The sequence below is a fragment of the Strongylocentrotus purpuratus genome, unplaced genomic scaffold (genome assembly GCF_000002235.5).
Source record: "Strongylocentrotus purpuratus isolate Spur 01 unplaced genomic scaffold, Spur_5.0 spur5_scaffold_18, whole genome shotgun sequence".
NCBI classification, from domain to species: Eukaryota; Metazoa; Echinodermata; class Echinoidea; order Camarodonta; family Strongylocentrotidae; genus Strongylocentrotus; species Strongylocentrotus purpuratus.
In genome coordinates this window covers 15,675,138-15,736,085 of record NW_022145603.1, presented here as the reverse complement: position 1 = coordinate 15,736,085, position 60,948 = coordinate 15,675,138, and the positions used below count along the sequence as shown (strand labels likewise).

The window sequence follows — 60,948 nt, the reverse complement described above, 5'->3', positions numbered from 1 at the left end:
TTGTAAGTCAGTGAAAAAGCCATAGATATATCTCGCCAAAGTAGTCAATAGAGATCTAGTCGATAATTCCCACCAGGTTAACTTATCATACAATATTATCCCTTATAACTTGATGGTAAAACAGTTTCAATGACAGTGTAAATTCCAGGTAAATTGTTTATTATATACCTAAGCAGCATTTACTTTACAATAAGTTGAGTTATAATTTATTAGCTTTAATTCAATTTGTTAAAGCTTTTAATTCAAAATTATCTGTTATGGGTAAAATCTCATGATCTCTATACAAAAAGAAAATATTACATTTGTCTGCGAAGAGAATAAAAGAGGAATAAGACATTAATAATATATGTATTATAAAAACAATAATGGGCCTGGAATTGAGCCCTGAGGCGCACCACACTCAGTGGAATTAATACCTGAATAAAGGCAACAACTACATTCTCTTTTCTTTTGTGGCGGTAGTTCCTAAACCACTAAAGGGCTTTCCCTCTTATTCCATAGTTAGAGAGTTTGCAGTAAAGGATATATGATGATTTCCTTTTATTTTCCCCCCTTTCTAACATTTTGAGTTCATGGTTTGGAGTTTTTTTATTCATATGTTTCGTTCGTTGTTTTTTTTTCTTCTGTGGGTTGACTTTAATGTACAATGATTTGGTTACAAACACATCTATATAGATTGGCCCATTGGATAAATGGGGTAAAATGCTACTTTGGGGTCTGTTTCGAGGGCCCTGGAAAAAAAAAAACGTCACGGCTTTGTTTGTCTATGATTGGACTTACAGTCTGTAAGATTTAAGCAGTTAAATCAGTACCGTCTAGATTGAATGCTTTTACCGGGGCAACGTTCTGGCTTTTAAAAAATGTTGGATGGCTCAAACCAAATAAAGATGGACGTAAAACAGCGCCATCTGTAGTGAACCGGGCGCAAATGATTGGGTTGGGATCAACGACGTCTCTAGTCGTCCACGTTTCATATTACATCTTTATATGAAGAAAATGAACCAGAGGTATTGTTTTAATAAAAAAAATTAAACAATATAATTATACATATATCTCATGATCTTGAGAGAGTTGTTTTAATATATAAGAATGTCATGTAATGATCAAAGGCGATATAACACAACTATTTGCCTACCGAAAGACTGATCCTAAGAGAAAAATTGTAATATACGCCATTTAAAAGTGTTTTAAGACATCGGTTACCTTAATCTAATCATTGAAAGAGGGTGATTTATTGATTTGTAATGCCTTAAATCAATTAAATCAAATTAAATTACCTTCCATCCGCTTCACAGGCATGCCAAATAATTATGTGGCAATATTTTATGTTTGTGATCGTGTAGAAAATACGTCTTCTGTTTCGTCTTGGTCATTGTTACGATAATCGAATAAATAGGTTAATAAGGTGTGTACTTGTTTGAATGTGGTTATCCGATTTATTTACTTATCTTTTTGATATTTTGTTCTTGCTCTGATATTTTGTTTGAATCTTCTTATTTAGTATTTCATGTAATAGTTACAAATGTTCTTCTTCATTTAAGTCTTATCCCCCTCCCCGGTTCTCTCTCTCTCTCTCTCTCTCCTCTTTTCTCTATTCCCTCTCTACCTCTCTCTTTCTCTCTCATTATCCCTCTCTCTTCCTACTCTCTCTCTCTCTCTCTCTTTCTATCATTCCTATCTCACTTTCTCGTTCTCACTCTCTCTTCATATTTTAAATACCCCTCGTATATTTTATCACCTCTCTGTCTCACCATTCTCACCATTCTCACATGATAAAACACATTCAAACACGCGCCTACACATATACATGTACTTAGCCACTATTTTCCCCTGTACCTGTTTTCAAGGCCATTTCATGTTTTGTTTTCTTCTAAAAATCAATATATTCGCTCTAGTCTCCCCCCCCCCCCCCCCTTATACATATATATGTGTGTCTCTCCCCCTCTCTCTTTCTCTCCTTTTCTCTCTGTGACTGTATCTCTCCCTCTGTCGTGGATTCTCTCTACCTCTCTTTCCCTCCCTGTCTGTTCCCCAAGTAGACTTAACAATAATAAGTATTATTACCCGTATCAGACATCTGAGCTGGTCATTTACAAAACCGTATTGCCCCAGTTTTCACTAGCAGTGGGAACGGAGGGGTATATTCTTTGTATTTTCCTCGGTCTCCCTGCACGTATTGACTTTGCGTGTAGAGACAAGTGAAAATATACCTTGGTATTTTCCACGGTCTCGCATCCGGGCGTCTCTTATACCCTTTTCACATCTACCAAATATTGCTTAACCCCGGGAAATAGGTGGGGCTAAGGGGGCTCTTAGCCCCACCATTTCCTTCCTTAGCCCCACCAATTACCCGGGGTAATTTTAGCCGGCTTTCTGTTCACATTACGTTTTGCCAAAGTGGGCTAACCCCACAAATAGTACGGGACTATCTGGCCCTGCAAAATAGCAGGGTTAGCCGGGCAATTGCGGGGTTAGCCGGGCAATTGTGGTGCTAAGCTGCGTAGTGTGAATCCGAACCGGGCTAAGGAGAAGCGGGGCTAAGCAACAGCCAATCACAGACAGCGTGGTCGTGTGGTCGTGAATTTGCATTTATCGCGCGCTATGCATGCAGTTCACGTTACGCATGCATGCAGTTCACGTTACGCATGCATGCTCTCTGTATTGACGTTTAGTCTTTTACGAGGCAGAGGTCATTATGAAAAAATCATTTAGTCGAAAGGCGCATGCGCGGTAGCAAAAGCATTAATATTCATGAGCTATCGAATAGTCCGGGGCTAAGGCGAACGTAGTGTGAATCGCGTGAAATTTCTTAACCCCGGCTAAGCACATAGTCCGGGGTTAAGAAAATAGATGTGAACAGCAAAAAAAATAGTATGGGGTTAAGGATAGTATGGGGTTAAGGATAGTCCGGGGTTAAGAAAAATAGATGTGAAAAGGGTATAATTGACCGCGCCGTATTGTTTCATTTTCATTGCGCATCTATTACGCGTACGAGAACCTACGCACTTTGCGCGCACTCTATTGTGACGTAATAATCACACCAAATGCACACTGTTTACAGTGTATCGAAAATTTTGTCAAGCACTGGATGCACAGTGCTGGTTTGACAAAGTTTGTTCAGTTCTTGAGATTATCATGGTGGATTTCTGTATTTGCTCTAGATGTCTGATTTGGATAACAATAAAAATATTGACTGGCTTTACTTTCGGGGGATATCAGAAATATTGACCGCGCTAAGACCATATTGCCCTCGTCTTTCGACTCGGGGCAATATGATCTGAGCTTGGTCAATATATCTGATATACCCCTCAAGGCCAGTCAATATTATATAAATATCTCCCCCAAAATATGCTTCATTTATTCTCTTTCAGTCTTCGTCAATCTTACAAAAAAAATGATACAAATTAAACTTGCGTTCTATTTCAAAAGTAGGGTTTATTACATTATTTTTTTCTGTTACGTTTTTACAATGGCACGGTGCGAAAACTTCTCAGGTAACTCCACAAAAAGTTTTTATGTTACAAACTATTTAGCCCTTAAGCTTTTATTCACCAAAGGGAAAACATTCGACCAAGATGTATGCATCAATATATTAATTTAAGAAATATGTATTATTCAAATATCATATTTTGTAACATACATCATATCATGGCATTCTGTGAAATAAGTGGAGGGTTCCAGGCATGTGTTTTCCTCTACAATTTTTATTTTCAAAGGCTCGTTTAATCCAAGGGCTCACTAATCCGGAAGTTTATTATTCCAGAAATTCGCAATTACACATAATCTTTTATTCAACAGTTCAAATGATGAAATGGGAAGGGTAAAAAAATGGGGTTCAATATATGTTTTGGAATCATAAACCTTCACGAACACTCACCCATGATACCAAGGAGGAACGTAACAATCTTGAATTTCTAATTTGTATGTTTCAATTACAACATTAACAGTAGCATATTTTAGGTGGGATTTTCTTAAACTTGCCCTGATATTTTCCTGTATTAAATTTTTTTATTCCTTTGAATTTGGGATATTTTGTTTGCTTTTCTAAAATAACAACATTTTCAGATTTCATCTACGTTTTGAATAGGTGAAATCCGGAAGAGGATTTCAGCTCAAAAGAGTTGTTATAGTTTTGTTTTGTTTCACTCCCTGATTTCAGATATACAAAGACTGATATCATCGGACACAGCTTTAAAAGCACGATAATAATACTAACAATACTATAAACCAAGAATTACCCAGTAAAAGCCACACTCCTTAATAAAGATACATACAAAATAAACCTCCCTCTTCCTTAACAAATACATGCATACTCTTTGTCGGTTTATTATCCAAAAGGGCATGCCATAATTCTAAATAATTAATATCCAATACACATAATATTCTTTTTCAGACTACTTTGGGAGGGAAATAGAGAACCCACTCATAGTGCTCAGCTAAGTATATAATTATTTGCCTTGAAAATAAAATGCATATCAATTCGGTGAAGAATTAACCCGTTGACTACTGAATTATCTAATTCCCATAAGCTTAACACAGGGACCACCAGGTTCCAGTAAGCAATGGGTTAAGAATGCAATATGGTTAATGATTTAAAATTAAAACGGTCTGCATCTTTGTTCACATGATTTTTAGATTGTAACACACACAAATATATATATATGTATATATTCATATTTATATACCTTCTTCTACGTTAAGCTGCCCCTATATTTCAGAAGAAAAGTGCACTTTGTACAAACAGCCAATACAAGTAACGAGCTCAAAATATTCAATTAGCAATGCAAGCCTGATTAAGCCAACAAGAAAATCTAATTTTACTTCTTTAATCATAAAGGGGCCCTTTCGCAATCAAAATACGACTCTGTAGTATTAAAACTTGTAGTTACAAGCAAACCATTGTTATTGTTTACATTGCGTATATCATTATAATTCATTTGGTATACAATACTTCGATATGTGACCAACAGCCCACGTGACCGACGACAGACGGCACTGGCAGCCTGCGGAAACGATATGGTTGTTATCATGGGCCGGGGTTCGGAGGGGGCAGGGGTTGGGAGGGGGCAGGGGGAGAATTCCGAGTTAGGGTGCTAACGAGATCGGCAGCCCAAACTTGGGGCGGGCGTGGTGATCTCGTGGACCCTCTGATCATCTAAGTGGTGGTAGTCGTGGTGGTCAATTGGGGGGGGGGGGGGGGGGGAGGAGGGCAGGGGGAGGAATCAGAGTTAGGGTGCTAACGAGATCATCTAAGTGGTGGTAGTCGTGGTGGTCGATTGGGTGGGTGGGGGGGGGGGGGGGGGCTGGGGGAGGAGGTGGGGGTGGGGGTCATTAGATTAACATGAATGATCTCGAGGACTCTCGGTTAGCTCATGTCATGTCGGTCACGGGGCTGTTACGCGAGATGTCCTGTTTTCGACTACATTTAATTTATTCATATAAACGAAAATCATTCATTGTCTTTAGCAAAGTCTTTTAAGTACGCTGAACATTAATTACAACTTTTTTTTTTCTTCATTTTCTACAATATACAATACATTTTGAAATTGTTTGTTCATTATTGTTTTGTTACAGGTCTATACAATTTATTTGATTAAAACCTGTAGGACCATTTTTTGTTCTCCAGAATTTGTTACCATCTTAAGATAAATAATAATAGTGACAATGAGATATCACTCAACTTTTAGAAAATTAAAATATTAATATATATCTGCACTCTAAAATAAAAGTTTACAAATAGCAAAATAGTTAATATTCTTAAATAATTGAATACATTCAATTCAAGTTAAATTGTTTAAAGTCAAAATTAACGACGCAATACGTCTTTCCCATAAGTATAGATATAGTCATGTATACATTTACACAACAGTTTAGGATTAAATATTCTCTTGATCTTTCAACGAAAAAAAAAAATATAGAAATCTTAATATCTGATGTAAATTTACGAAGAAGCAAAATATTTTGTAAAATTTAGCTATTTCTTACCATACGTGCTTAATGATTCGCATTTTTCATTCTTCTCGTCTTTTGGAAAATAAAGGATATACAAAGCGAAATATTAAAATGTATGCCATTATGCTTTTTATATCGTTTTCTTTATAGCAGGCTATCATATAAATGAGAAACAAATAATAACGGTTACATGAAATACTCTATTTAAAAAAAAAAATGAAATTTAGGCCTACAATTTGTTTTTATATAATGGACAGAAACGAATCTTTCAAAGGTACGTCACAATGTACATGATGCAAGCCTGATATTATATTTACAACGTGAAATATATTATAAGAACTACTAAAATAACGAATGTAGCAAAATAAAAACCGAGTAATGAGTAAAAACGTCAACAACCAGATTCCGCGAGATTTATTTTTCTTTGTTTGTTTGTTTGCTTATCTACTTTTATTTTAGTTTTTATTTTCCAATTAAACATCTGATTTTACAGGATGTAACTGCCAAACTGAATGCACACGAATATTGTAATGGCATTTTGATCTAGAAATAGATCACAGAAATGAACCAAGAGAAAGACTGATCTTCCTTTCCGGGTAGGCCCGAGATCTCTAGTATTCAAAAGGACATCGCTAAGACTCGCGATTTACTGATACAGTCTGGTTGCTATGGTTACACATTGTCGAATGTCTCATTTTCAAGGTCATCGAGCATAGCGCGGATAAGGAGCAACTTGAGTTCTTTTGTCCTCAACTCCTCGACCTCTTGCTCCCTCGTGTCCAGAAAGGCCTGTGTGTCCTCGTCCAACCCCTGCCAGCCGTTAGCGGGCGCCCTATCAGCGAAGATTTGTTCACCTTTGAGTTCAGGCTCGTCCTCCGTTTGTAGTTCTTTTTCCCAGTCGTCAGGTGAATTCACCATGTCGCTTTCAGTCCTATAACAGCGCAATTTCAAATGAGAGAGAGAGAGAGAGGGGGGAGAGAGAGAGTTGAAGATAAAATATGAAACAGGAAGGAGAGAGAGAGAGAAAGAAAGAGAAAGAAGGGAGGGAAATAAAAAGACGAAGAAGATGATAAAGAGGAGGAAAAGAAAGGAGGCAACACGAAAAGTGTGATAACGAGATGAGATAGAGATAGAGACGGAGAGACAGAGAGGAAGAGAGAGAGGTGGCGGAATGAAGACAAAAAGATTGACATTGAGATAGTGAATATAATAGGCAATAGGCTTTTTTTATTGAGTCAAACAAACATTTTTACAATTCAGTGAAATTAAGTCTTTCCTTAACTCAAACAAAACAGAATAATGTTTATGGTCTGGATCGGTGAACATTGAAACAAAACGTTTCGGATTCGATATAATCTTGATATCTCGCAATAAGTTATCACTTTTAGCCTAGGTTAAAATTGATCTAAATTATATAATCATTAAACATGTATAGTAGGTAGGCTGCTTGAAAAAGCAGATTATTGAGCAATTATAACAGAGACTTGTTTGAAAACACAAGGCGCTGAATAGCAAGTGTGTTGTACTGATACAATATCACTCGACGAAAGGAGAGTATGAGAGAAAGAGAGAGAGAGAGGGGGGGTGAGTGACGATGAGAGGGAAACCAAGAAAGTGAGAAAAGGAAAGGAGAGGCGAAAAGGGTTATGTTCAGGAAGATAAATCGAAAAATATAAATTGGGCTTACCTTTTCATGATTTCATCAATTAGCCTTTTTGTAAAACCAATGTTATTGTGTGGACAATTTGGGTTTTTGTATAGACCACTGTGAAAAATGAAGGAGAAAGAATGAGAAATTAAATAACACGATTTATATTTAAAAAGTATACATGGTAATGCTTATATCAAAGAATTGTACATTTCACAGCAAATGCAGTACTTGGATCGTTAGAAAGGAATGGCGTTAAATATGTTCAGCTCGACAATCATTTCGATACAAATTTGTTAAATCTTTCCATGTTTAGCGCAAGTAATGTTTAGTTATTTTCTATTGTCTATGTTTGGTTATATTTGTTAATGTAGCTGTATAATACATCTTTTAAGGAATAATTTTGATACTTTAAAGAGAATTATAATTGGCAAGCGATACAATCAGTACATAAGCATTTTATGACAAACAATTTAAAATACCTTAATCACATGAAAGTCATTTTTTGATTTTGTTTTTCTTCGTCAAAAACATGTTTTCCAGAAGAGTGAGTAAAACGTTATTACCTATGAAATATCTTACAATAAGATATTCGAAAAAATCAAATAAGAATCAAAGATTTATTAAATAAAACATAAATGAAAATGGTAAGAGAAGAGGAAAATACATACACGCAATTTGGTCTTGGTCTGCTTTCACATATTGAACAGCAATGCATAAGTATGCATATAACGGAGAAAGATGCCCAGAACTTTAAATCCATCTTTCAAAGTACCTGCATGAAAAGAAGTAGAGAAAAAGTAGAGAGAGAGAGAGAGAGAGAGATGGTGGAGAGAGATGAAAGTCAAGCGATTAATATGTTGCAATCGAAACGACAATTCTACGTTACCAAAAATATAAATATTTTATCTCTAACATGGATAATTAATTCATAGATATGAACATCAATGTATTCAATACTTGCATCAAAGGTCTTAACGACGTTCTAAATTAACGACAACATTGAGCATAAACCCTTTTTGGTGTAATATTAAATTAGTTTTACCTAAATCAAATCCTAAAAGTGGCATGCATTCTCTTTTTATAAGACTTCGAAAGTATTCAAGAAATCAACCGTCTTCACTTTTTTCTTTTCCTTTTTTTTTTACGTCACGAGTGTGTAATGGGATTCAAGGGGCGAATAAACATGGTATTCAAGTCGAAAAGACTTCTTTTTGGAGGGGGCGGACAATTTGTAGAAAAGTAAAGGTGGCAGTGTCCCCACTCAAATATATTGAAAAAGCTTGAACAAACATGTGTGAAACGGTGAGAAGATTTGAATTAGCATCCCGTTTTCCGATTTACGCATGTAGATGCCGATCCTCCCGCTATCCCCTTTCCAATTTCCATTCCCACATGACCGCCACATTGAAGAAAGGCTAGACAGGGGTTAGCCTTGCCCCAGGCGCAGATGTCAAACAATACAGAAAATGGGTTAGCTAAACTAAATTGAAATTGCTATTTTCTATCCTCTTGCGCGTTCGGCGGATCGAATCGAGACATCATGAATAAAGAACGCAGAGGGGGACAAACCGAAGTTGGCTGTGTAAGCTTAAAGTCTTTGAGCGTCACTGCGAAGCTACATAAATGGCAAAAACATGAAGCAAAGGCTATTGTCGGTAAGGAAACGATTTAGATTAATTATTTTTGAAGGAGACGAGACCAAATATGATATTCAAGCCAAACGACAAGTTGATTCCTTGGAAGCTGTTCCTGGGACTTGACATTTGAATTTCATATTGGATAAGAATAGAAAATGTCTCGTAGGAATTGACAACACAGGTTGAAAACAATTGTATATACATGTACTATTGCCAATTTTGATAGACGGGGCTTCGTACAACTGTAATACTTCCTCTAATACTGTGTTTCTTAAAAAGGGACACCGATTTTTCACATCAATTACTAGAAAACTGGTGATGCCCTGAAAAAGTTTTTTTTTTAAGTCCACTTAATCGTCTTTTATATGATAAGGAAATGTGGCAAAACATAAAGAAACGGAGCAAAGATTGTTTTGCCCTTATTCACCTTTTGCTGTTAAAAAAAAACGAAATGGAATATTAACATCTAAATTATAGAATGAACAATTTGTTTGTGTAGCGGGGGGGGGGGTATTACACCATAACATATACACGAAATGAATGGATGCGCCATTACAAGAACCAAACTATGACGCTTCATACATTGTCCAATGCGAATATAAGGGAACAATACATCCTACATTATACATGAATGAGATGGGGTCAGGAATGTACGAGCTTTCATTGTTGTCTGTTCAAAGAAACACTCTGATGCTATGTGATGCCATAATCGAAACGGCTGTATTTCAGCGCCAGTCTAAATAACTAATAAGTACACGGTGTAGCCTCGGATTTGATATCGGGAACATAGATTTAATAGAAGTATAGACAGATGTGAATTAAACCGGTCAGTAGTCTTGAGAAATGTATCAAGGGTATAGCGTTTTTTTCCCTTGACCGTCGACAGCATCATCGAAAACTAACAACACTAGCTGAAATAGAGATGGTGATGATGATGATGATGATGATGTTGATCAAGATGATGATAATAGATGGATACATAGATAGTGATTGTTATTTTACCTGACTGCTAAGATAGCATAAAGGCTTAATAAGCAACCATAAGATTGATGGCTTTAGGTCCTCTCCGAGGGACCTGGTAATGAGGATTAATGCCTTACCAAAGGGCATTAGGTTTCGACTCTGTTTCGAACCCGGGTCGCCGGATAACGAGACCACTGCTCTACCGACTGGGCTATCACGCCTCGTTATGTTGATGATGAAGGTAAAGATGATGCTGATGATTGTGGTGTATGATGGCGGTGGCGATGATAGAAAATAATAATGATGATGATGATGGTGATTGTGATGAACTATGAATATTCAAATTCAGGAGATGCTATTGTTTGCATAAATGATGCAAGCATTTTGATGAAAACATGATGTTGGTGGAAGAAACATTGCTTTATATAATTATATGTTTTCTTGTTAGCGTCATAATGTCTTTGTTTGAAGCTATTTTATTTCTTACTGAGTTTATTTACTGAGATCATTAACATGCATATTACACTATTGTTAATGTTAAAGGTATTACAAAGTTTTGGTATGGGGTCATGAATTTGGTTCAAATTAACATATTGGAAACATATGCGTTCTTACAATATTCATTGATCGTTGTCCCGGTTGAAATTGAGTCTAAAGTTATGAAATTATAAATAATAAACTCTTTATGTTGTATAGCTCCCTCTCAAGGTCAAGATATCAATTTAGCTATGAAACAGTGTTTCTTGACTAAAATCTACCGATTAGCTATTCCTGTTTGGAAATTATTTATCACAACTACATATTCTGAAATTGTCATGGTCGCAGCTACCATTGTACGGCCGTAGGCGCTATTTGAAATTTATCAAAATTTACCGGGAGCACCGGTAAATTTTTATATTCAATTTTTCTCGAAAACAGAAGTGTTTTAGGGGTTATTTTTTTTAGTGCTTATAATATATCCACAGGGGCATCCAAATATATCAAAATTGTAAAGATTCACTATCCACCCAATTTTCAAAATTTCCCAAAAATTTGGTTTTACCTTTAATAGCATATACGAGATTAAACGTCAAAGCTAACGAATTAAAAACATATAATAAATTGAACAACTCCTCCATAAAAGAAGCGTCAATTCAAAATAAACGCATAATATCCTGAAAAGAGAAACTAAATGGTAACCTGTCCATTTTAGAACAATACGCTTAATATTCCACATTCCACATATTATGTAATGTTACTGACTCTTTGAAATATGCAAGAAATTGTGCAACTGAAAAGAGTCTTTTTGTGTCGCCATACAACATAAAAAACCTGCAGGCTAAGTGTTCTGGAAAAACTATCTACTCCACGCTTCTTCAATGGCAAAATCATTTCCCTTATGAGGCACGACTCAATGACGTGCCCAAAACATAATTGCACCGGGAAAATTAAGCAAATTTGATTTAAATTTGATTGTTAAAAAAGCCTGCTTCACAACGGGTATGGTGCGAAGAAGCTACTGATCACCGGCTCTATAAAACTTTCAACTTAACAAGACAGCTTCCCTTGTGATTCAGTTTAACAAACCGGAACAAAATCATGACGTCAAATATAATACGCGGGACTGGGTCTACCTAAATATGATATACATACATTCATTTTACGATGAATTGCACTGTTTAATACCCCAATAAACGCATTATATGTACGGGGTTGAAATGATCGCGATTGCAATTTTAAAAGAAATATAAGCAAAACGTTACAGATAAGAGCCCTCTATAGCTCAACATTTACTGTCAAAATCTCAGACAAGTGACACGAAGTACACTGTGTCTTTAAACATGACCATCTGCACTCTGCACTCTTCATGAAATCGTTTTACAATGCCTCCGTCGGGGGCAATTGAAATATCCATGAGTATTATTTGTAGAGTACAAGCATATAACCGGTCATTCTTAGTGCGTTAGTACTATTTAATGTCTCATAAAAAAAGAAAATGTCGTTGGTCTGTAACTGAAACTGTAGAACATGGTATTGTCAACTTGTCATGAACAAAAATGTAATATTTTATTTGTCAACTGCTCATAAATCACGAAGATGCATACTGCAACGGTTGAATAATTATGTCAAGTGCAATCGTAGGGTTCAATCAAAAGATTATTTTAGTACATCATGAGCAAATTGTTTGCTAGGATTTATCTCTGGCTGTTCTAAGGTATGTATGAAATGTGTTTAAAAAGGAAAATGGTTGACCCATTCGAAAACTGCCTGTTTAGAAGAATCGGCTCAATGCGTCCACTTCAAATATTTTCTTTGTTGTTGCTGTTCTACCTCTTATCGTCCTGATTATTCTTTCCCTCATCCTCCTACTTCTTAGTTTTCTTCTTCTTCTTCTTCTTCTTCTTCTTTCCGTCAACGTCTTCATATCTTCATTATCTTCTTCTCCTCCTGCTTCCGCCTCTTCTACCTCTTCCTCTTCTTATTCTTATTCTTTCTTGTCTTTTTCTTCTTATTCCAGTTTTCCTTTTCTTAAATCCTTCACCTATGCACGAGCGATGTCCTTGATTTGTTTTCGTATTTGCATAGCAAGGTTTCTCTCGATGTCCTGCTAGAGTTTGTTTTGAAATCCTATATCTGGTTACTATGAATTTGTAAAACGTTTTCTTTTCATTATCGCAAAGTGTTTGTATGTGTGCGTTATGCCTCTGAATGTGTGCGTGTGGGTTTGTGTGCGTGCGAGGGCACTGGGCGTTGAATAGAGGATACTAGTCGAGGTCGAGGGAATATGTGTCATTCGAAAAATATATGCAACTATACAAGAAAACCGAGCATCACTTTAAATATTCACATATTATGAATAAATGCAAGATGAAGGAGATTCTGTAATGACTTGTGTCCAGAACTAAAACTTAGCTTAAAGTGGGAGGATAAAAGGCACGTGATGAATTCTCCTCGTAAGGTATATTAAATGACGTATTTAAAGGGGAAAAAAAATAAGAAAAAACGAGGAGGCATTTTGGCATGTCCGCATAGCGTGTGTCTGTTAAACCTAAGGTTTAAAAATGGTTATGAATCTGGACCTGGTCGATGACTGAAGTACTTGACGTAGGTTAGGTTACATTGGAAAACATGTGCCCCTCTAATGGGACGTTAAGAGGAGGTTATGTGTATAGGAAAGTCCCCACCCCTAAAAGTAAATAAAATCTTGGAATTCTTCCTAAACTATATGGCCCGAATTCACAAAGGAGGTTTATCGACAAACATTGGTTTTCGTACGTCATATGACGCGTTTTACGCGTTTTTTACAAACCTGGTTTGTAAAGAACAAAAGGAGGTTTGGCGAAACAAAAGGAGGTTTGAGCTCAAACCTTGGTCTGAGCTCAAACCTTGCTTTGTGAATTCGGGCCTATAAGTGAATGGGGAAACCCCCAGGTATAGCAGTACACCTGCGCACTCCGTTCACCGGCACCAGGAGTAGAGGCTTGAGGGTTCGTGTGTCACTGTCAGTGAATACTTTCGCTTAACCCCTATCAGGCACAAGTGACGCCGAATCAATGATAATAACATACTAACAATCAAGACCGTACATTCATTGTGTGCACCATGTTATCACGCTATCAAGGGACAATACTTTATGACGCAATCTTGGACATGGTTAGTATGTGAGATACAACCAACCTAACAAAGAAACGCGGTGTCATTAAAGGGGGAGTGGGTTGGCAGAAAGAGTTGGAGACAGACAAACAGACAGAAAGAGAGAGAGAGACGGGAGAGAGAAAGAGAGAGAGAGAGAGAGAAAGAGAGAAAGAGAGGGAAAGAGAGAAAGGGGGTGGGGAGAAGGTGGGAGAAAACAGAGACTGGGGAGGAGTAAGATAATACAATTAAGAACAATAACGTGACAGAGATAGAAAGAGTGCGCGCGAGGGAGAGGTAGGTGAAAGGGGAGAAGAAGAAAAAATAGCGGAAATCATAATACATGAAGTGACGTACATTGTAATCTCAATCAATGATAACCGCAAACAAAGGGCAGGTATCAAAATCCTTCTAAATGTGGAATTACCGTAAGACCATGCACCCTTAACATGAAAGGAGCTCAAAACCCGAGCATGGGGCAGCACGAACGTTAAATATCACGAAGTTTCGATGACGCTAAGATTTCATTTTCTTGTCTTGGATCAAGCCGAATCTTAAGAATCTTGACGTATCGGGTATCGGGAAGTACAGTGCTCCGCTACAATCAGATGCAGGAAGCGGGACAGGGGTCTCCTAACATTTGCCACGGACGTCCCCCCTTCCTCCGCCTACTTGCTTGCTCAATTAATGATGAGAATGTGTCATGTCTTATGATATTCAAGAAGACGTTGAATAAGCAAAAGTATTGTAACACACTTTGCAAGACCACAATGCAGACAGAGCTTAGTATTCGATATTCATGAAATGTATTTTCATTGAAAATCAAAGTTACAAGTCATGCAAATAGCTTCAGACTGAAGTTTAATTGCAAAATACAATTGAATTGATCTACTTAGGGAGAGTTGAACCAGTCTTTAAGTAAGCTGATTTTTGTCTTCATCATAGTGATTCTATAACCATGGTGACGCAATGTTCTAACTTAAGAATGATGATGACTTTTGTATGAAGTTATGAAAAATTAAAGAACAACGAAAGAGGGAGATGAAGAAGTTGAATGAGAAGAAGGAGAATAAGGATTATCATTAGAAGAGGTATAATAAATAGATGATGATGATGAAAAAGAAGAGGACGAAAAAAGAGAAGGAGAAGAAAAGAAGAAGAAGAGGAAGGAGACAAAAAGGAGAAGTACAAGAATGAGAGGGAGAAGGGGAATAAAGGTGAAGGAGAAGAACGAGAAGAACGAGAAGAAAAGGAGAAGAAGAAGAGGGAAGAGCAGAAGAGTATGGTTTATGTTTAAGTTAAAAAGTTAATATAGTTTATGTCGATGCATTGAATCATACGTGTACTCCATTCTATTATTTTGATAACGAGGTCTTTTTCAAACGATTGACCTGATCAACACTTTATTTATTGAAGTCAGAGCACTGCCAAAATGTTGCGCAACCAAGTGACTAAGGTGCGAATTTTATTCCCACAACAGGTCGAGGAGGTGAACAAATCAACGTGCACATAATAATTATGGCATTAAACTCTTTCATGCATTTCATCACTTTCATGCAGTCCCGTGTGGGGAAGCACAAGCGGGGAAGTGCCTGGACAATTGCACCGCTAATCATGCTAATCACAATGTAAAAATAGAAGAGAGCGAGATGGGGGGGGGGGGGGGGGGGGTGTGTGATAATGGACTGGGAAGAAATGTGAACCTAATTTAGCATACCTCACAAATCGTTAGATAAAATTCGCTACTCGATCCTCCGATGGTAGAGCATCAATATAACATAAATAACACAATAAGAAAAACAGTAACAACGACTTCAAAAATTATGATACTTCCACTACAAATATTACTACTACTACAAATTATACCACTCCTTCTTCTCCTTCTTCTACTATTGTTGTTTATAATTTCAATGTTCATGATGATAATAATAGTAAAATAGTAATAATTAAAAAAATATATGATATTAATAATAATAAAAATAATAATGATATTACTGATAAAATATTACAAATATCATGTTTATTATTTCTATACTTGTGTTACATATAATAGTGAAATTATTATATAGCGCATATTTACCCTCAAAATTAGATTAAAGGCTACCCCCCCCCCCCCCTCCAAAAAAGGACCCAGATTACACCAGTGATACTCTTTGACATCGCCCCTGTAGATGACAATGATAAGATTGATGTGTTTGATTCCAACGATCATTCAAAGGCCTATGGGGCATAGGATGATATACAATCAAGGGCGTTGCACATTATGTTGCAGTGTCGGGTAGCGCTACAGCAAATACTTGATGCAGTTTTCTATTTTATGGTATACTCGATACGCCACTTAATTTTCAGAGGTTAACATGTACCGACTCGAAAACGAAGACGAAAATATTAAAATTCATTATATTAACAGGTAATGGTGAAGATCCAGCATACGTGAGTTATCTATGGGAAGAGTGAGAAAGGCACAAACATAGAAAGAAATGGGGAGACAGAAGACAAAACTATGTAGATCATTATGTCAAAGGCTTACCGACAAAAAAAAAAGTATATCAACTGTCTCTTACGGTTGTATTCATTATTGATATCTTATTTTCTTGCTTTTATCAGGTTTCCATCGAGCGACTTACGACTCATTTCATTATTAAGCTATGTATTTGTGTGGGTGTGTGTATGTGTGAGGATTGAGGGGGTGAATGAAAGTGGAGAGAGAGATAGAATGATAGGGGATAGAGAGAGGAAGAGAGAGAGAGTGAGAGAGAGAGGGAAATGTAATATTCATATATATATATATATATATATATATATATATACACACACACACACACAGAAACACAACCGCCTAACTGTGGACTTTTGTTAATTAAAAAACAACCATTATCTTCTCATTTCGTTTCGCAATATACAGCGTGAATGAACAAGAGAGTGAGAATAAAGGGATAGAGAAAAAGGAAAGATTACGTATGCCCTTGAATGCCCAGAGGATCAGGTCAAGCATGAACCTGTCCATCCCGGCCTTTCCGGTCTTCAAATCAGATTGAGTCATCTCATGTCCCACCAAGAAATTAAGCATGAAATCTACCTTAGATGGTGACATGCTACGAACCAGTGTAATTCTATCACAAATTACGTTAACCAGAAAGAAAAGGGGTTGGTCAGATGGCGCGTTCGCACTAGTTTCGTGGTACAGACCCTTGTTGGTGACTGTGCGTAGCAGTATGCGCAGTGGGACTAGGCTGACAGCATACGGCACTGGCTCCGTACTTTACCTGCCCCGGACAACATCAGCGTGTGTTTGTTTGTGTATGTGATGCACTATGTGTTTAGGTATGTGTTATGTTTTTTTTTCCAGGTGTGTGTCAGTCGATTATTATTATTTACGTCTGAGGACTGACTTTTAACGTCACCATCCGAAAGACGCGACTCGGTTTCGAACCGGGCCCGTCTCACCTTAGTCAGTTTGTAGGCGATGACAGAGAGCTGACCAAGTGAGCGTACCGCCAGACCAAATCACAGCTCCCTGTATCACAGAGACTGATAGAGCTAGGCTCTGTTCAAGGCCTAAGGAATTATAGTAAAGTGTCGAATTAGACTCTGTACTTGCGGACTACGTCCGCACTGCCCCAAAACGATCACGTCTCTGACAGATGCACATTTTGATATGTACAATAATTTTTTTGTTACATGGTGATATAACAACTATGACCAAGGGAGGAATCCGAGGAAATGGATGATCAGATATCGGGTTTACACGGTCAAAAAACAATCCGGGCTCTAATAAAGCCATAACTTGCACATTCCATTTTATTAATCTGAAAAAGGGTTGTTCTAACTCAATGTTTTTTTTAATATCCAGATTGACATTCTCAGCTGCCACGAGTTGTTTCATATCTTCCATAGACATGTTCACGTGTGACAAAAGTCGAATATGACGGTCACCGTGTTGTACCATTAGTGCACCCAATCAGACAAAGAGTTAAATATAGATGGAAGAATACGGAATACAAACAAAACACCAGCTCTGATTTCGTAAATAAAGCTGAATCAAAACTGAAATAGAGAGCTAAAGTTATTGTTGTTACACCTAACACAATATGTATACAACAGTTTGCTACATTTAATACATTTAGCGACCTTCAGAGAGAGATGATGTTTCGAAGATTATGTACAATTTTGTTTTCTTTCAAATGTTCAAAATTGTCTTCCCTGGCCTGTTTCTTGCCAACCTACTTTTTGAAGGCAAACCGTGGCTTTTCTCAGTCATGTTATGACGTAAAGCGATTTACTCTTCATATGTCTGTACTTGATACTTGTATAACTGGAGGATGTTTGTTACGCGCAGTTGGTATTTATTTACACGTACAAAACGAACGAAGAACGCAATCCTTCCGTCAATTGGTGCCTTTTGTTCGAAGTGACAGGTATGTCCAAGAGGTGAACAAACCAAATGCGTCATTAAAGCACAGTGGGAACGGATTTCCGAGTATACACCGGGGCTAACAGGATCATTATCAAGTATGATGATCAAATCATGATCGCCAAGTCCCCTGTTTGTAAACATGCGAGGATTCGCAACATAAACTTTGCCGTGGACAGAGGTATGATTACTAAGACAAGGTTTATGAACTCATGCTCCTTCCGGAGGCAGTTTACACAATTATAAACGCCATGTTTTTAGGCTACTGGGTATCGGTTCACAAACCGTCATGAGTACAAGTTCAACAAATTACACGGCCATGCTGAAGAATAGCCTTTGGCTGAAGTATGCCACCGTGTTAAAATAAAACAAACAAACAAACAAATAAACAACATCTGATAGGAACGCGTGTATTAAACTAAATTTATGACAGTTCCGTGAAACGATCCACATGTCAAAGAGTACCAGGTAGGGCAATAATTTTGAATATGCAGAGGCTTATATTTAAGGCCCCCCCCCCCCCCCAAAAAAAAAAAAAAAAAAAAAAAAAAAAATGTTTAGCGTCCTGTTTTTTCGAAAAATATGAAGGAGGAGGCCCTTTTTTTTCTCTTTCTTTTCAAAATGGCCGCTCAAAATGGCCGCTCGGTACATTTTCCCTGATATTCGGACTATTTTTCAAGATGGCGGTCGACAGTCTTTTTTGTGTTTTTTTAATCAGAAATACATCCATTTTAGCAGTGTTTTTCATGTTTTTTTTTCTTTAAAAAAAAAATAAAAAAAAAAAAAAATAGGAGGCGGCCCCCAAAAAGGAAGCGGGCGGGGACGCTAAACATGTATATTTGTTTACATGGCCTAATGTTCCCTCTATCTTAAGTTCGCACTTGTATTTATATAGGATTAAAGTGTTCTTATAATCATGATAATGTTTTTTATACCGTGACGTATGTGTGACAAGTTAGTTTCGAGGTATCATCATATGCGCATGTGCAGATAAAAAAATCACGTACACAAATGCCATATTAATGGAGACGATTGCTCACCTGGTGAATATGTATATATTAGCAAGGTCATCATTATTAAGTTATAAACCGACAGTACATTCCATGGTACAAAGGGGGAAGTTTTATTTCTAAGAAGGCAAACAAAAGGTTTTCATGAAGCACCTCCATCACTTTGGCAGTGATTTTCTAAAATTCTAAATGTACAAAGTGGGATTTGTCCATGTGTAAAAGAGATGCGGAGTGTGGAGGTCACTCGCATTATCTTATCTCTGAACTGGTCTATCGTGTACAGTTCCTGCTCTTTCTTTTTTAGCCGAGCACCCATCAAAATGCTAGTGTCATTGTGATGCATGTCATAACCCAGTCATAGTAACGAGGCAGACACCATACCGACAACAGACTGACAAAAATATAACATTAAACCCCACTTGCCACAAACTTACTTGTTTGACTGGATGCAAGGTATTTACCCTATTTTGGAAAACTAACACATGATAATTCCACAATGTTCCAAAAACGTTAAACACAATTACAAAGACTTTTGATCTTGACAAAATCAACGCAAGAGAAATGCCAATACATGTAAATGCAACAGAAATCATTCCGGATTACGCAATACGTTTGTATTATGTTTGCACGTTAATTTGCTTTATAGCTATTTTTGTGAAAATCTTTGTGATCATATCAACTGAGAGAAAAAGTCCTAGTACAGTTCAAAGCAGAATACAACAATTTGACAAAAAGATAAACTGTGTAATATTTTGTTTGTAATCATCATATTATATTAGTTAATTTAATATTTGACAATTGTCTAGCCTCTTCCATTGGGTGAACATGGTTTACTGACTCAATTTGTGTCCTCTCAAAAAGAAATATCACTAAAAGCTCGTAACGATTCGGTACATCCTGCATAGAAACACATGACACTACTTCAAACGGCGGGAAAAGGGCACATTTTATTTTTACCCGTCTGTGACCCTTATTTTGCCATGTGAACTTTATGATATCATGAGTAAGAATGTAAGCTAAACGGCCATTCTGCCCCGACGATCTCATCTGAGAATGAGGATGCAATGCAGAAGGAACGTAACAAATTTCACAACGGAGATATCACTAGCGAAAGTAAGCCTGTGGAAGAACAGCCGGAAGCAAAGAGAATCCTACAGGCTTTATCATCCTTTAACAAGAAAGCAAAACTTTTGTTGGAAGGGCATTTCATAAAAATCTATCAGTACACTTTGTTCGTATTTTCATTAAACTTTCAAAGATGAAGAAGGCATAAGTTTTGTGTTAATCTTTAATGTCGATTTATTTATATCAAAAGCAAACGTGACACAGAAGTGTCAAAATGTAACCCTTATTGAATGGTAATTTATCGAAATACCGAAAAATGGCGTCACTTACTTCGTCGATGACAACATAATGTTATTGAATCTGATATAGTTTAACAAAAAAGCCCTTTGAACGGCCTTCTACGTTCCCGTGTATATTTAACACATACACTTTTAAGTTCAAGTAGCTTTAAATTGTATTCTTGCTCCCATGAATAAATGTTTATATTGAATACTAAAATCTTTATCGGAAAAGTTTTTGATTTCATTTTATCAACAGGAATTAATTGCATGAATTTTCATTTGCGAGTGAGATTAACAATTTTGAATAAGTTATTTATTGAGTTGGCATAACAACGAAAGTGTACTTGTTTGTTGTATTTTCTAAAGTTTTGCCAATTCATTAACCAGTGTCTACATCCCGAGTGTTTCCTTACATAACCTCGACCTTAAAACGATTCGGTTGCAGCATGACGATACATCGGCCCAAATGGATTGCAGGCATATCACTCACAAGACTCGGGAACATTTACACCTAATGCTGATTCAGCTGCGTGACTGAAATAGTTTAAAGCCCTTTCCCCTACAAATGTGACTTAATTGACATTTCGTAACAACATAACACCTCGTTTGGGCATTTTGTCACCAACATAAGTCCCATATCTTTACCTGTGACCTTTGAACATTAATTGTTTCGAAATGTATCGAGTTGCCTGCGATTTCGATCGTTTATGTGAACACGATTGTAATCATTTTTATTTTGAAATCATTTGTGGAATTAAAACAAAAGGAAACAGAGTTTAATATTTTGATCTGGTTGCCAGCTCTTTCCTCCCTTTTCTGCTACTTCTGTCTATTAATTTCTTTCGTTTTTGTTATTCATCACCAAATCATTATGCTTTTCCTTCTGTTTCTGTGCATTCATCCTACACGTCTTTAACTCTTAGTTTCACATCAATAGGATAGTTGAGTTCTGTTGAAGAGGGCGGTACACAATGTTTTGTTGGTGAGATAATGAAAAACTGAGAGTCAAATGTGAAAGAACATACAATTAAGATGACAAAATCATCTTTGTTTAATCAAAATCGTTTCAGAAACGACTGAAATATCCATAAATGTAAAGATTTCTAATATTTGTGTATCACCACAAATATTCAAAAATTTGAACCAAGCAACCGATGAAGAAAAAAAAAAACGAAAACGCGCCTTTTAAATGCACGTTGCATTTCAGCCTATGCCGATGACGGGTTTTTTTTTTTGGCTTGTTGGTTATATTACGCACAACCAGCCGGCTCATGTATTGTTATTATCAATTAATAATTAGTTAACGGTCGCCGTATTCTTTTTTGAAAGTAGAGCTGAATTGGTATGATCGTATTGGCTAAATTTCACACATTTTGGGGTCTAAATTTACCTTCATAGTAATTTTATGTCCTAAAAGGGCACTAAAGATGTCATATACAAGAATAAGAGCAACGACTATGCACTTTGAAGGCATTTGTGGTCCGAAACAAGAACTCAACTATCCCTAACTTTTTCTAATTTTTGTAACGTTCCTCTCGAATCCAGAACACGATAATCCGTACCCTTTGTTCAAAGATACGTCTCGAGCAGGACTTTGCTACTTCACTGCGACTGTGATTGAGTATATAGGACGCGGGTTATCATTAAAAGGGTAAATAGATAAAGATCCGATGCGCGACCTCACCCCTCCCCTCCCCTCGACTCGCTTCCCGTTGTCGCTTCGAGATACACAGGTGCTTCACAGACAATCTATGTCTAGTCTCCCAAGTAAGACCCATTCGACCGGAAAAATTGTCAGTAAATTGTCATTTTGTCATTTTGTCCGATGTCACTTTTAGTCCAATTGTCATAATAGTAATAATAATAATAATAATAATAATAATATGGTCAAACAGCAGCAGGTATAACGTCATATCGTTTATCAACATTACGTGGAATAAGTATTGTATTAAGTTCTAATTTTTTCCAATAATGACTTTGTCCAGTGACTAATTAGCCCATAACCATAAGGACCGAAAATACATTCGGTCCATTCCAAGTTTGCTTAATTACCACTTTATGAAATATCTGTTTTGTTGATCTGGATATTGGACTAATGGCTTCGGATGACATTTAAAATTGACCAAATTGTCGAAGTCAAGTGGGTCAGCGACTTGACCGGATATGTGAGAGTTATGGGTTCAACACCCGGTAAAGCATTTATGCCCTTAACCATAGCATTGTTTCCATATTGCTTCTCTCTACCCAGGTTTTAAATGCGTACATGATAGGAAACAAGCCTCATTTGTATTGAATTGACACGTGTGCGCTTAATACGATCGCAACTTATTTCGAAAAAATCGACTTAAAGGGCGGGTTAAAAACCTAATGAATATCCCATTTAAATCATGTTTGGGGTGAGTAATACGCCGTTGTAATGCTCGCAAGTTTCAAAAGTTGATGGAAGGGACTATTTAGATTGCTTTAAAGAGAAGGTTGTGTTCTGGGAAGAGGTGAACAATAATATTTGAGCATTATCATTGTTTTATGCAAGTGTGGAAGAACATCAGAAAACAAATATTCCCTGAAAAGCAAGGCTCTTCAAATGCCCTAATATTCTAAACATGGCATGTAACATTGTACAAATCGGGACGGGTTTTTATGCCACATGATCATGCAGTCCCATATACATATTTATGTGTACAGTGCTTGTAACTTTATCAAGAATGGGCCAAATTTCTTATCATGTTGATGATTCCAGAACCTTGCAGTTCACACCAATACTTATATGCTAGATGATCAATATTTTCTGATCGATTCCACAACGTTTCTTTCACAATACGATCGCATGGTTTAAGGTTGATTCTAAGAAATATGTTACAATCGTGTTACTTGTAAAATGGCACCTGACCGGCATACTCCACAGGGAGCGGACTATGTACACTGTCGTGTGCAGATTAGTACTTGCATCCACTGACCGAGGTAAGAATTGATCCGTGAACCATGTTATCCGCGATTCACAGTCCAATGACGTGTCTTCACTACCACAAACCACATGTAGGTCAGTGTGAACTGGGCTTCAACCATGTAATAAATTGTAGGTACATGTACTTTCAAATTTTCAGCAAACTGCAAAAGCCAACAATTTAGTGTAAACGAAACAGTACTTCGTACGATCGTCGTAGCGACTGAGGTGGTCATCATTTCTTTCTTCTGTGATCGTCATAAATGGTTACGATCGCGAGGGAAACGAGGTTTATGCAGAAGAACTACGGCCAAAACCAGACGAGAGGCAAGCCCTGGGCAGGACGGGCGTGTCGGCTTACAGACGATAGGATACGGGATTCTGCTAGCTCAACCTGACGCTTTTTCGCGCCTAAAGCGTGAATTCACAAAGAATGGCGCTCGACGCAAAGGTGGTAAGAATGATACTAGCTAGGAAAACGGAAGCAATGCTTTCGTCTTTGAAGCTCCACCCCCTTCAAACCTTTTTACTTTTCTCTTCCATTTCATCTCAAACTCAGCAAGTCAACATTTCATCTTCGCTATTTCTTGGTCTTCTTTGAAGTGTTGATGAAGTCACATTTTACTATTACTTTAATTGGTTAAAAGTCATTTGAAAGGAGTCGTGTTCATGAGATACTTATGCATTCTTTTCCTTTCCACTTGTATATTACGAGGATCCTACTCCCTCTTTTACCCCGCCCCCTCCCAACTCTCCTCTCACTTCCCTCTCCCCCAACACGTCTCTCCTCCTCGTATATCTCTCTCTCACTCGTTCTCCCTCGCTCTCTCTCTCTCAACCTGCCTTTCTCTTTCTCTCATTCTCTCTCTCTCTCTCTCTCTCTCTGTTAAGTAGTTTTATAAGGAAACTTTCTATACAATTTCATCTTAGCTTTCATTACAGCAATCATCAATTTATTTTGTTGTAATGCAACTGTAGAGTAGCTAACAAAATTCAAAAGGCCTTTCAGTAAATTTAGTCAGCATAATTACCCTTTATTACTACCACTTTCCTGTCAGTTTAGATTTTGCATATCGTCCACACGTTTAATAAGCAAAATACCGTGATTGCAGGTTCCGCCGGCGAGCCCGTGGTCCGGCGATATCTTAAAGTACAATAACTCAAGCATTTTTATATAGCATACCGAATGAATAATATATTAAGACGGTCAGGTGTTAAGGTCTTAGGGGAGTGATGAATATTTAAAGCAATTTCTCGCCTAATCTTCATGTTCTATAGGAAGAGGCGCCGTGTGCAAGGTTTCATGTAGAAGGTAATCGACACGTTGATACCGCACTGTGTCCGTGTAAGGGAAACTGATGATATATTTTGATTTATTGAATTGTTAAAAAACTAACATTATTCACCAATTGTATGACTACGACAATGATATTTTATCGTTAATAACAATTATGATAAAGATGACGATGCTGGTAGTTATGATAACAGTAATGATGATAATAATTTAGTAGGCGCCTTGATAATCTCTAAGAACGGATATGTGGGCTTTATAAATATTGTCATTATCATTATCTTTATTAGTAGCAGTGGTATCATAATCATCAGTATTAATATTATCCTCATTATATTTAGTATGTAATGGTGATACTAATAGTACACATGATAATAATACTAATGTTGAATAAGAAGAGGAAGTCAAATAAAAAGAAAAATTACGTAAAGAAAGAAGAAAAAAGTTACATAAAATAGATTTCAAAACAGCACACCGGAATTTTCTAGAGTAGGTTTCATATTTTTGTTTTAGCGAATAATGTGGGTATGTGTGTAAGCACGCATCCGAGGGTTAGGTATGGGCTGCATAGGCGGGGAAGGAAACAAGTACAAGACAAACAAAGTAGTTGTATTAAGAAAACGATGGTGAAGGAGCATTTACAAAAACGAAGACAAAAAGGGTTTCTATCTTACACTACCTACTTTCAATTTGTCCGTCGGCTCAGGTGATGTAGGCGGTCAAATCAATGTCGCTCTTCTATTTTCATGATTTGTACAGACAACTCCTTCCACTCGGCGCCGTTGAATTGCCCCCTATATGCTCTCACTGGCAGGTTGCGTCGAATTAACAACGTATTCGATGTGACACGATCTTATAATGTTATTAAAATGTTTGTTGCCTCGCTTTCGAGTTCGCCTTTTTTTCTGCCCCCAAAACCGAGACCTCCTCTTCAAATAAGAGCACCTCAACGAAATTACCGAGAGTGGAAAGAGAGGGAAAGGGGTCTTAAAAGTGGAATATCAGAATTCCGCACGCACAGCTGAATGCTTCCTTTTGCAAACGTCACCGTTAACGATTGCCTTTTCTAAATTCCTTCATATATTTTCTTACATTGATATGAATGAACGCAATAGTATAAATATATATTTCTAAAATGTTCCCATTTTCTAAAATACGAGATTGAAGCTTGGTTAACTTGCAGGTCACTCTCAATTCTGTGGACAATATCGTATCGATTATCATCCATATCGGCATTATGCTATTTACTCTGACTATCTCCCTCTCTACTATCTCTCTTTCATTGTATATTTGCCTCTCCATTATCTATAGATCTATCTCCGGTAACCTCATAACATTAGCCATCTCACATTTTCTTCTTCACATGAAGCTATATGTCTTGTTTTAATTTGCCATCTCCTGCCTGTATTCGGTGAACATCGTGGCATGTACTGAACTTCCCTTTTTCACTAACCATCTCTCCCTCTCTCTCTCTCTCTCTCTCTCTCCTCGTTAACCTATCTATCTACCTCGACCATGACGTTAGTTTGTGACGATATTATCAATACAATTTCTCCATTCTTTTATTGTGTATAAAACACTTATCTCTGTCTCTCCCCACCCCCTCTCTGGCTTTATTTTGCCTGTACCCCCTTCCCCTTCCTATCCCATTTGACCCCTCCCCCCATTCTCCATTCATTCTCGTTACCTCTCTCTCTCTCTTTCTGTTTCTCCGTCTTTCTATCCAAATGCAAATTGTCATAGGTACGCAAGGATATTGAATAGGAGAAACAATTTCATCGACGATCAATTTTCACAAATAAATCAAAAATGATATCAAAAGGAGTTTCGGAATTTATTTCAAATTCGATCCTTAACGAAATACGTGCAAGGAAAAACATGAATACAAGATTACCTTCTCATATATATGTTTATAAACAATACCTTTGGGAACTGTCATTAAAAAATTGAGAAGCATACAAACTAAGTCTGAGACGCAGATACAAGTGTTTGAACGGGTGCGTGCAATGTGGGGGTATGCACAGTATTCATTTTTTTGGCATGAATTCACGATGGTTTTATTGAATTCAGAAAATCACTTCGCCAGCCAAGCCAAGGTAGCTACTTATTAGAAATGTAACATCTATAAAGAGCGTGACAAAAGCGTGAAAAATTGTAATGCAAGGGCATAAATCGCAACATGGGTTCAGAATTTTGTGTCCATAATCCACATAGCCAATGCCCCATTTCATATAGCATTTGAACACACACGTTCATTTTTCTGAGCACGAGCATGCAGAAGACCGTTCTAGAAGTCGAGCTACGTATCTAATATAACATTATAATCATATTTATGCAGCGGAGTAATATTTATTTGTGAAAGAAAAGAAAAGATAAGGCCTGGGAAAAAAAATTCATAAAGAAAAGCGATGAGCGAGGCTCGAATGTCGATATAAAATGGTCCTAGTCGGAAAAGGCAGTAAGAAATTATCGATCTTCATGTGAAGTATGAATAAATACTTGTAACAAGGCAGCTATTTGAAATACAAATTAATGTTATAACATTATTAGTTATACAAGAGGAAAACAAAACTCTCTACATTTACGTTTGGTTGGCCATATATATATATATATTTCGATGGCAGTTAACACCTCATAGAAACAGAAAATAAATGAAAATTCATCCATTTTTTCCACCAAGGAGGGTAATCTAATAATGACTTTGGTTAAAGGTAAAGACCAGTTATGGTCATGCGATTGCATTGTGAAAGAAACGTTGTGGAATCGATCATAAAAGGTTGATCATCTAGCATCTAGCATCTGCAAGGTTCTGGAATCATCAAAATGATAAGAAATTTGGCCCATTCTTCGTAAAGTTACAAGCACTATACACAGAAAGATGTATATGGGACTACCCTATATCTCTCACAGACCATGAGAGAAACAAATTTACCAAATATATGAATTAGTAGGCGGTTTCCTGGCAAATTTGTTATCATCATGTATTAGTCAAAACATATTCTTTCACATGATTGGTAATGAGAGCTTCCATTTCATTTTTTGAAATTGGGGCGTTTCCAATACTGGTCTTTGCCTTTAATGTCTGAGACGATAATAGAAATGAGCTTTTGTGAATTTTTTTTTTTTTTCTCTCCAGATTCTAACTATAAAGATATCATTTGTGTGGCAAGTGAGTTATGTAGTTAGTTTCCATGGGTTCTGGAATAAAACTGAAACAGATTGATTGCAGTGGCATGCAATAACCTATACACAAAATACACATGCACGCACGCGATGCGCCCACACACGCACAGACCGCTGCACATGCATTGCTGTACGGAGTGCAGCAATTCACCAAGGCCATTTATTTTATTGTTTTGTTATGGTTACAACAATTGCCACAACACGACGTGAATGTCTTGCATGGCCGGTCAAACATAATACAACAATTGATATACAAAAAATGAATACCTATTCTATTGCCGCCCGTGAGATTTTCGATAGGTCTAGTTATCTTTTGTGAAAAGTTTGAATTGGGTCACTGGGTAGGTCTGTGCTCGTGTATTATACCTTGCCGAGAACTAAACATATGTGTACTTAGCGTAAGAGAGGCTTTGACCCTTCATCTGCCACACACATTATCTTCCGGTGTCACAACTTTATTTATCATGACATTGACATCCAAAAGGCTTCAAAATCAGTGTAATGTTTCAATGCAACTTTATCCGTACTGGTGTCTAAACGAGACCGTATCGGGTGATTTTGCAAATGACTGCAGGGCCCTCAGGGAGGTCAGTATTAATACTGATGAGGCTACCCAAGGTTAACAAGACATAGTATTATTAGTAAACGTATTATTATAATTATTATTATCATTATTATTATTATTATCATTAACAGTTGTATTGCACAAAGTGACCCTTATTGTTTGTGCACAACGTGTGGCAAGCGAGCGTCCAAACTCAGAAGGAAGGTGGCTCACTATTACACTACACACAGAAAATGGAAATGGACACAATACATGATTATCATGAAAACTTGGGCGACACTTTTCAGTTGCTTCCCGTCATATTTCAAATAAGAAGGCATCTAAAACACGTCAAAGCAATCCTTTTCAGGGATTTTCTTTTCGAAACGGAAACAAATGGAAATTTCACAAACTATTGTACGCATTTCTCAAAACTGAACCTCCTTCTTTATGTTTTAATATGTCAGCCTATACCTGAAACAAATATTTAAAAATGCTTAATTCCGTTCTTAACACGTCCGACCACAAATAAACCACTGACGCATATGTAGGGATGACAAACAACACGAAAAGGACGAGTAGAAGTCCTTTGAAGCCTATGCTTTTATTACTTCCAAGAATAAAGGGCCCCTTAGATGAACTTGATTATCTTCACACTCCGGAATTCATTACAATGGAAATATAATATGAGTACCACATTGCTTCCTAATATAGCGCTAATGTACTCCCTCCCCTCAAATCCGCAAACCTTTCAAAGAGCCACGGGGTGTCCATACATATCTTACACGATCACGACAAAACCAATTGTGTTCCTTTTGTAATGTTTAAAGAAATGAGGCTTAGAATGTGTCTTTGTCATGCTCTCTTATTTAAATGGGTGAAGATGAGACTATTTTATATTCATCATGATGATTTTGGTTCTTTGCAATCGGGTAATGTATGTGTTCCTGGCTCCACGTTTAACCGTAACGAACGTGCGATTGAGAGATAGCTCCGTCATCGAGGTACAAAGTACTTCTTTACTCTTTTTTCTTCTTTTTAAAGTATTTTTATAATTAAATTATCCCAATGAATGTTTCTTCGAAATGTGAAATACTACAACTTACATCTCAATTACTTAACAAAGGCCCTAACTCACCCGACAACCTTCAATTCCTGAGCTACGAAAACACATCAAACATCAAATTGACAAAGAGTACACATGAAAGAGTACACATGATATAGTTGTTAACTTTAGATGCCCTACATTTCCATAGAAAATCATTGTGTCCTAAAGAATTGACATATGAAAGGATGTCTGTACTTCAATTACAGCATGTGGAGTAGCCGTGCTTAGAAACACAGCAGTGTATCGGCAAGATACGGTCAACTCACACGTGTGGACACGGCCTTTTGAGCAACGGCTCCACAGCGGTTTTTATCCTTAGCCCCGGACTGCAATCACGTCACCTCTGTGGGACGCCCCGACGTAATGCCTTGCCCAGATTGCTGGCCCCCGGTATAGGTTTCCCCCTTGATCGATCCGAAATTGCAGTAGGGATTAGGCAGTCGATAAAGCTCGTTATTTATTATGATGGCACGGTGTACAAAGAGTGACTGGTCCCATCACGTCACGAGGATTAATAAGGTTATATCTTATTGATTCACCATGAAATGCCTGTCCGCTGTCTCGTGATAACATCGTCACAAGCCGGTAATGATCATCAAAAGCAAATATGAATTGAGGAGTACAACGAAGTCGTTTCAAAACAGAACCGAATACGGAGCCTGCCAATACACTCGATGAAGATAAAGGTCATGATGACTATAGTTTATTTTTAAATACATGTTATTGCATAATATCCACTACGACGTGACAACATCGTCACAAGCCGGTAATGATCATCAAAAGCAAATATGAATTGAAGAGTACAACGAAGTCGTTTCAAAACAGAACCGAATACGGAGACTGCCAATATACTCGATAAAAATAAAGGTCATGATGACTATAGTTTATTTTTAAATACATGTTATTGCATAATATCCACTACGACGTGACAACATCGTCACAAGCCGATAATGATCATCAAAAGCAAATATGAATTAAAGAGTACAACAAAGTTGTTTAAAAACAGAACCCTTACGGAGCCTGCCGATATATTCGATGAAAATAAAGGTCATGATGACTACAGTTTATTTTTAAATACATGTTATTGCATAATATCCACTACGACGTGACAACATCGTCACAAGCCGGTAATGATCATCAAAAGCAAATATGAATTGAAGAGTACAACGAAGTCGTTTCAAAACAGAACCGTTACGGAGCCTGCCGATATATTCGATGAAAATAAAGGTCATGATGACTACAGTTTATTTTTAAATACATGTTATTGCATAATATACACTACGACGTGACAACATCGTCACAAGCCGGTAATGATCATCAAAAGCAAATATGAATTGAAGAGTACAACGAAGTCGTTTCAAAACAGAACCGTTACGGAGCCTGCCGATATATTCGATGAAAATAAAGGTCATGATGACTACAGTTTATATTTAAGTACATGTTATTGCATAACATCATCTTTGACGTAATGAAATATTTACAAGCTGTTGTTGATTATAAAAAACAATTATGAGGCGAGTCGTACAACGAAGATCGTTCAGAATAGACTCGTTAAAAAAAAAACTTTGCCCATTGACTTGGCGAACAAGGTCATGATACAAATCGATTGGTTATAAATAAATATATGATATTGCATAATGTCCAGTATGACATACTAACATCGTGAAAATAACGGCCATGATGGCAAATGTCAACATGTCACTTCGTATTGTTAACTACAACCGGTAATAACAAAGTCTCAATCATTTAATGATCACAGTGAAAAAACTTTGAGATGAGTGGAAAAACTAACTATAAAAAACTAGACCCGTTACAGAAAAGAAAGGTAACCAGCGGTTTGGATAAAATAAAAGTCATGAAAGAAATTAATTATACACGAATGGATTAAATAATGTAATATTTAAAACCTCCCAGACTGTAATATATAAAACCTCCCAAGAGTGTCGCCTAATAGTTGGTCTCTATACGAGTTTCCTCAATACGAATTTTTCAACGGGACGCATTGTTTCAACAGAAAAGCTGTCTTTGTGGACAGGTGGTCGTTCTACACACATGGTTATTGAAGCAGGATGAACTGAACAACTATGTAAGGTCGAACCAACAATATCACTTTGAACAAATAACTCCTAGAGTCCATTATTAATTGCTATGACAAAACAATGACAGCACTTGAACAGAAGCCCAAGCCTCCAAACTGACATGACAATGATGTGCGGATGAACTTGAAAATCTGCCCGTAGGACACAACGCCAGTAGAGTAACATGCGTTTGAAGATCCCATCAAAGGTTTTCTTTAATGACCGCCATTGTGCAGGTGGTTTTTCTAGATTCATTCGAAAACAGATATTCCTCCCTCAAGAAATAAATGACCACTCTTCTTTCCGATCAGTGATCAAAAGGGATTATTTTTGAATGTATACAGATAGTTATTGTCCTATTGATAATAAAATAACCAGGCCCTATCAGTGCAGATTGGCCACTGTGGTTAGTTGTCGTGCTTGTTATTGTCGAAGAAACAATAATCACACCACCAAATAACTATAGCACGAAATCAAATGAATAAGTTAATGCATAATATATCGATACAAATGTTTCTGTTTTTTGGAGGAACCTGATTTGTTACATTGCGACCGAGGACACACACCATCAAACTATATCACGTAGAAAAACCACTAGCTATTTATCAAGACATATGTCTTCTATTCGTTGTCGTTTATATTCATCTATAGTTTTAACGACAACCTCCCAATAGCCGAACACATTCATTAGCAGATGAAGTCAGAAACCCCGTGGCTCAATCAAAGGTACCCGATGACATTTGCTTTTAAAGATATTGAAATAATAGTCTGATTGACAACAATGGCACCTACCTTTGTGTACGATGTTGGAGGAGACCTCATGCACAGCTTTAGCTACGATGCTCAAATCTTCTGATCTATGTATTGGTGCCGTTTGCAGGTAGGCCAATGGATTCCAGCGTTTGAATTGCCAACCACCTGTAAATTTGAATGAATAGATAGGTATGGAAGACATATTAATTCACTTTGCAGCAGAAATTATATCAGAAAGGTTTGAGTATGTCAATGGTTGTGATAAACGATTTTGTAATTACGCGGTAGTGCTAATGTTTCGATCTGTTTTAAGTGACGACATAATTTGACCTTTAGCGCGTTCACATGTTCACACCTATGTACATGGGGACCTGTCTGACTGGTCTAGTTTGCAGGAACACAGCATCGTCAGTCGTAATGGAAAACAGGACGTCTGGACTTGAAGACTATACAGAGACCACAGTCCAACCTGTACTGTATCTGTTCCAGCCAGAGACAGATCCAGGCTCGGCCGAAGACGTAATGGCACTGCGTTTCAGTGTCAAATAAGAGTCTGCTTATACACTCTAGGACTAGTGAATCATGAGAATCACTAATCACACCGACGATTGACATGATGACATTTCTCCAGGAAACAAAAGCATTTTAACTGTTAGCAACATCAAAATGCAAGTATCTATTAAACCATATCTCCATGATTAAACTTACAACCACACAAAGGCAAGTCCGAGCTAATATTCCCAAAGAGCATACCACCTTTACATCCCTACGATAACTCATTTCGTTAGAATACTAAAGGAATACTATTGACAATAGAACGTCCATTGTTATTCATTTCCCCTAATTTACGGCATGAAGCCTATGTTACAGCAAATTACTAAATATGGAATTGCCTCTAAAAAAACACCCTCACCAGAATGCTACTATTTACCGCATACATTCAAAGTGGTCTGATCATTTAAACTCAAATAACGACACATTGCATTGCTGTGTTTTACTTCGTCAATAATTATAGATAATAGTGATGTTTTGTTGAGTGTGAATCTCTGGTAGGGTGTATTGAAGGTGCTCCCCTGAGTATCCGCATGACTAGTTACCATAAATGCACGGTTACCGTCAATTAAACAGAAAACGGGGCATAACCATGAAGAGAAGCTGGACTTCCGAAAAGGGGACATGTGATTGATGAGCTTTGTCAATCGTTTTATTATGTCAGTTTTGCAGGATGACATGGAATAAATAGATTTTTCCTTGATCGCCCTCATATTCAAAATATGACGACAAATAGCTAAAAAAGATAAAAAATACAAACGTGGAATAACGATTCAGAAGAATGTTGGGCGTTGGTAAAGTACGAGCTTTCAAAATATCTATCTGTCGGTTTGAAAGAATATGATATAAAAGATATTCTAAAAAATGAGCGTTCATTGAAGGATCTCAAATTGATTACCAATGGCTAAACATGTTTGGAAGAAACAGTCATGCCTCGTGTAACTGTAGTCCCATATACAGATTATTGTGTAAAGTAAATTTGACTTTTAAGATACACCAAGGCTTGTGTTCTGCACAACCGACCTTCCCAGAATCATTTCGTTCACAATGTCTTCGCTTTTTTCACTTTTTATCTTTAACACCAAAGAGCATAGACACGGAAACGGAGGCACGTTCTAAAAGAGAATGCGAAAAGAATGTGACCATGAATTAATGTTCCAATCCCGGCAGGGCCGATCGATATATTTCGGCCACAACCGAATATACTGTACTTTACCCAGCGGCGAGTTCAACTCGTTGAACATTGCAAATCACTTCATTTGATTAAGAATCAAGATCTCTGTAATTAATACATGTTGGCACCCGATCTGGAGGTTTTCCAACGATGACCTTACATCTACCGATCAAACAAATGCTCTTGGCTTTATTCCAGTGAGTTAGGGTTACATTTGGGTTTTAGTTTAGGTTTAGGGTTATGTTTTTAGCGTTAGGTATTCCGTTTCTCCGTTTTTTTTTTTTGGTTGACGTTAGCGACTCGGTCAGCGTACCGCGTTGACTCCGAGCATTACCATCTTCTTCTTTTTCTTCTTCTTCATCTTCTTCTTCTTCTTCTTCTTCTTCTTCTTCTTCTTCTTCTCCTTCTTCTTCTTCTTCTTCTTCTTCTCCTCCTTCTTCATCTTCTTCATCTTCTTCTTCTTCTTCTTCTTCTTCTTCTTCTTCTTCTTCTTCTTCTTCTTCGTCGTCGTCGTCATCTTCTTCGTCTTCTCCTCCCCCTTCTTCTCATGATTCTTCTTCTTCTTGTTTTTTTTAATGATATAAAATATACCTCTTTCCATGTTTGTCATTGTTTGTTACTACCGAAAATTGATCGTGACTACACAAACAAAGACCATTATATATCAAATGTAATTAATTCCGTCAACAACAAAAAATCGTTACCTTTATGTGACGAACTCTGTCATGCGTTCTCTAATTCAAACTAAACCATATAGGGTCATATACTGACAAAACGGTCGGTTGTCCTTATTTGGGAATTCCTAATGCAGTCGTCATTCTCTCGGAGAAAGTCACATGCGGAAACAGATCGCGTAATAAGGGCTGAATGAAAGTGTCACAATACTGTGCGGCAATTGAATAATGAAATAAGTCTCTCAACTAGCGAAATCACCTCTCTTTTGTTGAATGTAGGTCCGTTAAGATCGGGCAATGTCGTTCACTTGCGATAGAGTGCCCAGTGGCTTAATAATGAATGAAAGAACGGCCTTTAGTAACTTTAGACAAGAATGTGATAATGAGCGTTCGATCAATTAGTATCATCTAATTCAAACAGCGGGCACGTGCAGCGCTGATCACATGACACTACGAAGGCTTCTAGCAACTCACATCCGCCGTGTCATTCCACAAATGAATAAGCATTGGCTAATTCGTATTGCTATATCCGAACTCCCGCGATCAACGCTAGGCGAATTGATATTTAAAGGTAAACGCACACCTGTTTAGACAAATGTATAACAATGTGAATGTATTTATGTACATTATTTGACTGTCAAGTGGATTTGGCGCCTTATAAATCTTATGTATTATTATTATTATATAGTTATGACTAAACACCTTTCCATGGTAATTATCAAATGACAACGTTGTCAGTTGAATGTCTACCCACGTATTCTTTAAAACGAAAATGCAAACAAGCTAACAAACCGCAAATAATAAAAACAAAAATAATAATAATGATAATAACAGTAATTACAGGCGCACGCCACAACGTCCCGCTGGGAGGGGATTGTCAAATATGGATCAACGTATGCCTTGCCAAAATAAGTTAGTACCATGTGAGGGTTTGAACCTTCAACCCCAAGATTGAGAGTCAACTGAATAAACCACTATACCACGACACCTCAACAAAACATATAATGTACTAGAAACAAGAAAGAAAATACAAATAAGGGGGATTTATGGTGACTTTCTTTGATACTTCGTCAATAGTTAAAATGACGAATAGAACGACTATTTACGTTTTATCCTTAGTATTCTAGCGTCACCTTAAAACAACTACATGTATGTATGCGGAAAACATTTTTATTCATCATCACAAAACAATTATGAACGAAGCTCGTCGAAGCCTACTGTTTTACACTAACTTCTTCCTGCCTACTTTGGCAGATTCCTTATTTACTTTTTCGAAATAGCTTGATAAAGACACCAATTATGAAATAGTATCCGGATTTCATTAATAAATCTCAAAAATCTGGATTTCATTCCCAATAAGTAGATTTTGTTCTCACATAAGAGGGACAATCCTATTTGCATATAAATAGGAAATTAAATTACACCCTGACCTATGATATCTTCTTACGTGAAGTGGGCGGGAAGGGGGGGGGGGGGGTCACCTAACAAAAAATGACCTAAAAGCCACACTTGGTACTTTTGATCTCCACCCCCCTCCCCCTCCTTATCTTTGCACGTACAAAAAGTTACCGTAATTCTGTAATTCTACAAAGAGGCGACGGGTCATAAATTGCCACTACTACATTTCGTGAAGCTGGTCTCCCCAAATCTAATTAATGCGTTTACCCATTATCTGCTGGAACCTGGTGACTCCTGTATAAAAGCCAATGGATATGAGAGAATTCAGCAGTCATCGGGTTAATAATGCCAATATACCTATTCGTTTAATATGGTAAAGTCAAAGTCTCAACATAAGTCAATACGTTGAAAAAGAGGTTAGAACTGCAGAGTAATGTAATGCCATTTATCCGTTTGAAGTCTTCGAGTTTTTTGTATTAAATTACACACCATTCCAACTCGATACAATGGTTTAGTGATTGCAATCGAAACATGCTTTATACAAACACTTTATCTCCATGCTTCATACTGCAGAAAACCTTCTTATAATGGAAATGCTTGTTCTTCAATGAATTTTTTTTCTAAAAAAAAATGTTTTCCAGGATTTCGCTGCCATTATCCCCAAATTTGTAATTATGGTCGCTACGACCTTTAAGCAGTGATTTTCCACGTGCATGCTTTTAGCACGCCTGCAGTTGAATACACACATATTCACACATATCTGGCGTCGCAAATTCCTTTGTGGCATCTATCATATAGCCGGAAAGTCGTCCGTTGCTTTCGTTTTCATTTCATTGTAGTGGTGAAAGGATTTTTCCTATAATTAATCGATATGCCGCTTATGTATTCCTATCTTTTGGTTTCTGTTACTGAAGGAATGGTTCTTATTGAGTTGTATGTCCATGACGATTGTGAAATATAAATGGAAAGACTTATTCAACCTTTCAAAGCTTGGTCATTAAAGCCCCCCCCCCCGTCCATTACGCTAACAATGTACATGATTATATCATTACGATGATATCTCCTTGTAGGCTAAGTGGAATGTATTTTGCTATTTAACCCGTTTCTAGAAATCAAAGATATTTATCAATACCGGTTGTGTGTAATGGCGAATATAGACTGCAGTTCCAAAATATGCTGCATGTGCATTGAGATGACGATGAGAACTATATTCGTTACAAAAAGAAAACAGCAAAGACTGAAGTCTCGTGGCCACTTTGTAAACTCGTGCCTTTCTATATTTTTACATGAATTTATCTTTCTGTTGTCTGTCTCGCAGAATGACGGTCTCGTGTACCTTTGGAAACTTTCTACCTGTCTTCATTTTCATATGCATATCTTTATATTGTCGGGTCCGTGATCTTTCGGCATCGTTAGTAGTCAGTCTTACGGTCCTTTGAAACTGACTACCTTTCAATATCTTCTTCTTATATATAAATATATACATATTCCTAGACCATTTTCTTCACGCATATATTATATACATATATATATACATATATATATATATATATATATATATAAAGCAAGTTTGGTGAAACTGCAATTTCTGACAGGGCTCAACTGTAGGAGCAAATGTAAACCACTTAAACCACTTAATTCCACTATTGTATTATTGCGTTCACCCTGACTTGGGTACTATTTGTGTCTCTTTTGCATTCTTGCCTGACTGCACATGAGTGTTTTTAACTTCGCCATGATTGTATTATGTATTTAGTTACTGATGAGCCTTCTGGCGAAACAGTCTGTATAACTCGTACCAATAAAGTGTAACCTTCCAACTCCTATATCTACATAATATGTATACATGCTTTGTCGGTCTAATGGGCTGATGTTCTCGTGGACCTATAGAACTGGCTACCTAATTCTGTTATATATATCTTGTCTCGTTTCGGTCTCGTAAGCTGATAGACTCGTGGGCTGTGTTTGTCTCGTGGACATATTGGAACTTCCTAACTTTCTATATTTTATTGTGTGTTTCTGTGGTCTGTCGGTAGCGTGGGATGATCCCGCGTGACACCGTGGGGTGTAAATATGTGAATCATACCGCCACAGACATGTTACACCCTAATCCATTCATGCAAACAGTTGTATTCGCCGAAAAATCCTTTACACGATACGAAAATAAGAAAATCGCGTACGTGAGACCAACGGTGATGTCACCTAGCACTGCCTTCGAGTGGCAGGCTCAAAATATTTCCATGGATAGATTCCTATGATACATTTGAGATGTCTCTTCCTTCTTAAATCATTTCAATTTCATCACATCATAGTGAACGTTCTTAAGAGGTATTTACAAACTCTCAAACTTGAGAGGTGTTTTTCAAAATATGTTAGCATCGTCATTTCAGTGGAAGATGAAAAGGCCAAGCCAGAATAATCGTCATATTCCCCCTGTCATATCGCCAATCCTGTTTACATGGTCTAAACACTCAACGGCGTTATCGGAGGTGCACTGCATGACACCTTTTGGTAGTAGAGCCGGTATTTACGAAGGTAAGTGGTTAGTGAAGTACCCGGTACTCCGGCGGGACAAGGGCCTTAGACAACACTCCAGAAGCGCCACTCCAAAAAGACAGTTTCATATTTACTGACAACGAACGTACACTTAAAGGAACGATTTAACATTTTTGTCAGGGTAGTGAAGGTAGTTGAAATGTCTATTAAAATCTCCATGAAATAACGGCAAATGCTTTAAAGCGGTAGAACAATACCGCTGGTTGTTAATGAGAGGTAGTAATTAGCACCGAATTTATATCAAGTTTTAAGTTTCATTTGTTCCACATTTTACAAGAATTTAGACATACATATACAATAAACATTATACAATACATGTAGGACAAATGAGCACGTCTCAATGATTCTCAATTGATATAAGAGATATAGTTGATATAATGTAAGTTCGTGTGTGAGTTTTGTAGTGATAAACACATATAATCCATCACAACTCCTAGTTCTATCTTTAGATATAAAGCCGAGTTTATATTTGTATAGATAGGTAACGCCAACCAGATAACCTTATACAGTGAAAGTACTATTCGAGTGACTCTTAATATTAGATCAATTCATCACTTATTTCATATCTTTTGATATTTGATCATCTCGTTGCTTTATTGTGGACGATATAAGAAGCGAAAATATATATCTTGAAATGTCTTTCAAACTACTAAAACATGATTTACATAGCCTTCCCCAGTCGTAAAAAAATAGGAAAAAAATAGGGGAAAAATAGGGGAAAAATAGTCCCGAAAATATATTTTTTTTCTATTTTTTCCCTATTTTTTTTAAAGGAAAAAATAGGGAAAAAATAGTTTTGGAAATAGGAAAAAAATAGGTTTGAAACAATTTTTTCTATTTTTTTCCTATTTTTTTCCTATTTTTCAGACCTGAAAATAGGAAAAAAATAGGGAAAAAATAGTGTAGAAAATGGTGAAGAAAATAGTAAAAAAATAGTGATAACTAGGTGCTAGTGGACAGTGAAAAATAGTGAGGAAATAGGAAAAAAATAGTGAGGAAATAGGAAAAAAATAGTAAGAAAATAGGAAAAAAATAGTAAGAAAATAGGGGAAAATAGGAAAAAAATAGTAAGGAAATAGGAAAAAAAATAGTAAGAAAATAGGAAAAAAATAGTAAGAAAATAGGGAAAAATAGTAAGAAAATAGGAAAAAAATAGTAAGAAAATAGGAAAAAAATAGTAAGAAAATAGGGGAAAATAGTAAGAAAATAGGAAAAAAAATAGTTAGGAAATAGGAAAACAAATAGTAAGAAAATAGGAAAAAAATAGTAAGAAAATAGGGAAAAATAGTAAGAAAATAGGAAAAAAATAGTAAGGAAATATGAAAAAAATAGTAAATAAGTGAGGAAATCAGAAAAAAATAGTCAGGAAATAGGGGGGGGGGGATCACTCATCCTTTACTTTCATGGATTTCTCAAGCACTACCATCTCACACATCCAGTCAACGACTCTGTACATTCAATTAAATCATACAGTGCAAACTTGATATAAAGAGATCAGTTATACCTGACAAGGTAATTTAACAGGTTTTGGGGGTTAAGATTTCTTGGTTGCACATGACCTCAATGTCAAAAGTTTCCACTGTAGAATAGTCACCCTACTCCTACAGCTCTTTTCTCTGCATCAATGCACCTACTCAGTTTGCCAAATTCACTTCATCCTTTCAGTCCAATCCATTCAGTAGAACATTTAAAATAGTCAATGGGTATATGGAAAATGTTATACAGTCCACTCCTATTATAACGAACATGGATACACCAAGATTTTATTATCAGGCAATTCTCATCAGTCCCAATTTTAAACAAACCAATGTGTTCAGTAACTTGAGTATAACATGATTTCATTTTAACAAGGAAATTGGCTTGGTCCCGAGCACCTCGTTATAATGGCAGTGGACTGTAACAAACAAAAATAATAAAAGGGAATATGTGTCAAATAAAATACATGTACTTTATTTTCGAGAGGTAAACACAATGACATGAGTTTAGTATAGTATGTGTGTTCATATAAGCAAATAAATAAAAGAACTTAACTGATATTTACAATCTTTGGTTAAGTACTGTAGTGTACATGTTGTAGTAATAGAGTTGTTCATGGTTTGCTATGATTATACTCTAAAAAAAAAACAAGACAAATGCGACTGCGTCTCCTATATGCCTCCGCCTTAAAAAAATATCATCCATCTAGAATGTAGCTTTCTATTTTTGTTCAAATAAAGTATTCAGGTGAGTTTCAGGACTATTACTGAGCCGATGTGGATATGCCAGGCGATCACAAGCTCTCTCCCTCACTAGTAACCAAATAAAGCAGTATTCTGGACATGAGAGTGTTGTTTCCTGTCTCTTTTATTACAATTTAATTACAAAGTGCTCTTAATAATGTAATCACATTTTCAAACCTCAAGAAAATCATGACAAATAATTTTTTTTCTCGTTATTTACAAAGATAACAAAATAAAATAAATCATAAAACAGATTTTTCAACAATGCATGCATGCTCTATAGTACAGTTGACATGTTACATAATTTTCTCAATCTCAATTGAACTGTCAAAATCTTAATACAATCATCATAATCTAGAAACACTACAAAATCAATGACATGTCATGTCATTGAGATATATATAAACAAGAAAATGACAGACTTACATGCTACTATTTTCAAATACTTTTACAAAGTATAGGCCTACCATCATTACCATGTATCATAAGTAATGGTCTTATGGTCCTTTATCTTCACAATATGCAGGCACTCATTGTGTACACATACATGTTGTACTTGCCTATGAATCTCAATGATTAGACATAAGAATTACATAATAAAAAGGAAACAAATACTAATGTAAAGGATACAGATGTTGGTCATGCCGTTCACAGGCATCGAATGGTGGTTGTACGTTACATGTACATTGTAGCTTGATTAGTTTCAATGGATCTGTAAAGATATAAATGAAATGTGAGTTAGGGGTTAGAATAATCATGCATTGGTACATTTATGAACATGCAATTAATACTTAGTACAAGTATTTATGTATTTCATAATGAAAAATTCAAAGGCACAGAACATGTGTGTACAAAAGTATGATAGCAAAAAAGATGCCAGGCTGACGACGAACGGATGGTGAAACAACGGAGTCGTCAAAGAGCTGTCAAGGTGCATGAAATGTAAACCACTCAGGTAGGCAATTAATTAGAGTTATTTTATTCTTAGATATATTGGGTGAACATACATAAAATAAAACATAAAACACAGAAAAGAAAATAGTAAAGGAACAATTTGTTGAAGAAAAAAATAAAAAGGAAAGAGAAAAATAATGTAGATCTAGGTAGAAATTGTGCCACCTGCAAATTATTGTTCTAGCATAATGATGAGGTAAACTACTCTAATATTTTGATGTCAGATCTTAACTAACAAACATGAAATAAATAAACCCCAAAAAATTATCAACAATAGATTTAGATTTCTACTTAGTAAGGACATACCTCGCAGACACATGCACTCTCGGACTTGGAAGACTTGCTCTTCTTCTTGCGTGGTGCTTTAGCAGGTTGTGTTTTCCGATTCCTAGAAAAATAATTTGAGATACAATTTAGCCTAAAACCACATCAAAACATTTTATCATGCAAGGCAATATAATTGACAGACGTAGTAATGGTACAAAATCTGAAATTTCTACGTGGATTTATTGTAATCACGTTTGTTTACATTCACTCATTTACTAACAGACACACTTCACTCAAAAGTTTTGTAGTCTAAGTTACAACCTCAACACTACATGGGAATATTGATACGTAAAATAACATTCTATAGGCCTACTATGTCTATGAAGTAGCATTATATTCAACAACAGACACAATAAAAATATATATATCATAATATAATTAAGTTTCAGAAATAAACGTACCTTTTCAGCTGTTTTCTGGGGCCATGTTCCGCTCGTCGATGTTCCGTCATTCGACAACAAACTCATTTCTCTACGAGTGGGACTAGTAATATTTTGAACATTTGTCGGGCTCATTTTCTTGGGAAGAATCACTAAAATGGGATAAGGAGGCATCGGAGTATGAGGAGTCACTATCTCTTGATGAAATTTCATCGCTAGAATAATTGCTGGAAGACATTTCGGTGTGATTTGGAGACGTTTGATGAACGAAAATCAGCAAAAGTCCGATGCGCACAGCAGTACGTGCCAGTGGGGAAAACAAATAACGGGTAATTTTCAAATTACGTACTTGCGTACTGTCCTCTACGTTGAAACTTTGCACACACATAGAACGGGAATATCTCGATCGAATGCTTTTTTTTTCTATTAATAAAGGAGATTTTTTTTGGTTGAAATTTCTATGTGTATATTTTCTTTTTACACATGGTTTATGTATGGTTATCTTTGAGTGCACTAGTCACTACTATAGTTTGTAAATAAAATCAAGAATATTAATAAAGGAACAAAATTGAAATTTCGTACATTTTCTTTTTACACATTGTTTATTTATGGCCATCTTTGAGCTCACTATTCAATATGTGACCCCACAGCTAAAAACCACCAATAAGTCGCAAAATGAACAACAGAGATAATGGCAGGAGAAGCGGGCTTTTTGAATAGGATGCCAGTCATAAACAATGAAAATATGCAAGTTTAGAAAATAGACAAAAAATAGTTTACAAATTTGTATCATGTCATAAAAAATTTAAGTGCAAAAAATAGGAAGAAAATAGTACTCGCAAATAGGTAAAAAGAAGTCTGAAAAAGATAAAGGTGAAAAAATAGGGAAAAAATTGTCTGAAAAAGATTAAGGTGAAAAAATAGGGAAAAAATAGTCTGAAAAAGATTAAGATGAAAAAATAGGGAAAAAATAGTCCTATTTTTTTCATATTTTTCTGGAGAAAATAGGCAAAAAATAGTCTGAAAAAGATGAAGGTTCCTATTTTCTTTAAAAAAATAGGAATAAAATAGTCCACAAAAGTTGAAGGTAAAAAAAATGGGGGAAAAATTGTTTGTGCTTGAAAATAGGAAAAAAATAGGACTATTTTTTTCCTGTTTTCTTATAGGAAATAGGAAAAAAATAGTCTGAAAAAAAATATAGGTGAAAAAAATAGGGAAAAAATAGTTTGTACTAGAAAATAGGAAAAAAATAGGACTATTTTTTTCCTGTTTTTTTATAGGAAATAGGAAAAAAATAGTCTGAAAAAAAATATAGGTGAAAAAAATAGGGAAAAAATAGTTTGTACTTGAAAATAGGAAAAAAATAGCCCTATTTTTTTCCTATTTTCTTGAAGGAAATAGGGAAAAAATAGTCTGCATTTCCAGAAAATAGGGAAAAAATAGGAAAAAAATAGGGAAAAAATATATTTTCGCAACACACAAAACTACTAGGGTTTATTTACCAGGAAGTCCTCGATTTATGTTTCAAGAAATTATGTATACTATTCAAGCTTATAGACTAAGGAAAATACTTGTTGTATTTGATTTTATTTGATTTTATTTTATTTATTCATCATCAATAACATCAGTGATTAAACATTTGAATACATCGTGAATGGTACATGTTCATAAATGAATATTATAGATCATATTAAAGAAAAACCTAACAAAGTATTGATATGCTAGACATATGTCTTTTCTCATAGAATATAGAAGGTGATGAAAAGGAGCCAAATAATAGCACATATGCTAGTCGAGTCTGGCCCCTGTTCTTAGCACACACTTGGCAAAAATAAATATATCATTATCAAAAAATAAAACTTGACAGTAGAAGTATACATGTTGAGTAATACCGTAGCACAATTTCTACACTCCAAATATAATTATGAAGAGGATATACCAGGTTAAAAAGTCATAGATACATGTATCTACAGATTATTTATACAAAAAATTGCATTTTTTTGACAAAAAAAACAAAAACAAAAATGTAATATGGAGATTATTTACAATATATACATGTGTACTTGCATAATTCAATCACTTATTCATCAAGTAATCGTTGAGATGTTTACGAAAAGTGTTTCTAGACCCTTTGTTTTTGATTTCATCGGGAAGTTCATTCCATAATCGGGTTCCTACACAAGTTACTGAAAATTTGCCTTGTGTTGTTTTATACAGTGGTATACGTAGATGGCCCTTTTCTCTTTTTCTTGTATTGTATCTATGCTCAATTTTATCACAATAATCCGTCAAACAGTGAGGTAAATTATTATGTACTAGGTCATACATAAATGTACATAGAGACAACTCATAGAACTTGTTAATATCTAAGATTTTCAATTCGTAAAACAATGGTGCTGAACGACTCATAAAATGGCTAAATGTGATTGTCCGTATGGCCATCTTCTGTGTATACAGTATGCAATTTAAGTGAGACTTGTAAGTGCTCCCCCACACTTCAATTCCGTATGATATATGAGGTTGAATAAAGGTTTTATACAACAACACTAGGATATTTCTAGGCACAAAATGCCGTAAGCGGAAGAGGATTCCTACTTTTTGTCTGATGCATTTATTAACCATTTGTATGTGGGGTTTCCAAGTCAAGTGTTTATCAATCTTTATCCCAACAAAGAGCGAAGAATCAACTTCTATTATTTCAGCTTCTGATATAGCCAGTTGCCCTTGAACATTAATCTGCCGTCTCTGGTTTCTTATTAGCATATAACTCGTCTTTTGTAAATTAATTGTCAGTTTATTAGCATTACACCAGTCTGAAACAATTTGAAGATTTGTGTTCACTTCAGTCATATCAATTTCTTTTTGCCCTTCAGGAAATGTATTGAATAAGTTTGAGTCATCCGCAAAGAGTCGAAAGTTAAAGTAACGTGTAGCAAATGGCATATCATTAATATAAAGTAGGAAAAGCGTTGGGCCTAGGACAGAGCCTTGCGGTACACCACATGTTAAAGGCAGCATGGGAGATGTTACATTTCCGTACTGTACAAATTGAAATCTTCTATAAAAATAGTCCTTAAACCACTGTAATGCTATTCCTCGTATTCCATAGTGTGAAAGTTTGCTGTATAAAATATCATGATTAATTGTATCAAATGCTTTCTTAAAGTCTACAAATATCCCAAGTGTGATTCTTCCCTCATCCATTGAATTCCTCAAAGTGTTAACTAAATTTATCATTGACAATTTTGTACTGTATTTTTTACGGAAGCCATACTGGTGCTCATATAATACATGATTTTTTTCAAGAAAGTCAAGAAGCCTATTATTTACAATTTTTTCAAAAACCTTCCCAAGAACAGGTAATACTGAAATAGGTCTATAATTTCCTGCTTCATCTTTAGGTCCTTTCTTATAAACAGGTGTCACTTTTGCTATTTTAAAGGCATCTGGGAATTTACCAGAGGTGAAAGACAGATTGAAAATAAATGTAAGGGGAGAAGTTACATAGTGCACAGCATCTTTTATCAGCTTGATTGGCATATTATCATACCCACTAGCTTTCTTTACATTCAAGGCTATTAAATGGTTGTTAACCTCAGTCTCAGTAACTGGTTTCCAGAAGAAAGATTTGTCTACACCATCGTCTAAAACTTTCTCTGTATTACGATTTGTGTTTGGTATGGCATTCGCCAAATTTGGACCAACATTAACAAAGAAGTCATTAAATGCATTTGCAATATCTTGTTCATTACACAGGGTTTCATTAGTACCAGTATCATTCACACACAATTTATCCACCACTGTTGGCTTAAACGAATTGTTTCCACCACTTAAAATCTCGTTTACAGTCTTCCATGTTTTGCTAGTATCACCCTTATTTTCAAGGAATATCCTACTATAGTAATTTCTCTTTGAGTTTCTGATTATTGTAGTTAACATATTCCTGTACTTCTTGTATGTTGTTAAATAGACAGGATTGTGGTTGGTGGCAAGAACCTGTGAATACATTGTATGTTTCTTTTTTATGGAATTCATTATAGCTTTTGTAATCCAAGGTTTCTTAGGTTCGTTCTTTCTCCTTTTACCGTGTTGAGCTACAACTGGTGCATGCTCATCACACACTTTTGTCATGATTTCACAAAAACGGGAGTATGCGAGATCAGCATCATCCGCTGCATAAACTGATTCCCATGTTATATTGGCAAGCTCAGCATGGAATTTTGTAACATCATAGTTCTTGTAAGAACGAGACATTAATTTTCCTCGGCAAGACTTTTTCTTAAATTGTATATTAGACTTAAAAATGGTAAAGATCGGAAAGTGGTCTGTAACGTCAGATTCAATTATTCCTGCATGAATACTGGGAACATTCATATTGGTATATATATGATCAATCAAAGAGAAGCCATGTTGCGTTACTCTAGTAGGAAAATTAATCAATTGATGCATGCCGATACATTGCATGGAGGTGAGAAAGTTATCAGCTGCCATTTCATCGCCTAGAAGATTGATATTGAAGTCTCCAGTTAGCACACATTGACTTTTGTCTAATTTCAGATCATGTACAATACTTAACAGACTATCCTGAAACTCATGAATATCTGTATTTGGCTTGCGATAGATGACACCAATAATGATATTCTTTTCATTAATTACTACTTCCAACCAAAGTGATTCAGCATGTGCTACTTCCAAATTTCCCAAAAGCCTGTATTTAAGGGAAGAGTGAATGTATGCACCAACACCTCCACCTCTCAAAGTATGATTGCGGCATTTCACCTCTAAAGTATAGCCTTGTATGCCCAAGATGGATGTGTCTGGTACGCTCCACACTTCAGATAAACATATTATATCAAATTTTGATTTGATACTACATTCGTATAACAGTTTTAGGTTTTCTATATTTCTATTCAAAGATCTGATATTGACATGTGTAAGAGAAAATGCATTTTCAGTTTTGGTTTGCAGAACATCATCAAAATTAACAGGAGTTAATTTGTGTGAACTAAGACACAGATTGAGTTCATTGTCCTCCATTTTAAAGTCATTTTTCTATTAATGACTTAAAATTACTCAGATAAAAAGAAAATCAAGCAATGACAAATAGCTTGAAGCGAGCGTAATCCATATCATCAAGTCCAAGATCAAAAAGGTCATCAGGGTTGCGAATTGTTTTATTTGTTGTATTGATATTAACCAAAATCATATCATGAATTATGAAATCCGTCGGTAGATTAGACACATTGTGCATGTCATGCTCAGTTTCTATCGACGAGCATCATTAAGGTAGCTTTAGCAACAAAAACAAAGACTTCGTTGGTGTGTTTTAATCATGCTCGTTGGATTTTTGATTACAGCTATTCCGTTTAAAAAAAAATATATATAATGCGAAATTTCGATTAACAGCTACAGGAAGTGGTATATTGTCAGAATGATTGCTATATAGCTATGGTTTAGCAACAAAAACAAAGAATTCGCTAATGCATGATTTTAATCAAGCTCGTTGGACTTTTAATTACAGCGATTCAGCTAAAAAAAGAAAAGTATATAATGCCAAATTTCCGATTAACAGCTACAGGAAGTGGTCTTTTGTGAGAATGCTTTCTGTAGCCATGGTTCCCTTTTGTTACTATTTTACAGAAGAGAAAGTAATCATGTTAAATGGATTCCGTTTGTCTAGCAGAAGATAAAAAATGGATGCACCATAACAAAAGCTTGAAAAGAATGGGGTTTACAAGGTTGAGCATTGTCCATTGATTACAGAATTCTATTCGGCGGAACGCAGTTACAGGTACACCAAGTGGGATTCTGTTCAATTATGATGATAGTAATAATGATAATTATTATAATAATAATAATTTTGGTTACACAGGAGACGTAATTAGCATCATTGCTGTTTTACATGAGGGCCCTGCAAATATTTTCATCCCAGCAAGTGCCAGATACCCATTTACACCTGGGTGGAGGATGGCAAATATGGATCAATGCCTTGCCAAAAGACGTTATTGCCGGGCGGGGATTCGAACCTTCAACCCTTGGATTCAGAGTCAAGTGAAAAATCACTATATCACGATGCCTACACAACGCATCAAATACACAAGAAAATAATAAGTAATAATAGAAATAATTATTTCTTCTAAAGGGCGGCACCAATTTGAGCATAATCGATCAAAACGTCGATCCAGTATTATATACACTCGATTATATAATGATCCTGCACTCTTTATAGTGCACATTCTCCACTCCCTTAGGAGCATGCGCGTCAGTCGCCTATTGAACGGGCGCGCATGCTAATCCAATCACGTTGACGTTCCCATCATATCGGTACCTATTTAACACCTGGGTGGAGAGTAGCAATGCAAGTATTGCTCAATGAAACAGTCGTTTTGGGATCGAACCCACGACCTTTGCATACCCATCAAGTAATAAGACCACTCGACTGCGACACCTCAACGACACCTTTAATGAGGAGAGTAAGTTCCGGTAAAGATATAAATAATTTGTCAGGATTCTTTTAATTGTATGTTTTCATGTTAGTTTCGAAGATGATTTTTTGTTGCATTGTAATTAACGACAATGCTGTTGTTTTACCTGCGGAAACTGTGAAACGTTTATAGAACCAACGAGTATAAACATAAAGAACCTACTAAAATTGCTTCATGGACTCGTTTATCTACGTATTTAGATAATCTGGCATATTTTCGTTTCCACCCTCTTTATTGTATTGAAATTACATGTGGTATTGTTGTTTTTAAGCCAGATAACTGTTCCCTAATTTCTAAATCCATTATAACACTTTTGCTTTAAATTCGATACGCCCACTTCACCCAATATACATGTTTCATATCAATAATAACATCGTGTACATGAATCAGTTGACATGCCTTACCCGCGCACCCATCAAATGAATAACAAGCCAAATTCAGAATGCTCGATTTAAGAATCAATCGCTTGGAAAAACAAAGAAATCGTCTAACGTTCCAAACATTTCCGCCAGCCATTTATTATTCTAACTGGCATCTCGATTGCCGTTTTCCCCTTCCACGACCATTGGACTAATTGACAGCCCCCATTGAGAAATGTCGGAGTGGTGATTTCGGGTAATTAAGGCGGCGATATTCAAGCCAATTTGGGCGGAAAATGATCGCGTGATGACCCTTTTTGAAAGGAGGAGAGTTTAGATGGAGGTAAGTGGAGATGAAACAGCGATCGAATTGGTGAAGAGAAAAATCGAAAGTAATTTGATTCATTGCATGGTGTGCAAACTTGTCCCCCTCTTCCGTCGTGTGACGTTGCTTCGGGGGTATTTGTAAATCAATCGCTATCACTTTGAAGTTAACGCATCCGAAGGAAGATATTATAACATGTTACCGAATGCATTGGTATTTATTATTCATCACCCTTGGCAGCCTTGACAACTATTAAGCCCCCTCAGGACATCCGTTTCGTTAGGTTTAATTTCTGGAGGATTAAATTTGGAGAATTTTCATGAATGCCCTTTCCTTATTGGATGTTTAAAAAAGGTTACCTTCTGCAATACATTTCATGTGGAATACAGCGTAGAGAGTACGTCACAGTACTCTGAATTTCCTATTAGCTCTTCACAAAAACTTTTAAATGTAAGTTTAACCAAAAACCGGACCCCAATCATGTCCTGTATGTATTCATTGCTGTTGTTATTGTTGTTGAAGTTGTTGGTCACCTTCACTTGTTAAGAAGTTATAAAGGTTATTATTTTGTTTGTTTTGTTCTTTACGTATATTATTTCATGTTTCATGTTTCGTTAACTAAAAACACGCATGCTTATTTGAGCAGTATTGATTCGATACCATATTCGTCAAAGATGGCATAAACATCTGTAGATAAATGTACATATTAACAGGAGCCAGACATTATATGTATTACAAGCATATAATGCATGCAATAAATCGATTTCCCCTGAAGATAAAGCGTGTCAGTTTTTAATTTTAAATTTTAAATAAGACATTTAGCGGTTACCCACCTACACGTTATCATTGCCAATATGTATGCAAACATTGCAGCTGTTGTAATTTGAGCTTAAGGGAGATAAGGGAAATGTAATTATTTTGAAGACATAGATTACACTGTTTGATATTTTCCTTCTTTGACCATACGCACATCACATACTTCTAATATTGATTTGTGTTTCTTGATCACCCTCTACGACAACTTGTACGAGCTTTTTCTCCTCTCCTTTACATCCATCTCCCTATCTCTTTCTCTCTCTCTCTCTCTCTCTCTCTCTCTTTCTCACATACACTCTATCTATCTCTATCTACCCCCCCCCCCGTCTGACAATTTTTTATCAGTTTCATATCAATTCGATAAAATAGATAGCGAGATAGAGAGAAAGCAATACTGACTTCCATCCTGTTTTGCAACATTATGATACTGTGCCTTTTTTCCCTACTTTTTCTAGAAACTCATCATTTCACCCCACCCCCAATCTGTACCGATATCCATAAATAAGTTAATCCATACGTTAATCATTTCCCCCTACGGACTTCTTTCACCATAGGTTTTTAACAGCAATATTTCGAACTACACGTACGTTTATTTTATTTTCTAGCGACTCCGTTGTCTCTTCCTTCCCTCTTGACTGAACTACAGCCTATCCCTCCTGCATTACATTTTTTTCATCCGTCCTTTTCCCTTTCGTTTTTTAATCTTTCTTTATCAGGCCTGTCCATGCATGTGCCTATCAAGCAGATCAGGGGAGTGTTTCACAAAGATTAAGATCGACTTTAATGTGGAGTTAACTATGACAAGCCATTCATGCCACTGGTTGCATTCACCATTGGTCTCTCCATTGTGATCTTTAGAATAATTTTTTTTTTTAATAAAAAAAATGTTACTTCTGTAGATTTGTGACCACAATTTATACGTCCCTTCAGAAACCAATGCCAGTAAATGGTCAGAGCAAAGAGTGGTATGAACGGTCTGTCATACTTAAGTCCAACTTAAAGTCGATCTTAGTTTTGTGAAACACTCCCCAGGTCATGTACGGGCATTTCAGATATCCAATCGAATAGATCACAGTGTATGGTAATCAATCTCGATTCCACCCCTCTCACCTTGTTATCTTCATCATGAATAGGAAAGTAACCTAGGGGTCGGGATGGGGGTAACCACAGGTATAAGGGCACATGTCCTTCACCGCAATCACAGAATACGATCGCAATGGTTTTCCAGAAATGTAATTACTGTATGTCCTCCTGCCTATACAGACCTTGTTTAGTTTCCCTTGAAATTCGTCCATCATTGCAACTTGCATTAAACGGACTGTGCATAAAGATTACCTGTCAAGAAAGGCCACTCTAGTCGTCTCCCTCGAGCGGTATTAATATATGTTTCAATATTATAGTGTGTACCGTAAAAATTATGGTAACAAAACATTTCACAATATTGTAATGCTTGCATATTTTGATAGGTGTTCATGGTGAAAGGCATGGCTTTTGAAATATTCTCAGGGCTTTTTTGTTTAAGTCTTAGAGTCAATAAAGGTTCACCATTACTGCCCATCACGGTAATTGTCCCGAACCTCTCTCATCTGCTCGCCCCCCCCCCCTTTGATCAAGGAAAATGAATTGAGTAGAACTACACCATTTGTCATTTTATATACGAAATTAATTCATTGCAAAGGTTAATGTTTTATAATGATGAGCTTAAATGCAAAACGCCAGTGGCCCTAAAGGAAGGTATTGATGACTAAAAGGTGAGCCTGCTGTAACAAAAATGCCACCGCTTCAGCCGGTATAAGGGCGAACCGTATACAAATCGTATTCTGAATATCGGGACAACGAAGATTCAGATTGTATGTTAAAGACGCATGAAAAGTGCCATATCATTTAGACGATCCAAGCATTCCAAATTAAAGGTTTTTTTTTCAGAGATGAAACTATCGAAAGGTATTCCTGCCTGTAACATCTTTTCACTAGTAAAGCACTTTGCCCCTACTCCAGTGACAAGACCTGAACTCTCTCTTTCCGGTTTTCACTCTTCATCATTTACGGACAGTGCTTGGAGGGAGGATGAAGTAATAGGACAATGACCTGTCACGTCCGATCAAAGGGGAATACTCACACCCCTGCTCATCCCCACAACCACCCTTCCTTTTTCCCCATCATGTTTAAAGGGAAGTTTGCGTTAGGAAAAAGAGGGAAAAGTGTGAGCTGAGCATTATCTTTATGTTATATCATGTGTTTCTGTTGGTGATGTATGGACAAAACATCACGAAAAAATATTCGAAATATGACGGAAAGGACCCGATGGATTAGTGGTTGAGCAGTGGTATCGGAATTCGAGACCAAATCAATGCACTCGTGACCTTTGGTAAGACATGTATTGTCATTACCAAGTCCCCTGGATAGGAATTAAAACCGTCGGTGCACTGGTTTCGTACTTGCAAGCATATCCTTAGCAGTCAGTCCCATACACATTTATGTGTATACAGTGCAAAGTAATGTAGATAACTCCGGTAACTTGGAAAACTTATCTTATCGCTTTCAAACAGTTTTTTATTACAATGCAATCGCAAGACTAGAATGCAACTTTGTCTTTAAATGAAACCACCTTGATCAAATTCAACAAAGCATATTTGACGTTAGAATCGCATAGTGCTTCTTACCGTCGTAGTTTAGTAAACATAAATACGAATTGGCATAATTATGCACATTTGCAACATGTTTGCAAATTAATCAAAAAAAGAATAATGAAATTTAGAAAAAATGTATTGAGAAACAAGTTTTGGAATCGAAACGGTGTTTCTTTCAATTTTTCATTTTCGTAGAAATGGTGAAACCTATACGAGAAGATTTGATTAAAAAAGAGGCATTCGTTATTATTTTTTAGAGCCTTTTAGCTTAACAAGTTAACACGTTTGCATTTTATCTCGTATGCTTATTTGGAAATAAACGTGAGTGCAGTTTTCTTTAATAAAAGGATTTTCCTTCCTAAACCACTAGTTAGGTTTCGAAGAAGCGGGCATTTCAAAAGAAACATGTGTGACTTATGAATAATTTAGAGAATCATCCTTAATAGGATATGGATATAAATTTAGGGTTGATATTGATGTTGTGTTCCTACTTGGAGAGGCATAACACGATAGGAATTCTTGTCATGGAAAGGACGTGGAAGGGGTCATAAACGTGTTCCCAATTGGATATATATATATATATATATATATTTGTTTTATGAAGGTGCACACACACAGTATTTACATAAATGATTTAACTCACCAATCAGGGTTATGTAAGCACGAAAGATCCTTTCAAACTCTTTAACCTCCCCCCACCCCCTCCCCCAATGGAATATGTATAATTTGTAAGATAATTTGTGTTTGTTTGAGGGGGGGGGGGGGGTTATGGTAAGGGACGAATTCCTCCCTATGCCCTGTCCACAGCAATGCTTCCCCGCTCAATTTTAGTGTAATTAATTTCAGAGGTTACAAAAACACCGTGTAGGAGCCACAAAGTAAATATTGCAACGTTGAATACCTCGTTTGAAGGAAAGCATGGACGGAGAAAGAGGGAAGAGGAAAAGATGGTTACTTCAATTCTATAGAGCAGGCGGAAGGAAAGGGAAAAAAATGAATGGGCATCGTGAGTAAGGGGCGAGATGTCGGAGAAATATCTGCACTCCTCAATCACTTCTTCGCCGCCAAATGTCGTTATGCTTCCGATAACTCTGGGTCCTCTTCTTGTTTCTGCTCTTCGTTGTTTTTGTCCTAGATATAATATTTATGTAGGGCACGCCCGCTCCCTTCGACGATAGTGAAATGAGATAACATGCGTCCCGCGTTCTGACACAGTTTCTTGTTTTAATTGAGTTTTAGGATACGGAGGTGAGAGTTCATTAACATTGGCCATGTTTTAAGTTGCGGTGTTTCGTGGCAGTCCATCAGAACATTTCTTTTCGCCTTTCTGACAAATAAGAAGATGGTATGGGCTTTATTATGACTCCATTCGGCCCTTTTATTTCGTTGTAGGTTCTCATTTAAGCATGGAGATTGGTAACAAAAAAATGTCCGAATAAGTTAAAGGGCGAGAATTAAGGGTATGATTGGACAGAAGTCCGTTTTGTCATAATTCATTTACATTTTGGACGAAATGGTTAAAAAGGAATTTGTCACTGTACGAAGTAATTGTCGGACAAGATGAATTTTACAAAAAATGCTATTGAACGAAATGTTGATAGACCAACTAATGTTAGATCATATAATGTAGGACCATGTGGAAACTGGATCGAATGACATTGGGCCAAATAGCAATTTATCGTATTAGCATGTACAGGGTGGAAATTTTAAGTCGCTCTATTTCCTCAAAGGGATAGCCATTCTGACTTCTCACAATAATAAAGGAGTATCAAACAAAGGATTGTTTTCATTTTCGTCACGATAAGATTAGTTCGGGCAGCTCGCAAGCATAGTGGTGCGTCTGGACCATAGTGGTGCCTCTGGACCGTTCCCGTGCCGCGCGCCCAATCAGCTGATAAAATAACACACCCTCAACAGTGGCTAAGATTTAAACTCGGAACCTACTGATTCGTAGTTCAGTCACATATCCACTTGGCCATAGTTTCTAGATGAAACCTGTATTTAGGATGGTATCATTTGTCTCTATATTTCCTCTATAAAAGTCAGAGGGCTGCCCGGCATCATGCTGGCTTTACCGATCATTTCACAGGATCATTCTAGCAATATTATTGAATACAAAATTAATATGCATCTATCTCATGTACATCAATGACTGCTGTCAATATAAGTGAGTTTTCTAACCAATTAGGTTGATTTAACCATGTTTATGGCATGAGTAGCCACATGCACACCACATTAAGAAAAGAACTCATGTCATCTATCACCGAGCAATTCAGTTTGAGGAAAGGACCATTTCCTTAGTTGCAAGAAAATTCAATTCAGAGTTTTAAGCGATTCCTTCTTGTCACTGATAGATCGGGTTGCATTTTATACAGTGATCCAATTAAGTGACTGATAGATTAAATGTCGGCGGCGGTGTATCTTCTTAATTCAACTCTTTTTCATAGCAATATTCTTGGAAGTATTCACGGATGGGTTCTTATTGTTACATATTGCCTCATGTCGCTTCTTGACACCTTGTTTCCGCGTCGCGTGTATATATAGGTCATGAACCGCGGTTTCAGTCTACCTTTACCCCCCCCCCCCCACGCGTTATCTATACATGGACCCCACCCACTTTCAATCTACCTATCTCACGTATCCGTATATATCTCCAATTTTTTTTTTATAAATACCGATAACATATTTGCCTAAATATATTAAATTAAATACATAATATATATATAGCCTTCCGAATCTTCCGCCCTATCCATATCTCAATCTTTCTTCCATCCATTCCCTTTATATGCCTCTCTGTCTCACATACTCTCTTTCTCTCCACCTCCCTCACTCTCTCTTTCTCTCTATCTTTCCGTCTTTCCCTCTGTTACCCTCTCTTTGTATTTCTATTTTTCTCTATTTCTATTCATCTGTCTCTCTCCCTCTCTCTTACTATACACCCACATACTCACACATGTGAGATATATGTAGATATATACGTATCCATATTACATGTTTTTGTTATAAAGTCAAATAAATCATCATTAAAGGGGAGGTCCCCGCCTCCTCCCGCTCCCGATATTAAATTGGTTTTAGTAGAAGCGGAAAAATAATTAAAATTAGTACAATTCAGTAAAAGTTTGAGAAAAATCGGACAACAAATGAGAAAGTTATGAATTCTTTAACATCCTGAAAATCATGGAATTGTTATGAAAAATTGGCAATGTGGTCGGAAATTGGGTTGTCACCCCTTCAAATTCACCACTGATCTAAATGACAGAATTGCCCCCAAATCTCTTTTATTTTCTTCGTAATGTTAATGAAATATTAGACATGATATATGGGGTGCATGTTACCCGTCATATATGATAGATAGGCATAAAGGAAATATATATTTTGATCAAAATGAATTTAGCAACATTTCTTGCATTCAAACAAAGGATAACATTTGAGGGGGTCACTTCATATAGAGACCGCGTCGCCAATTGGACTCACAGTTTTTAAACATTTTATTAAAAGTTAGAAACTCATAACTTTCTTATTTATAGTCCGATTTTTCTCAACCTTTCACCATCTTTTCATTTTAATCCTTTTATAAAAAGAAAATGTATTAAATGATCAGGGCGGCCTTCTTCTTTGAACAGCTGATTTCATTATTTCTTCTTCTTCAATCAACGTCGCGTTTTACATGTTTCTTATTCTTTTTTGTCAAATATAGATTACAGGAATTGGAAAGAAAACAGACAAAAGGATCATTCCTTTTCTACTTACACTGTATGTGTATTTGTTTAGGGTTGACTGAGAACTACAAATATTGATAAAATTACACCCGTTATTTTCTGTTACAAATGTAAATATATATATAAATATAAAATCGGGGGAATTGTCTAGACAACACCCCCATTGTTTGCTTGTTTGTTTTGGAAAGATGTTTCTTTCTTTGTATTATTTTGTGATTTGGTTTCTTTTTTTACAGCTGTTTACCCAAATTACTTCTGTCACCACTCAAACGTGTATTTATTCCATATGGAATTTCGTGTCTCTTTGTTTTTGACATTTTTTTTGTTCAAATAAATTTAAAAATAGAACCTAAGATGATATTGAATTAAACAAAGAGAATTACATTGACAACTTTGTTTTGCTTGACTCAATAAATGCATGTAAACAGGCGTAGTATTTTTTCTCCAAACGGGATTCATCGATTAGCCAATAATAATCAATGATGTTACAAGGAGGGGAAAGGGAACTTAAAGAGACAGGATGACTCTTTGGGGAGACAACGACAATTCGCCGATTTGTAAATGTTTAACGTCTAATTGCAATTTGGGGTCACGCCCCATTTGCATACCTCGTAACATACTATGGAAAGCGGGGCAGGGAATGGTAATTACATTCCTCCAAATCGCTCATTTGGAGTTGAATTGGTACAGAAGAGAAGGAAAAAAGAATGGGGAAGATGCGACTCTCCGTCGCAAAATTGCTCATTCTCGACTGAGGAAAACGACACGCAAGAAAATGGCAAGAAAGTGATCACTTTTCCTTTTGACGATCTAATTTAATTAAACGAATTTGCCTCTTTTTTCTTGTATCTTTTTCTCCCCAAGTCTTCTTTTCAGTTGATTAAATAGATATTTCCCTCTTCTCTTACATATCTATGTTATATCTTTTATAATATATTTATGTCTTTTACGTCTTAAAATAATATATCCATGTTTTTTACATCTTAAAGTAAATGAGAAAAAACTGATTATGAAAGATAATAAAGGGGATGCAGAAGATGAGACAGAAAGGGAGCCATATAGAGGCAAAAACTCAGAGAGAGGGAGAGAGAGAGAGAGACAGACAGAAAGAGAGACAGAGGCAGACAAATAGAGAAAGATAGAGATTTTTGAATGTAACTGTATGCTAAGAATACTCAAATAGAACAAGTGATGCTATTATAAAAGTCAAGAAGGGGATAAAAAAAGGGGATAGTGACGATACATGTACTTGAGATGGAGAGGAATATAATAATCCAGGGACAGATAAAACTATATGGCTCAATATAGTTCGCCCAAGTGATATGTGCAACAATGGTTTAAAGAAATATATTTAGAAACCGTCCACAGACCATTTTACAAACGACGATAAATGGAATCTAGGAGAAGGGACGTCATAGTAAATGAGCCAAAGAAGTAGTAAATGCATGGTGATGTAGGAATTAATCAACTATTCCAGAAAAGGGGCCATGAAATGTGTTAATATGCATTAGGCTCTAAGGATGGCCTTGTCATCTATGTTAATGACAAGTATTTCTTAGTTTTGAGGCCGGTGGTACTGATATAAACTATATTTCAGTACTCTCATTTTTTGCTTTTAGCCGCATGATTGCCTCTTTCTCTCTTCCTATCACCGCGTCGTCCTTTCATTTGTCTTGTATCACCCCCCCCCCCCCCCACCCCTTCTCTTTCTCCACATATATATACGCAAGTATACATATTATATATAAATGTATAGATCCATCTTGCGTTAGTCTTGTCTTTTACTCACACACACAAACACTAACACACATTCTATCTTCTTTTCCGTTATTTTCTTTGCAAAATCTTACCTTAGCCTAACTCATCTCACCCCCATTTTTTTGTATATCTATATGTTTCCCAAGGTCTTTATTTTATGTATGCGCTTATGTATGTGTGTGTATGTGGGGGGTCTCTCTCTCCCTCCCCCTCTCTCTCTCTCTCTCTCTCTCTCTCTCTCCCTCTCTCTCTCTCTCTTGTTGTTTTTTCTCTATAATATTATGTCTTGTTTATGGGGTCTCTCTCTATCTCTTTCTCGTTCTCATTTGTCCTTCTCTTTAATATCTTGTATCTGGTTCTCCCGTTGTCCATGTTCTTCTTCATTTCAAATAGTTAAATTAACCAGACACCGACTATCTTTCCTACGAATCGGGCCTTATCAGTGTCTAGGAAGGCAGAATATTAAAACTTGATAGTAGCAAAAGGTCGGTACACTGCATAATCGACTCGGTGAAACACCGCTCGGGAGTCGGCGTTTCTGTTTCCATTTGAAGACGATAACGGTTTCCTATAGATTCCTATGGTCCAGGGTGGTGTTTCACAAAGATCCTACGTTGGACTTATCTCTTAAGTTGGACTTTACACTTATGGCAAGCTTTTAGCACATTTGAACATATTTTAAAGGGCATAAAATGTTGATTCAAATAATTCATATTTTGTATTAATATGGGAGATTTTATATTCTTGATGTGGAATTTATGAACAGTCTAAAAATACTTTTGATTTTGAATATATTTCATTATAAAGGCTACAAATGGCTCTCCATAACTTTTAAGTCCAACTTAGAGTTAAGTTCGCCTTTGTGAAACACCCCCAGAGGTCTTAAACCCGAACTAAAGTAAGCCTAGTTGATGCGACTTTCATAGTTTATTTGTTTCGTCAGCTTTACCTCAATCTATATTTTCAACAAAAATAATAATAATGAATAACAAGTTAACAATAATACAATAAAAAAGAAATAATAAGTAACAAATATCCAACTACTCTAGAAGTGGGACAAACTCGGAGCTTTTATATGGCTGATTGTAAGGCGAGGGAAGATAGTTTAGCCCCTTAGATTACCGACAGCACGTGTTGTTTTTCAGTTCTTTTGAAAAGAAACATTGGTGCCCGAGGATAAGTAATTATAGTAATCATCTACCCTAAGGAATGTTTTATCAGAAAAGAAGGAGTGTGTGATTTATGTGCAACAGTCTTTTCATAATTCATGAAGTGTTTACATGTAGGTGCGCCGTTTGCTCTAAAAAGAACTATTACAACTCATTGTGAACAATATATTTAAGTTATGTCCCTGGGCCTCACGTTAGCTGTCATCTTTATAAAATATGAAATAGCTTTATCACCGTGCCCTGTAATATACGACCGTGTCTGTCTGCATACAATCAACCAGTCATTGCATTCTTTAATTCTCACATATGGAGGTTAAACAGACAACAAAGACGATAATAAAAAATTACCATTCAACATATAATTATAATGACGAATACAGCTCGAAATCGCACCCTTTTCATGAGTCCATTAAAGTCCCCCCCCCCATGCACACACGCACACATAACGTGGCAAACCTCCAACCCCTAGCCCCCTCAATGTGTATATATGTCTGTATTAATATATACATATATATTATACATATAAGTTTAAATATATATATATAGCCTGTATGTAGCACATATGTATGTTTAAATATATATAATTTTTGTGTTGCTATATTATTACTAATATTGATATTATCACTATTAGTATTCTCATTAATTATGTTTTTGTTGTTAGTGCGCTTTATGTATGATCCAGACAACAATTTTCTAATTTTGCGTCTTTTGTATGGATAATATGACGTCATGAGCGTCTAGATAAGAGTACGTAAAAGTGCATAAGAACCTACTAAAGGATAGATAATAATTCATGATTAATTATAAAATAGGCGGAACCATCTCCGATGGCTTGTACTGATACTATATCAAGTACCATTCCTTTATTTACCTCTTCTTCCTGGCTTTAATCAGCTATTGTAATCACCATTTTCAATAGATCTAATTACTCTGATTAATCTATTAACCTTCAACTTCGTTCGAGTGG

The 60,948-nt window shown here is 36.4% G+C and overlaps 2 long non-coding RNA genes across 2 annotated transcripts; both read right to left on the bottom strand.

Annotated features, from left to right (window-relative positions):
* Nucleotides 1–5,496: 5,496 nt before the first annotated feature.
* LOC752651 lies at nt 5,497–35,257 on the bottom strand. The gene is made up of 5 exons (XR_004064726.1): nt 34,917–35,257; nt 32,526–32,651; nt 8,272–8,375; nt 7,640–7,717; nt 5,497–6,883 (listed from the first exon to the last, which is right to left on the bottom strand). It is a non-coding gene; the product is annotated as an uncharacterized LOC752651 (long non-coding RNA).
* A 6,002-nt stretch (nt 35,258–41,259) lies between these two features.
* On the bottom strand, nt 41,260–42,990 carry LOC115925449. The gene is made up of 3 exons (XR_004064725.1): nt 42,742–42,990; nt 42,320–42,401; nt 41,260–41,771 (listed from the first exon to the last, which is right to left on the bottom strand). It is a non-coding gene; the product is annotated as an uncharacterized LOC115925449 (long non-coding RNA).
* Between the last annotated feature and the right edge of the window lie 17,958 nt (nt 42,991–60,948).